Source organism: Taudactylus pleione, unplaced genomic scaffold, assembly GCF_031769625.1.
Source record: "Taudactylus pleione unplaced genomic scaffold, aTauple2 ptg000285l, whole genome shotgun sequence".
NCBI classification, from domain to species: domain Eukaryota; kingdom Metazoa; phylum Chordata; class Amphibia; order Anura; family Myobatrachidae; genus Taudactylus; species Taudactylus pleione.
The window spans coordinates 1,043,445-1,104,392 of record NW_028284687.1 but is presented as its reverse complement, the minus strand read 5'-3'; the positions used below and the strand labels follow the sequence as shown (position 1 = coordinate 1,104,392).

Sequence of the window (60,948 nt, the reverse complement as noted above, 5' to 3'; positions counted from 1 at the left end):
GGAGAAAATTGCACCAAATATGTGTCTGGGAGAAATAATACCCCCGGCCTGGAGAGGAGCATTGGTGTAACATTATGCAGTACAGCGCTGTGTGATGGCCTCTGAGGAGTCTTATGGGACTGGGTCACAGGAACTTCTGACACCGACCAGGGCTCTATACCTGGGGGGAAGCGGAGACTAATGCTGGATAAACACTTAAGCAACCCAGCGACCAACATTCCCCATGATATGTCTGGCCAGAAATCACGAATTGGTGGGCATTTCAATTTGCCGGCCCACTTTTGATGTCTGTGTTGGTGGTTCCTGTGGCCAGCGTACGGGTACGTCGGTAGATGCAGCATTGCTGGCCACTCATTGTTACTTGTCTGACTATTTTATGTGTTCTCTGTGATGTTTATATGTATTATATTTACTCCTAGACAGTCCAGCTGTGAGGAGCCAGAGTCTTTATTACACGTCACACGTTCTGTATTCTCACTAATTCATTGAAGATGGACAAGGATGGGAGTCATAAGGCTGAGAAGATCCTACATCTCACCCTGGAGATCATCTACGTTCTGACTGGGGAGGTGAGGGGATCTGGGGGTGTCACATTGACATCACTTATATCTATAGTAATAATACAGGGACATGACTGGGGAGGTGAGGGTATCTGGGGGTGTCACAGTGACATCACTTATATCTATAGTAATAATACAGGGACATGACTGGGGAGGTGAGGGGGTCTGGGAGTGTCACAGTGATATCACTTATATCTATAGTAATAATACAGGGACATGACTGGGGAGGTGAGGGGATCTGGGAGTGTCACAGTGACATCACTTATATCTATAGTAATAATACAGGGACATGACTGGGGAGGTGAGGGGATCTGGGAGTGTCACAGTGACATCACCTATATCTATAGTAATAATACAGGGACATGACTGGGGAGGTGAGGGGATCTGGGTGTGTCACAGTGACATCACTTATACCTATAGTAATAATACAGGGACATGACTGGGGAGGTGAGGGGATCTGGGAGTGTCACAGTGACATCACTTATATCTATAGTAATAATACAGGGACATGACTGGGGAGGTGAGAGGGGATCTGGGAGTGTCACAGTGACATCACATATATCTATAGTAATAATACAGGGACATGACTGGGGAGGTGAGGGGATCTGGGAGTGTCACAGTGACATCACTTATATCTATAGTAATAATACAGGGACATGACTGGGGAGGTGAGAGGATCTGGGGGTGTCACAGTGACATCACTTATATCTATAGTAATAATACAGGGACATGACTGGGGAGGTGAGGGGATCTGGGAGTGTCACAGTGACATCACTTATATCTATAGTAATAATACAGGGACATCACTGGGGAGGTGAGGGGATCTGGGGGTGTCACAGTGACATCACTTATATCTATAGTAATAATACAGGGACATGACTGGGGAGGTGAGGGGATCTGGGGGTGTCACAGTGATATCACTTATATCTATAGTAATAATACAGGGACATGACTGGGGAGGTGAGGGGATCTGGGAGTGTCACAGTGACATCACTTATATCTATAGTAATAATACAGGGACATGACTGGGGAGGTGAGGGGATCTGTGAGTGTCACAGTGATATCACTTATATCTATGGTAATAATACAGGGACATGACTGGGGAGGTGAGGGGATCTGGGGGTGTCACAGTGACATCACTTATATCTATAGTAATAATACAGGGACATGAATGGGGAGGTGCTATATACTGTCCAATCTCCTATATATAGGGAGCGGGGACAGGTAGGGTAAGTACTTTGCCTGTAGTGTCACCCATCTTGTATATTATGCACAATTATCTTCTAAGAATGCACAGCTCCATATTATTTACCTTTTTATTGGTGTCTCCCCAAATACACAGGATTACACAGTAGTAAAGAAAGTGTCCAGTGGGCGTTTAACTCCTAGGGGCCGTTCACGTGGCTCAGGAAGACTGAGCAGGACGCAGAGCCCCATCACGGTGGCTCCACTGCACTCACTGATACATGAGAGAGACAATGACCAGAAGATCCTGGAACTCACCAACAAGATCATTCAACTGCTGACTGGAGAGGTGACTGCTGGGAATGGGACATTATACAGTAACACCAGGGGATGTGTCTGGGTGATGACTGGAGAGGTGACTGCTGGGAATGGGACATTATACAGTAACACCGGGGGATGTGTCTGGGTGATGACTGGAGAGGTGACAGCTGGGAATGGGACATTATACAGTAACACCAGGGGATGTGTCTGGGTGATGACTGGAGAGGTGACTGCTGGGAATGGGACATTATACAGTAACACTGGGGGATGTGTCTGGGTGATGACTGGAGAGGTGACTGCTGGGAATGGGACATTATACAGTAACACTGGGGGATGTGTCTGGGTGATGACTGGAGAGGTGACTGCTGGGAATGGGACATTCTACAGTAACACCAGGGGATGTGTCTGGGTGATGACTGGAGAGGTGACTACTGGGAATGGGACATTATACAGTAACACCGGGGGATGTGTCTGGGTGATGACTGGAGAGGTGACTGCTGGGAATGGGACATTATACAGTAACACCGGGGGATGTGTCTGGGTGATGACTGGAGAGGTGACTGCTGGGAATGGGACATTATACAGTAACACCGGGGGATGTGTCTGGGTGATGACTGGAGTGGTGACTGCTGGGAATGGGACATTATACAGTAACACCGGGGGATGTGTCTGGGTGATGACTGGAGAGGTGACTGCTGGGAATGGGACATTATACAGTAACACCGGGGGATGTGTCTGGGTGATGACTGGAGAGGTGACTGCTGGGAATGGGACATTATACAGTAACACTGGGGGATGTGTCTGGGTGATGACTGGAGAGGTGACTGCTGGGAATGGGACATTCTACAGTAACACCAGGGGATGTGTCTGGGTGATGACTGGAGAGGTGACTACTGGGAATGGGACATTATACAGTAACACCGGGGGATGTGTCTGGGTGATGACTGGAGAGGTGACTGCTGGGAATGGGACATTATACAGTAACACCAGGGGATGTGTCTGGGTGATGACTGGAGAGGTGACTGCTGGGAATGGGACATTATACAGTAACACCGGGGGATGTGTCTGGGTGATGACTGGAGTGGTGACTGCTGGGAATGGGACATTATACAGTAACACCAGGGGATGTGTCTGGGTGATGACTGGAGAGGTGACTGCTGGGAATGGGACATTATACAGTAACACTGGGGGATGTGTCTGGGTGATGACTGGAGAGGTGACTGCTGGGAATGGGACATTATACAGTAACACTGGGGGATGTGTCTGGGTGATGACTGGAGAGGTGACTGCTGGGAATGGGACATTATACAGTAACACTGGGGGATGTGTCTGGGTGATGACTGGAGAGGTGACTGCTGGGAATGGGATATTATAAAGTAACACCAGGGGATGTGTCTGGGCGATGACTGGAGAGGTGACTGCTGGGAATGGGATATTATACAGTAACACCAGGGGATGTGTCTGGGCGATGACTGGAGAGGTGACTGCTGGGAATGGGACATTATACAGTAACACTGGGGGATGTGTCTGGGTGATGACTGGAGAGGTGACTGCTGGGAATGGGACATTATACAGTAACACTGGGGGATGTGTCTGGGTGATGACTGGAGAGGTGACTGCTGGGAATGGGATATTATAAAGTAACACCAGGGGATGTGTCTGGGCGATGACTGGAGAGGTGACTGCTGGGAATGGGATATTATACAGTAACACCAGGGGATGTGTCTGGGCGATGACTGGAGAGGTGACTGCTGGGAATGGGACATTATACAGTAACACCAGGGGATGTGTCTGGGTGATGACTGGAGAGGTGAGTGCTGGGAATGGGACGTTATACAGTAACACCAGGGGATGTGTCTGGGTGATGACGGACATTATACAGTAACACCAGGGGATGTGTCTCGGTGATGACTAGAGAGGTGACTGCTGGGAATGGGACATTATACAGTAACTCTGGGGGATGTGTCTCGGTGATGACTGGAGAGGTGACTGCTGGGAATGGGACATTATACAGTAACACCAGGGGATGTGTCTGGGTGATGACTGGAGAGGTGACTGCTGGGAATGGGACATTATACAGTAACACCGGGGGATGTGTCTGGGTGATGACTGGAGTGGTGACTGCTGGGAATGGGACATTATACAGTAACACCGGGGGATGTGTCTGGGTGATGACTGGAGAGGTGACTGCTGGGAATGGGACATTATACAGTAACACTGGGGGATGTGTCTGGGTGATGACTGGAGAGGTGACTGCTGGGAATGGGACATTATACAGTAACACTGGGGGATGTGTCTGGGTGATGACTGGAGAGGTGACTGCTGGGAATGGGATATTATAAAGTAACACCAGGGGATGTGTCTGGGCGATGACTGGAGAGGTGACTGCTGGGAATGGGATATTATACAGTAACACCAGGGGATGTGTCTGGGCGATGACTGGAGAGGTGACTGCTGGGAATGGGACATTATACAGTAACACCAGGGGATGTGTCTGGGTGATGACTGGAGAGGTGAGTGCTGGGAATGGGACGTTATACAGTAACACCAGGGGATGTGTCTGGGTGATGACGGACATTATACAGTAACACCAGGGGATGTGTCTCGGTGATGACTAGAGAGGTGACTGCTGGGAATGGGACATTATACAGTAACTCTGGGGGATGTGTCTCGGTGATGACTGGAGAGGTGACTGCTGTGAATAGGACATTATACAGTAACACTGGGGGATGTGTCTGGGTGATGACTGGAGAGGTGACTGCTGGGAATGGGTCATTATACAGTAACACCGGGGGATGTGTCTGGGTGATGACCGGAGAGGTGACTGCTGGGAATGGGCCATTATACATTAACACCAGGGGATGTGTCTGGGTGATAACTGGAGAGGTGACTGCTGGGAATGGGCCATTATACAGTAACACCAGGGGAGGTGTCTGGGTGATGACCGGAGAGGTGACTGCTGGGAATGGGCCATTATACAGTAACACCAGGGGAGGTGTCTGGGTGATGACCGGAGAGGTGACTGCTGGGAATGGGCCATTATACAGTAACACCAGGGGAGGTGTCTGGGTGATGACTGGAGAGGTGACTGCTGGGAATGGGACATTATACAGTAACACAAGGGGATGTGTCTGGGTGATGACCGGAGAGGTGACTACTGGGAATGGGAAATTATACAGTAACACCAGGGGATGTGTCTGGGTGATGACTGGAGAGGTGACTGCTGGGAATGGGAAATTATACAGTAACACCAGGGGATGTGTCTGGGTGATGACTGGAGAGGTGACTGCTGGGAATGGGCCATTATACAGTAACACCAGGGGAGGTGTCTGGGTGATGACTGGAGAGGTGACTGCTGGGAATGGGACATTATACAGTAACACCAGGGGGTGTGTCTGGGTGATGACTGTATCATTGTGTATGTCAGGTTCCTATAAGGTGTCAGGATGTCACTGTCTATGTCTCCATGCAGGAGGGGGAGTATATAGAGGAACACAGGGGTCTGTACAAGGACGTGATGATGGAGAATCACCGGCCCCTCACATCACTAGGTAAGAGGAGACTGTCATTTATTGTACAGGGGAGAGCAGGTATGGGGGCCTCCTATATATACACAACACCTGATAATCACATATATACAATGTACTCAGTCACTGTGTGTCTCCTACAGATGGACCCAGTAACAGAAATACCCCAGAGAGATGTCCCCGTCCTCTTTATTCCCAGGATTGTACAGAGGAGAATCACAGGACCCCACAGGAGGATCAGGTAGGTGGGATTTACCAATATACCAAAGTGACTGTCACTATATGATCTGTAGAGAAGCTGTGTGTGTTTTATACACGTCAAGTTTGGCAGCGTCTGGTGGACGCTGCCAAACTTGGGGTGTAGAGTGTGCTACGAGGAGCTGGCATGTTAAACTAAATGAAGCTTGTTGGAAACTAAGCTTTCCCCCTTTACAACCAGTCTCTGCATCCAGTCGGCATGCAGTTATTGGTTGTGTTCCCTTGGAGCGTGCACTAACTTTGGTATGTTTATTTCTTGTACTGTTCTCTGGGATACCTCCACTGACGGGCAGACAGACGGGAGCATTTTGGCACTGGGCACCCTAGGGTGATTTCCCGTAGCCCGGGGTCCACACGCCTTTTTTGCAGCTGGAGCAGCGCACCTCTGTCTCCCACTGTGCTGGAGACGGGGATTGCGGAAGTCCCCCTCCCAGGTGCAGCGTTTAGTGATCTCTGCTCAGCACCAGCGAGGACCGGTCAGCAGAGGACCTTAAAGGAACTGGTCCCCCACACAGGCAGCACAGCGAGGCACAGAGCTAGTCTCCTCCCCTCTGCCAGCCATTTCTTCTGCAGAACTGAGGATAGAGGCTCAGCTCAATCTTAAACGCCATAGCCCGACCGTCCTATTGTGGTAAGTTGTCAAAGCTCTCCCTCTACCTTGTCAGGCCCTGCAGTAGCCCCTTCCTGCCCACTCCGCCCCTCTTCACCACTATCCGGCCATGCAGTCATGACCTTTCTCACAGTTGATGGACCTAGAACCGCTCAGGGTTACGTCCATGCACAAGGATTTGGTTTCTTCCCTGGACCCGACTGTGTGAGGGTACATGAGCTAGCGGACCCCGCAAGTACCAGAGCATTTTGCGGTTGGTATTCTGGGGAGAGTCCGATTCTGACCTCTCGCTGGAGGAGGACGTTGAAGTTCAAGGGGGACACAGATCCTGAAGATCCTACAGGTTGGAAGGACGTGTCGCCTTCTAGATCAGGCATTGAGTATTTGATTGTTCTTATCCATCAAGCCTTGGACTCTGAAGACCCGATGGAATCTCTGACTCCAGTGGTGTGATTTCTCAAATGGACAAAGTAACAGTCGGTCCAGTTGCCATCTATATTCCGCTTATCTGACTTCTTGAGCATGGCAGGAACCTGGTAGATGCTCTCAGGTGCCACTTTGTCTTACTTCGGTGTTCCCTTTAGAGCTAGAAAATGCGTGCAAATGAGAAATTTCCCCATGGGTAGACGCTACCCTTGCCAGACTGGTCAGAGGCTACCACCATCTTCATTCCTGACTCCACATCCTTAAAGGACACTTCAAATTGGAAATGTGAGGTTGTGGTTAAGTCCTTTGTTCGCGCAGGGGCCTCTCTTCAGCCACGGCTTGGACTAACAAGGAAGCTGAGATATGGGTGGAACAGTTGGGTTCAGGGTTGCAATACAATACATCTAGATTGGTTATGCTTCTACTTGTGGACCATACTATGGATGTTCTGGACTATATGGGAGATACCCTTATGGAAACAGATTTTTGCTTTGGCTGTTGTAGCCAGACTCTGTGGATTAAATGCTGGGATGTAGAAGCAGAATCTGTATAGACCATGGAGAGATATCTTAGGAAGAGGCTATATTCTATACCTCATTGAACTGCCACTCTGGCGTCAATTTACCACCTCTTCCAAGGGAGGAGGTCTGGCGCATGGCTTTGCATGGGGCCTTTCAGTTATTACTGCCGTCTGGACTCATCGTCCCAGTCTCTGAGGCACAATAAGGATTCAGAAATAGATTTATTCTTCTGTCCGATTTTGAATCTTTAATCCTTGAATCTGTACATGGAGTCCCTCTGTCCTGTGATCCATGCCATGAAGCAAGACAAATTTCTCCTTTCCATGGACATCAAGGACAAATACTTGCATGTCCCAATTTGGAAGAGACACCACTGCCTACTCAAATTTCCAGTGGGCAGTGCTCATTTCTAGTTGCGGGCACTTCCCTTTGGTCTAGCAATGGCTCTACGTATCTTCACAAAGATTATAGCAGTGATTGCTACACTTTTCTAGATGAAAACGATGATGGTTTTTATAAAAGCAAAGTCAGCACCTGGTCTCCAGTCTCTTCTCTAATTGACGATAGAGACTCTGAAGGGGTATGACTGGGTAGTACATTAAACCAAAGTCTCACTGGAATCAGCATATCATCCCGACAGTTGGCATGCCGGCTGTCAATAGGCATCCCGGCCATAGGTATATTAACCTCATCCCGTCTCGCTTGTACCGTTGCAACGTTTCAAGTTCTAGGGTCTCCTCCTCCCCTCATTGTTCCGGGTATTTTTGCAAGTGGGCAAGCTTTTGACCATCTTACGTAAGGTTTCAACTCTCTTGGCTTGTGCTGGAGAGTCAATTCTCTAGTGCGTGCAATTACTTGGACGTATGGTCTTTTGCTTTGAGGCATCCATTTGTGCGATTTCATTCGCCAAACAAGCTCCTTGCATATTGGTCATGGGCCGACCCTTAACTAGCAAGTCAGCTCTTCCGGATGTCTCCGGCTCTCGACAATCTCCTGTTGAACAGACTGCACCACAGCAAGGGTCACAAGAGGACTTGGACCATCATCGCAGCTGCCCTCCAAGGTTGGAGAGCAGGGACGTCTGGTCTTCTACAGGGAGTTTGGGCCAGAGACACGGTGCTGTGCTGAAGATTCCGTTCCTTCAGACTGACCCCTTCCAGTCTGATAATGCCACGGCTGTAAAGAAGTACGATCTGGCAATATCCTGAACTACAGGGTTAATCTATACGGTGAAAGAACCAGGGTTTATCAGGCAGTCCTAGTGGACGCAATGACAGTTTCTTGACGTTACCGTCTGTTATCTTATTCTGCCGGTTCCCATGATTCTACATGTCCTCAAGAAGATCAAGGCAGATAAGGTCCCAGTGATTCTGCTGGCATAGAACTAGCCAAGACGGTCGTGGTCTGCCGACATTCTGCTGGCATTCTAGCCTCCGTGGAGACTACCGCATCGGGTAGATCTGCTAAGTCAAAGTCTCTTCTTCCATTCAGACTTGCATAGCTGGCTTTAATGGTTTGGCTGTATGAAGCCATGATCCACCGGACAAAGGGGTTTTCTAACCGGATCATCCAAAAAATGATTAGGGCTAGTAAACCTGTATCTTCTAGAAACTGCCACATTGTTTGGAAGATAAACATTTCTTGTTTACGACTCTTGCCTAGCAGGATGCTGAGAAAGCTTGATTTGCTAAAGGTGCAGGTTCCGGGCTCTGTCCATCTTTTTTCAAAGAAATTTTTGTTTCCATTCTGGTAGTTTAAACGTTCTTGTGTTGCATATGTGACCGCTTCATGTTTCACCGGTGGTGCCTCAGGGCCTTAATCTGGTTCTCTCGATTTACAGAAACCACCCTTTGAGCCACTTAATTCTGTGGATATGTATCTTTTATGTTGGCCATCTCTTCTGCAAGATGAGTGGCAGAATTGGTGGCCCTCTCATGTTGGTGGCCATATTTGGTTTTCCATCAGGACCGTGCTATCCTGCGAACGGGTCCTCGTTCTCGTTTGAAGATGGCGTCCAGGTTGTCCTTAAATTATGACATTCTAATTCTGGCATTGCGCCACGATTCGGCTACAGGTAGTGAAGATCACTTCTGGATGTGGTTCGGCCTTGAGTATCTATATAGATAGATCAGCCTCATTGCGTAAGACTGACGGTGTACTGATCTTGTATGATGTCCAAAGATGTGGCTGGCCAGCAGGGAAACATTCAGTGGCCAGGTGGATCGCGGTTACTATTCGTCAGGCCTATGTCTCAGAACAGGTTCCCCTTCCTGAGTGTATTTTGTCTCATTTAACTAGGTCGTTGAGCACATATTGGGCGTCGCTGTGCCTCAGTGGAGCGGTTGGGCAAGACAGCCAACCTAGTGTTCTGTTGTAAAATTTGGTAAAATTATCAAGTTCATCGTGCTTGCAGATAGTGACGCCAGTTTTGGGCAGAAAGTTTTGCGCTGGAATGTCCCCATGGCTGGAAGTGTCCCTCAGTTAGAAGGACAGAGATATAAGGGGATTTTTGATACTCGCCGTTAAAAACATTTCTCAATCTGGTTGACGCAGTGCTGCCACCATCTTGTTGTACACTGTTATGCATTGGTTTAGTGTTGCCGTGGTAGGCTCTCCTTTTGGGTTTCAACTGTATTCCGATTTGCTCTCACCCCATATGGAGTAAGAGAAACAGATCTAACTGTGTGCGCCAATAATCCTCTCTTTACTGTTTAATCTCAATAAAATCAGACATTATTAAAGTTTTTTTTTTTGGGGGGGGGGATGATTTAGGGTGAAGAGATGATTCGTATTAAGATAGAAGATACAGAAGAAGAAAAGACGTATGTGATGGGTGATCAGCAGTGTAAGGAGGAGGAAATCCCTACAGATATCAGCACAGGTGAGTAATAAATACTTATTACAGAAGAGTCACATATTCTCCTTACTCAGTAACTACAGCAATCTCTTATCCTACACCCTCCTCTGTCAGTACAAACTAATGAGGGAAATGTATCTGCCCAGTGGGGGTGTCAGGAGCCATCAGCCCCTATTGTACTCCTGCTCTCCTCCTCACATCATGTCACTGTGTGTTACCAGCCCAGAGATCTGACCAGTCTCCTCCCCACACTCTCTGGTGTATCTCATACAACAGGAACCATCAGCCCCTATTATACTCCTGCTCTCCCCCTCACATGATGTCACTGTGTGTTACCAGCCCAGAGATCTGACCAGTCTCCTTCCCACACTCTCTGGTGTATCTCATACAACAGGAGCCATCAGCCCCTATTATACTCCTGCTCTCCCCCTCACATCATGTCACTGTGTGTTACCAGCCCAGAGATCTGACCAGTCTCCTCCCCACACTCTCTGGTGTATCTCATACATCAGGAGCCATCAGCCCCTATTATACTCCTGCTCTCCCCTCACATCATGTCACTGTGTGTTACCAGCCCAGAGATCTGACCAGTCTCCTTCCCACACTCTCTGGTGTATCTCATACAACAGGAGCCATCAGCCCCTATTATACTCCTGCTCTCCCCCTCACATCATGTCACTGTGTGTTATCAGCCCAGAGATCTGACCAGTCTCCTCCCCACACTCTCTGGTGTATCTCATACATCAGGAGCCATCAGCCCCTATTATACTCCTGCTTTCCTCCTCACATCATGTCACTGTGTATTACCAGCCCAGAGATCTGACCAGTCTCCTCCCCACACTCTCTGGTGTATCTCATACAAGGGTCGATTTTTTTTACTGATTGAGACCACTTGTGATATAACCTATGATCTTCCCTGTGCACTAATAGTAATTATATTTGTATGTACGATACGCCGTAGTTGTAGCACTCTTGTAATTGTACTTCATGCAATTTGTACACTCTACATTATTTATTATAAACTTTTATTATTTATTAACCTTTTATTTATTTGGCACCATAAGACGTCCACTATATCTTATATAGTCTCCTATCAGAAAACCGTGCAACTATAACATGATATAAAATAGTGTAAGAGTCGTATGGTACATAATCTTGTAAAACACAGGATGGAAGCCATAGGGACATTGCAGCTTATACAGTGCTGTACCCAAAAAGCAGCACTCTTAAAGCCCAAAGGTTTGTTGCCGCTGTTGGGAATAGGACGGAGGTGAGGGTATACGTGAGGGGAAGGTAAAGCACAAAAGGAAGAGGGCCCTGCTCGTGAGAGCTCGAAATGTAAAGGTGAGGGGCAGACAGACAGGGGTGACTCGGACGGGAGAGACTCTGAATGAAAAGGATAGTACAACAGGTTAAGATGAGAGCTGAAAAGCTTTGATAAGGAAGTGGGTTTTGATAGCCGGTGTTGTATAGAAGGAGAGAGTTCCAGTGGTAAGGAGCAGCACGGGCAAAGCCTCGGAGAGGGGAGTGGAAGGAGGTAATCGGTTGGGAGGAGAGGCAGCAGTCATCGGCAGAGTAAAGCGGGCAGGAGTGTGAAGGGAGATGAGGTGGGAGATTGGGTGAGGGCTTTGTAGGAGAATGTGAGGGGTTTGAACTTGGTTCGGAAGGGGAGCATGTGTAAGGGCTTGCAGGAGAGGTGGGTAGAAGCAGTAGTAGTGAGATTGGGTGGTATCTAGAGAGCGCGTCTAGTTCAAGAGTGGGTTTATTAATAATGAGACAAGGGTGTGCTTGAGTTCAGTTGGAACTGTGCCTGATGAGAGCGAGAGAGAGGTTGAAGATATGAGCGAGATAGGAACATGCAGTGGGAGAGGGGGGGAGCGGAGGAGGCGGGAGGGAGGGGATGAGGTCCAGTGAGGAGGTGGATGACGGGATTAGAGCCATGATTTCATCTCCAGATACTGGTGACAGGGAAGCCAGATGTGGCAAGATGGAGGGGGAAGGTAGTGCGAGGTTGGAGTAGAAGAGGCTTGATGGGAAGGGAGAGGTTGGGGCGATGAGGGCCTGGTGATGTCCAGATGTATGCTTTCAATATTTCATTCGATGTGGTTGGTGTAGTGAAGGGCTAATAGGGAGGTTGGAGAAGGAAGAGGGGGACGGAGAAGGGAGTTGCCAGTAGAGAAGAGACTACTCGGGTTGGAAGAGGAGCTAGGGAATTTAACATAAGACTAAGTGGAGAATATTAATTTTAAATGAAGGAAGTCCGCATGTGAGCGTAATTTGATGAGTTTTGGGGAATGGGGTCCCCAGTGAGCAGGTAAATCAGCAGATAACAGGACAGTGATCAGGTAAATCAGCAGATAACAGGACAGTGAGCAGGTAAATCAGCAGATAACAGGACAGTGATCAGGTAAATCAGCAGATAACAGGACAGTGAGCAGGTAAATCGGCAGATAACAGGACAGTGAGCAGGTAAATCAGCAGATAACAGGACAGTGAGCAGGTAAATCAGCAGATAACAGGACAGTGAGCAGGTAAATCAGCAGATAACACAGGACAGTGAGCAGGTAAATCAGCAGATAACAGGACAGTGAGCAGGTAAATCAGCAGAGGACAGTGAGCAGGTAAATCAGCAGATAACAGGACAGTGAGCAGGTAAATCAGCAGATAACAGGACAGTGAGCAGGTAAATCAACAGATAACAGGACAGCGAGCAGGTAAATCAGCAGATAACAGGAGAGTGAGCAGGTAAATCAGCAGATAACAGGAGAGTGAGCAGGTAAATCAGCAGATAACAGGACAGTGAGCAGGTAAATCAGCAGATAACAGGAGAGTGAGCAGGTATATCAGCAGAGGACAGTGAGCAGGTAAATCAGCAGATAACAGGACAGCGAGCAGGTAAATCAGCAGATAACAGGACAGCGAGCAGGTAAATCAGCAGATAACAGGACAGCGAGCAGGTAAATCAGCAGATAACACGACAGCGAGCAGGTAAATCAGCAGATAACAGGACAGCGAGCAGGTAAATCAGCAGATAACAGGACAGCGAGCAGGTAAATCAGCAGATAGCAGAGGACAGGGAGCAGGTAAATCAGCAGATAACAGGACAGTGAGCAGGTAAATCAGCAGATAACAGGACAGTGAGCAGGTAAATCAGCAGATAACAGGACAGTGAGCAGGTAAATCAGCAGATAACAGGACAGTGAGCAGGTAAATCAGCAGATAACAGGAGAGTGAGCAGGTAAATCAGCAGATAACAGGAGAGTGAGCAGGTAAATCAGCAGATAACAGAGGACAGTGAGCAGGTAAATCAGCAGATAACAGGACAGTGAGCAGGTAAATCAGCAGATAACAGGACAGTGAGCAGGTAAATCAGCAGATAACAGGACAGTGAGCAGGTAAATCAGCAGATAACAGGACAGTGAGCAGGTAAATCAGCAGATAACAGAGGACAGTGAGCAGGTAAATCAGCAGATAACAGGACAGTGAGCAGGTAAATCAGCAGATAACAGGACAGTGAGCAGGTAAATCAGCAGATAACAGAGGACAGTGAGCAGGTAAATCAGCAGATAACAGGAGAGCGAGCAGGTAAATCAGCAGATAACAGGACAGTGAGCAGGTAAATCAGCAGATAACAGGACAGTGAGCAGGTAAATCAGCAGATAACAGGACAGTGAGCAGGTAAATCAGCAGATAACAGAGGACAGTGAGCAGGTAAATCAGCAGATAACAGGACAGTGAGCAGGTAAATCAGCAGATAACAGGACAGCGAGCAGGTAAATCAGCAGATAACAGGAGAGTGAGCCGGTAAATCAGCAGATAACAGGACAGTGAGCAGGTAAATCAGCAGATAACAGGAGAGTGAGCAGGTATATCAGCAGAGGACAGTGAGCAGGTAAATCAGCAGATAACAGGACAGTGAGCAGGTAAATCAGCAGATAACAGGACAGCGAGCAGGTAATTCAGCAGAGGACAGGTCAGCGAGCAGGTAAATCAGCAGAGGACAGCGAGCAGGTAAATCAGCAGAAGACAGGACAGCGAGCAGGTAAATCAGCAGAGGACAGGACAGCGAGCAGGTAAATCAGCAGAGGACAGGACAGCGAGCAGGTAAATCAGCAGAGGACAGGACAGCGAGCAGGTAAATCAGCAGATAACAGGACAGTGAGCAGGTAAATCAGCAGATAACAGGACAGTGAGCAGGTAAATCAGCAGATAACAGGAGAGTGAGCAGGTAAATCAGCAGATAACAGGAGAGTGAGCAGGTAAATCAGCAGATAACAGGACAGTGATCAGGTAAATCGGCAGATAACAGGACAGTGAGCAGGTAAATCAGCAGATAACAGGACAGTGAGCAGGTAAATCAGCAGATAACAGGACAGTGAGCAGGTAAATCAGCAGATAACAGGACAGTGATCAGGTAAATCAGCAGATAACAGGACAGTGAGCAGGTAAATCAGCAGATAACAGGACAGTGAGCAGGTAAATCAGCAGATAACAGGACAGTGAGCAGGTAAATCAGCAGATAACAGGACAGTGAGCAGGTAAATCAGCAGAGGACAGTGAGCAGGTAAATCAGCAGATAACAGAGGACAGTGAGCAGGTAAATCAGCAGATAACAGGACAGCGAGCAGGTAAATCAGCAGATAACAGGACAGTGAGCAGGTAAATCAGCAGATAACAGGACAGTGAGCAGGTAAATCAGCAGATAACAGGACAGTGAGCAGGTAAATCAGCAGATAACAGGACAGTGAGCAGGTAAATCAGCAGATAACAGGACAGTGAGCAGGTAAATCAGCAGATAACAGGACAGTGAGCAGGTAAATCAGCAGATAACAGGACAGTGAGCAGGTAAATCAGCAGATAACAGGACAGTGAGCAGGTAAATCAGCAGATAACAGAGGACAGTGAGCAGGTAAATCAGCAGATAACAGGACAGTGAGCAGGTAAATCAGCAGATAACAGGACAGTGAGCAGGTAAATCAGCAGAGGACAGTGAGCAGGTAAATCAGCAGATAACAGAGGACAGTGAGCAGGTAAATCAGCAGATAACAGGACAGTGAGCAGGTAAATCAGCAGATAACAGGACAGTGAGCAGGTAAATCAGCAGATAACAGGACAGTGAGCAGGTAAATCAGCAGATAACAGGACAGTGAGCAGGTAAATCAGCAGATAACAGGACAGTGAGCAGGTAAATCAGCAGATAACAGGACAGTGAGCAGGTAAATCAGCAGAGGACAGTGAGCAGGTAAATCAGCAGATAACAGGACAGCGAGCAGGTAAATCAGCAGATAACAGGACAGCGAGCAGGTAAATCAGCAGATAACAGGACAGCGAGCAGGTAAATCAGCAGATAACAGGACAGTGAGCAGGTAAATCAGCAGATAACAGGACAGTGAGCAGGTAAATCAGCAGATAACAGGACAGTGAGCAGGTAAATCAGCAGATAACAGAGGACAGTGAGCAGGTAAATCAGCAGATAACAGGACAGTGAGCAGGTAAATCAGCAGATAACAGGACAGTGAGCAGGTAAATCAGCAGAGGACAGTGAGCAGGTAAATCAGCAGATAACAGAGGACAGTGAGCAGGTAAATCAGCAGATAACAGGACAGCGAGCAGGTAAATCAGCAGATAACAGGACAGCGAGCAGGTAAATCAGCAGATAACAGGAGAGTGAGCAGGTAAATCAGCAGATAACAGGACAGTGAGCAGGTAAATCAGCAGATAACAGGACAGTGAGCAGGTAAATCAGCAGATAACAGGACAGTGAGCAGGTAAATCAGCAGAGGACAGTGAGCAGGTAAATCAGCAGATAACAGAGGACAGTGAGCAGGTAAATCAGCAGATAACAGGACAGCGAGCAGGTAAATCAGCAGATAACAGGACAGCGAGCAGGTAAATCAGCAGATAACAGGACAGTGAGCAGGTAAATCAGCAGATAACAGGACAGTGAGCAGGTAAATCAGCAGATAACAGGACAGTGAGCAGGTAAATCAGCAGATAACAGAGGACAGTGAGCAGGTAAATCAGCAGATAACAGGACAGTGAGCAGGTAAATCAGCAGATAACAGGACAGTGAGCAGGTAAATCAGCAGATAACAGGACAGTGAGCAGGTAAATCAGCAGATAACAGGACAGTGAGCAGGTAAATCAGCAGATAACAGAGGACAGTGAGCAGGTAAATCAGCAGATAACAGGAGAGCGAGCAGGTAAATCAGCAGATAACAGGACAGCGAGCAGGTAAATCAGCAGATAACAGGAGAGCGAGCAGGTAAATCAGCAGATAACAGGAGAGCGAGCAGGTAAATCAGCAGATAACAGGACAGCGAGCAGGTAAATCAGCAGATAACAGGACAGCGAGCAGGTAAATCAGCAGATAACAGGACAGCGAGCAGGTAAATCAGCAGATAACAGGACAGTGAGCAGGTAAATCAGCAGAGGACAGTGAGCAGGTAAATCAGCAGATAACAGGAGAGTGAGCAGGTATATCAGCAGATAACAGGACAGTGAGCAGGTAAATCAGCAGATAACAGGACAGTGAGCAGGTAAATCAGCAGATAACAGGACAGTGAGCAGGTAAATCAGCAGATAACAGAGGACAGGGTTCGCCACACAAAGAGCCCACCAGGTAACCCTACCCTAAAGGGTCTGTGCGGCCAAGATGGCAGCCGGTGCACTGAAAGGTTTACTTCCTCCGTGCTGCTACGCCATTTTCAAAGCACTACTCGCGCTAGTTGCCATCGGATTGGGTATTTTTAAAAATATTGATCACTGCGGATGAGAAATCTTAAATTAATGTCCAAGCTAGGTGCTCATGCATGTAGGTTGATTAGCTAAAGAAACCAGGGTTGGCTCACCACCTACGGTATTGTGTGTTGGAACTGAATAAAAAGGAGCCTGCAAGCTCTGAAAGCCTATGTCTTCTGATTATCTTGAGCTGGGAGAACTTCTGTGTCATCTTGTATGGTGTGGAGTATTTAGTTTTAAAATGGAACAAAAGGACCCATCCGGTTTCTGCATCAGAAAAATATTGGAATAAAACCTCAGCCCTTCTTGATGTGTATAAGCCAGGTCAACCACTCCTGGTTTTTGTCACCCCTCTTCCACGGCACCAATTCAGTACTACGTAAGACATCACATTTGACTTGGTCCCATGGAAGAAGTGCGACTAAAAACCGGCGTGGACATAGACCAACCAAATCCAGAGCCAGGAGAACCCTGACCCATAGATTCCCGAAACAGGAGAAGGCGGGCAATCGGGATCCGCCTGCCATAATCTCAGCCACAGTAACTTCCTGGCCGGAACAGATGTACCTGAAAGTATGAAAATCACTTCCAAAGAAGCATGGCCTACATAAATGGAGGTCTGATTCGAGTTGTTCATTATTTACTCGAAAGCCTTCCCTCTAAACCCACAGTCTGTAGTGTCCCCCTGATAGGACGTAAGAGAGGTCGTCTTCTATTCTTGGTAAGTGTAGTAATTCTACCTTAGGGCTGCTTAGGTTACTGTACACACATCGCCTGATAATCACATATATACAATGTACTCAGTCACGGTGTGTCTCCTACAGGTGGACCCAGTAACAGAAATACCCCAAAGGGATGCCCCCGTCGTCTTTATTCACAGGAGAATCACAGGATCCTACAGGTGTATCAGGTAGGTGGGATTTAGGGTCTCAGTAATATACCAATGTGACTGTCACTATTTGATGTGTAGAGCAGCTGTGTGTGTCTTATACACTAATATTATACTATTATTTGTGTTCTATTTTTTGTGTTATTTAGAGTGACGATCTGTCTGATATTAAGGTAAAAGTTTTAGAGGTAGAAGAAGAGGCGGATGTGAGGGGTGATCAGCAGTGTAAGGAGGAGAAAATCCCTACAGATATCAATACAGGTGAGTAATACACATTTATTACAGAAGAGTCACATATTCTCCTTACAACAACAATCTCTTATCCTACACCTTCCTCTGTCACTAATGTGGGAAATGTATCTGCCCAGTGGGGGAGTCAGGAGCCATCAGTCCCTATTATACTCCTGCTCTCCTCCTCACATCATGTCACTGTGTGTTACCAGCCCAGAGATCTGACCAGTCTCCTCCCCACACTCTGTGGTGTATCTCATACATCAGGAGCCATCAGCCCCTATTATACTCCTGCTCTCCCCCTCACATCATGTCACTGTGTGTTACCAGCCCAGAGATCTGACCAGTCTCCTCCCCACACTCTCTGGTGTATCTCATACATCAGGAGCCGGCAGCCCCTATTATACTCCTGCTCTCCTCCTCACATCATGTCACTGTGTTACCAGCCCAGAGATCTGACCAGTCTCCTCCCCACACTCTCTGGTGTATCTCATACATCAGGAGCCATCAGCCCCTATTATACTCCTGCTCTCCTCCTCACATCATGTCACTGTGTGTTACCAGCCCAGAGATCTGACCAGTCTCCTCCCCACACTCTCTGGTATATCTCATACATCAGGAGCCATCAGCCGTTATTACTTAGTAGTGATACATCCTCTCAGTTGTATATGAAACAAGCTGTATATTAGCCGTACACTTATGTATTATAGTACATGTAGAGTGATGCACGTTATGGGTGTGTGTGTGTGATGTGACGTGAAGGTCTCAGGGTGTGAGATTACACCTCTGTCCTGATATTTCTTCTTCAGGGTCCATAGGGATCCACAGGGATACCATGGGGACATTATGGTTGGAGAGATCCAGACACTACACAGTTAAATCTTCAGCTCCCAGGATGCCTCGGGTCCTCCTCCATATATACCCTCCCCTAGCCATAGGATTTCAATTGTTTGGTGCGGCAGGATCAAGACGCACCTTTGTAACTGGACTGCTCAGACAGTCCTCAGCTTTTATTTTATGTTTTATTTTGTACATTTCTGGGTTGGCAGCACTAAGCGTCCGAATTAAGACGCATGTACTGCGACTCCATCTACCTCCGCCGGGCCGCAGCACCAGTAACTGGGCTGGTGATTCCGGCGGGTTGCGGCTGAGCTTGCTAGCAGCAGTGCTGCGACCCGGATTGCAACCGGACGCGGTTATGGATGAGGCATGGGGGTAACCCGGATAAACGATTTTATGTGAATATAAGAATAACATCGTTGGAACCTTTCCATGCTTCTGTATGTACTAAGCGGGAGGTACCTCCTACTGTGGATGCTCATGTAACGCATTTAATCAGAAATGTTACATTGCCTATTCCGCCGGCATCTTCTCTGAGGGATTCCACAGATAGGAAAATTGAAGCATGTCTTTAAGGCAATATTTTCATCATCTGGAGCTGTTAACTTATTGAGCTATGGCTGGAGCCTGGGTAGCCAAAGCTGTTGAAGAATGGATGGGGCATTGGAAGATTCTCTACCGAATGCTACCAGAGAACGGATGTATATCTCCCACATACGGGAAGCGGCTTCTTATCTGGGAGGAGCGGCAGTAAATGCTGGAATTTTAGCTTCTACGGCATCAGCAGCTTCGTTAGTGGTACGCAGGGCCCTTTGCTTAAGATCCTGGAAAGCTGATACAGGATCAAAGGAGGAGCTGGACGTCTTACCTTTCTATAGAAAGGTACTTTTTGGAGCAGAGTTAGATAAGATAATGCTACTCTGGCAGCTTCAAAATTAGCAGGTCCGCCATCTACGGCGACCTATAAAGTCTAGGCAGGTTTCTTTTTGGTTCTTCCGTCCTCAGGGACGAGCAAGGGAACACTCTTCCTCTAGGTCGACTAGTTTTCGCAAGACAACAAGGAGACAAACTAAGAGGTCTGGCCCGGCAAGACGTCCAGCTTCTAAACCGGACAACAAACCTTCGGCCTGATGGGACAGGCCTCCTCCTGGGGGATCCCAGGGCTGGAGGCCGACTTCTTCGGTTTGCGGAATATTGGCATCAAACAACAGATGCCTGGGTCCGAGAAGTGGTTTCTCAGGGGTATGCCCTCACTTTCAGGAGGCATCCTCCCCAGAAGTTCTTCTGCATAAATCTTCCATCAGATGCAGTAATGGCCTTGGCTTTTCAGGAAGCCATTCACTCCCTGCTGCTGGTGGGGGTAGTAGTCCCGGGTCCTGTGTCGCAATAGGGAAGGGGTTATTATTCCAATCTATTTCTGGTTCAGAAACTGAATGGGGCTTATAGACCTATACTAAATCTAAAAACCCTCAACAAGTTTATCTATGTACCCAAGTTTCTTATGGAAACTCTCCTGTCAATTATTTTGGCAATGGAGCCAGGGGCTTACCTGGTTTCCCTGGATATTCAGGATGCATATTATACATTTTTACGGTTTGCTGTCCTTCAGCAGCATTACCAATATCAGACTCTACCCTTTGGCCTATCTGCGGCTCCCCGGGTATTTACCAAAATAATGGCAGTCATGATGGCCCATCTCAGGCGTAAGGGATTCAGAATTCTGCCATGTCTGGACGACCTTCTGATATTGGCACAGACTCTGGTTGTTTTACAAAGCCATCTTCAACTGACCATAGTTTGCCTATAAAAGCACAGCTGGATAATCAATTATGTATTTATTTATTACCAGTTATTTAATTATTACCAGTTAGAAAGAATCATCACTTTCTCCAACACAGCAGATGGTACATCTGGGAGCGTTGCTGGATTCTCGGACACAAACGGTGTTTCTACTAGAGAACAAGATTTTGGCGCTGTCATTATTAATATGCAAGCGAAGGGTATCCATTCTGTTAGCAATGCAGGTCCTGGGATCAATGGTTTCCACCTTCGACATGGTGGGGTATGCTCAGTTCCATTCCAGGCCTCTGCAAAAGTTGATTCTCTCCAAGTGGAACGGACAGTGTCACCTAATAAGGTCTCGGAGGATCATTCTTACTCCAGAGGTTCGTCCTCTCCTGTGGTGGCTGAGAAAGGATTATCTGAACAAAGGGCGCACATACTGATTTCCAAATTGGGTGCTTCTCACCACAGACGCCAGTCTTCGCGGATGGGTGGCAGTGACAGGGAAGATGGACAAATCAGGAAAGTCATCTGCCAAATAAACATTCTGGAACAGTGAGCAGTGTACAAGGCACTTATCATGGCACAGGACCTGCTCCAGGGCAGGCTGGGCCAGATTTAGTCCGACAATGCGACTACAGTGGCCTACCTTAATCATCAGGGAGGCACAAGAAGTTACGCAGCTATGAAAGAAGTGACAAAGGTTCTAATTTGGGCAAAACGTCATCTTCCGACCATCTCTGCAATATTCATACCGGGAGTACTCAACTGGGAAGCAGACTTCTTAATTCGCCTAGACATACACGCCAGAGAGTGGTCTCCATCCGGGAGTGTTTCACCTCCTGGTAAACAAATGGGGTCTACCAGAGATAGATCTCATGGCATCACGTCACAACCACAAGGTCCCCAGGTACGGGTCCTTAGACTCATCAGCAGCCTTCATGGGTGCACTGGCAGTAAGATGGGACTTCAAGTTGGCGTATCTCTTTCCTCCGATTTCTCTCCTTCCAAGAGTTCTCAAAATATTCAAGCAGGAAAGCGCAACAGTAATACTTGTGTCTCCGGCTTGGCCCAGACGTCATTGGTTCACCGACTTACAGAATCTGTCCGTAGCCAAGTCCGTATTCTCTTTCTCTATGGCAGGATCTGCTAACGCAGGGTACCTGCCGGCATCCGGACTTACCTCGTCTGGCTTTGACGGCGTTGCTCTTGAGTCTTCCAACTTAAGAGCAAAAGGTTTTTCTAGGTCTGTAATTGAAATGATGCTTAGGGCACGGAAGCTTACCTTTGCCTGCATCTATTACAGAGTTTGGCATTCTTTTGGTCAATGATGTTCCCATAGGATGTATGATCCTAAGGTGTTCAGGATTTCCAGGGTACTGGCTTATTTTCAGCCTGGGTAAGACAGCGGTCTGGTTACTTTGAGAGTGCTGGTTTCTGCACGGTCAGTTTGGTTCCAGAGGAAGATTGCCTCATTACCAGATGTTAGAATTTTTTTCCAAGGAATTCTGCGAATTCAGCCTCTTTTTGTTTCACCGGTAGCACCGTGGGATTTGTCTCTGGTTCTTAACGGGCTTCAAGCTTCCCCATTTGAACCTCTAGACTCTGTAGATTTTAAGTGGTTGACCGCAAAGACACTTTTTCTTCTCGCTAGCTCTTCTGCTCAGAGTCTCTGATTTCACAGCGCTTTCTTGTCGCTCTCCATTTTTTATTTTTCACCAAAGGTGGTGTCCTGTTTTCATGTAAATGAAGAAATTCCAGTTCCAGCTTTTCAGACTCCAGATCTTTTTGTAGGTGAAGCCTCTCTGGATGTAGTTCGTGCTCTCCGTATCTATGTGGAGTGTACAAACTCTGTTAGAAAATCAGATGCTCTTTTTGTATTATATGGTATTCACAAACAAGGATGGCCAGCTAATAAGCAGACTCTAGCGAGATGGCTACGCATGACTATCTCTCAGGTATAGACATAGGCTGATCTGCCTGTCCCAAGCACAGTGACAGCACATTCTACTCGGTCTGCAGGGCAATCGTGGGCATTCAGTCGTGGTGCCTCCACTGAACAGTTGTGTAAGGCAGCCGCATCGTCTTCTGTCCACACTTTTCTTAGGTTCTATGCCTTTGATACTTTTGCCTCTCATGATGCTTCCTTTGGGCGACGAGTTCTCCTTTCTGCTCAGGAGCGTCCCCCACCCTAGGGGAACTGTTTTAGGACATCCCCACGTGGATCCCTATGGGCCCTGAAGAAGAAAATTAGAGTTATGATAGACTTGCCTAGATAACTCCTTTTCTTCGAGGTCCATAGGGTCCACAGGGCACACACCCTGATGCACCTGGCTGCATGGGTAAAAATGTTTTTCTTTCGGTTACAGATTCCCTCATCTTGTTTAATAGTGTTTCTGTTGTATGATTACTCTCCCTTCTCCTCTTTTTGAGGCTTGTTAACTAAACTGAAGGCCTGCGGCTAGGGGCAGGGCATATATGTAGGAGGACTCGAGGCATCCTGGGAGCTGAAGCTTTAACTGTTTGGTGCCTGGATCTCTCCAACCATAATATCCCAATGGTATCCCTGTGGACCCTATGGACCTTGAAGAAAAGGAGTTATCTAGGTAAGTCTACCATACCTGGTGATCTTGGAGGCTCTTGAGCCCTCCGTGGGCTGCTTCTTCCACAATCGCCCTCCCTGTGATCTGGACTGTCTTCCCCTGCTGCCTCTTGAGACTGAGTGACATTAGGAGGTGCTGGGAGAGCTGGTCAGCTAATAATTTTACTGGAACCCTAAAAGGCATCTTCTCAGTTGCAGGGAGACTACCTCCTGGGGATTTGGTCACTCTGCCCCTGGAGCCCAAATTTGGGGGATAGGTCCTCCAGCAGAATCCAGAAAGTAAGTCTTGGATGGAAGTTTTTCACTATTTCCAGACTTGCAGACAGCAGAAGCCATCTCCCCAGGTGCTCTCACATACAGAGGAGTGACTATTCCCCACTGTCTATAAGGGGCAATGGTTAATGTCCAGGCTAGGTGCTCATTCATGTAGCTTGATTAGCGAAAGAAACCAGAGTTGGCTTACCACCTACGGTATTGTGTGTTGGAACTGAATAAAAAGGAGCCTGCGAGCTCTGAAAGCCTATATCTTCTGATTATCTTAAGCTGGGAGAACTTCTGTGTCATCTTGTATGGTGTGGAGTATTTGGATTTAAAATGGAACAAAAGGACCCATCCGGTTTCTGCAGCAGAAAAATATTGGAATAAAACCTCAACCCTTCTTGATGTGTATGAGCCAGGACAACCACTCCTGGATTCTGTCACCCCTCTTGCACAAATTCAGTACTACGTAAGACATCACATTTGACTTGGTCCCATGGAAGAAGTGTGACTAAAAACCGGCGTGGACATAGACCAACCAAATCCAGAGCCAGGAGAACCCTGACCCATATACAACCTTGCCAGACCGGAACCCGATATCCCGGAACAGGAGAAGGCGGGCAATCGGGATCCGCCTGCCATAATCTCAGCCACAGTAACTTCCTGACCGGAACAGACATACCTGAAAGTATGAAAATCACTTCCAGAGAAGCATGGCCTACATAAATGGAGCTCAGATTCCAGTTGTTCATTATTTACTCGAAAGCCTCCCCTCTAAACCCACAGTCTGTAGTGTCCCCCTGATAGGACGTAAGAGGGATCTTATATACTTGGTAAATATAGTAATTCTACCTTAGGGCTGCTTAGGTTACTGTACACATCAGCTGATAATCACATATATACAATGTATTCAGTCACTGTGTGTCTCCTACAGGTGGACAAAGTAACAGAAATACCCCAAAGAGATGTCCCCGTCCTCTTTATTCACAGGAGTATACAAAGGAGAATCACAGGGTCCTACAGGTGTATCAGGTAGGTGGGATTTAGGGTCTCGGCAATATACCAATGTGACTGTCACTATATGATGTGTAGAGCAGCTGTGTGTGTCTTATACACTAATATTATACTATTATTTGTGTTCTATTTTTTGTGTTATTTAGAGTGACGATCTGTCTGATATTAAGGTAAAAGTTTTAGAGGTAGAAGAAGAGACGGATGTGAGGGGTGATCAGCAGTGTAAGGAGGAGAAAATCCCTACAGATATCAGTACAGGTGAGTAATAATCACTTATTACAGGAAAGAGACATATTCTCCTTACTCAGTCACTACAACAATCTTCTCTGGTGATCTAGGAGGCTCTGGAGCCCTCCGTGGGCTGCTTGTTCCACAATCGCCCTCCCAGGGAACTGGTTTGTCTTCCACTGCAGCCTCCTGAGACTGAGTAACATTAGGAGGTGCTGGGAGAGCCGGTCCGCTAATAGTTTTACTGGAACCCTAAAAGGCACCATAGAGCCTGCCTCCTGGGGATCTGGTCACCCTGCCACTGGAGCTCAAATTTGGGGATAGGTCCTCCAGCAGAATCCAGGAAGTAAGTCTTGGAGGATGATCCTTCACTATTTCCAGACTTGCAGGCAGCAGAAGCGTAGCCATCTCCCCACTGAACATAAGGAGCAATGGTTAATGTCCAAACTAGGTGCTCATGCACATAGCTTGATTGGCTAAAGAAACCAGTGCTGGCTTACCACCTGCTGTATTGTGTGTTGGAACTGAATAAAAAGGAGCCTGCGAGCTCTGAAAGCCTATAGCCGAAAAATATTGGAATAAAACCTCAACCCTTCTGGATGTGTATGAGACAGGACAACCACTCCTGGTTTTTGTCACCCCTCTTCCACAGAACCAAATAAATCCTATGTAAGACAGGGCGTATCATTTAGTCCCATGGAAGAGGTGTGACTAAAAACCGGCGTGGAGAAAGACCAACCAGCTCCATGACATACAGTATACCCGTGCCAGGAATACTGTGACCCATAGATTCTCGACCGACCGGAACCCGATGTCCCGGAACAGGAGAAGGCGGGCAATCGGGATCCGCCTGCCATGATCGCAGCCACAGAAACTTCCTGGTCGAAACAGACGTACCTGAAAGTATGAAAATCAATTCCAAAGAAGCATGGCCTACATAAATGGAGGTCTGATTCGAGTTGTTCATTATTTACTCCAAAGCCTCCCCTCTAAACCCACAGTCTGTAGTGTCCCCCTGATAGGACGTAAGAGAGGTCTTCTTATATACTTGGTAAATGTAGTAATTCTAACTTAGGGCTGCTTAGGTTACTTGTACACACATCAGCTGATAATCACATATATACAATGTACTCAGTCACTGTGTGTCTCCTACAGGTGGACCCAGTAACAGAAGTACCCCAAGGAGATGTCCCCGTCCTCTTTATTCCCAGGAGTATACAAAGGAGAATCACAGGATCCTACAGGTGTATCAGGTAGGTGGGATTTAGGGTCTCGGCAATATACCAATGTGACTGTCACTATATGATGTGTAGAGCAGCTGTGTGTGTCTTATACACTAATATTATACTATTTGTTGTGTGTTATTTAGAGTGACGATCTGTCTGATATTAAGGTAAAAGTTTTAGAGGTAGAAGAAGATACGGATGTGAGGGGTGATCAGCAGTGTAAGGAGGAGAAAATCCCTACAGATATCAGCACAGGTGAGTAATAAACACTTACAAAAGAGTCACATATTCTCCTTACTCAGTAACTACAACAATCTCTTATCCTACACCTTCCTCTGTCACTAATGAGGGAAATGTATCTGCCCAGTGGGGGAGTCAGGAGCCATCAGCCCTTATTATACTCCTGCTCTCCTCCTCACATCATGTCACTGTGTGTTACCAGCCCAGAGATCTGACCAGTCTCCTCCCCACACTCTCTGGTGCATCTCATACATCAGGATCCATCAGCCCCTATTATACTCCTGCTCTCCTCCTCACATCATGTCACTGTGTGTTACCAGCCCAGAGATCTGACCAGTCTCCTCCCCACACTCTCTGGTGTATCTCATACATCAGGAGCCATCAGCCCCTATTATACTCCTGCTCTCCCCCTCACATCATATCACTATGTGTTACCAGCCCAGAGATCTGACCAGTCTCCTACCCACACTCTCTGGTGTATCTCATACATCAGGAGCCATCAACCCCTATTATACTCCTGCTCTCCCCCTCACATCATGTCACTGTGTGTTACCAGCCCAGAGATCTGACCAGTCTCCTCCCCACACTCTCTGGTGCATCTCATACATCAGGATCCATCAGCCACTATTATACTCCTGCTCTCCTCCTCACATCATGTCACTGTGTGTTACCAGCCCAGAGATCTGACCAGTCTCCTCCCCACACTCTCTGGTGTATCTCATACATCAGGAGCCATCAGCCCCTGTTAGACTCCTGCTCTTTCGTTTATCATCCGTCTGGGGGATGCCTTACATCTGGGTTATGTATAGTGCTAGTTGGAGTCGGACACCACCTAATTGAAACTGGCTCTAACCCCCTATATAATTACTCCCTTACCATCGTAAGCTCAGTTTTGTACTTAATGCCTTTAGAGTAAGGCACTAGCTACATACGTCCTAGCTTTTAGTTAAGTTTTATTTCTTTACTTTGATGTCTTGAATTTGGGTGTTTAATTCCTGGAGACAGACGACAAACTCTAACAGAGAGGGAGTTATATAGATTAGAGGTTTTGTGTGAACCTGGATCCCACTCTAAAGACGGCCCCTGAGAGTCAACAAACTACCATATCCCTGGGTCTATCTCCAGGCCAGACAGACATTTGAAGGGGCCGTAGGCAAAAATGTAAGATTTATTACTAAGTGTATAATTCTTGTTGCCATTATACTGCTGTCTGGCACACTGCTTTTGAGCAGATTGGCCAGGGCTTGGAATTACTCACAGGTACCGTAGAGCCGGCTTTGTCTCACATCTGCAGGAGCTGCTTCAATCCTCACAGTAGGTATCGGAGGCTGTATGGAAGTTCTGCTTCTATCATGCTCCAGAGAGGGTTACACAAGCAGCAACATGCTACTGCTTTACGAGAGAAGAGGGGCTTCGCTGAATTCGGGACGCCGCTGAGGCGCGCACAGCGGTGACGTCATCGGGTGTGGCCACAATTGGTTTCAGTGCGCGGTGGGTAATGTCACCGGGAGAAGTAATGAGTAAAACACAGCTGCACAGGTAGTCGCGCAGCAGTGACGTTATCAGGCCGGGCCGCAGACGCCGGAGGCTATGCACAAGGTGTCCTGAATTAGGACACTGCGGCCGGCCTTGTCTCCATTCCCCCTGGTAGGTTTTAATTAATTTGCAGGCTGCTGAAAGCCACAGCGGCTGAGGATCCGTTGGAAACAACAGGCACTGAGGGATTGAAGCCTGACGAGCAAATAGTGGTATAACCGGTATTTTCACTGTTATTATTATTTTCATTTATTTATATGGCGCCACAAGTGTTCCGCAGCGCCGTACATAAACAAATAGGTGACCAGTGACTTACAGTACAATACAATGCAGGACAAGGACATGGATAATATACATTGCTACATTAGTGACCATAACACCTAGATAAGCAACAGAGCAAAGCAACCAAGTGTTAGGTGCCCTAGTGGGGAGTAAGAAGAAGATTAAAGTAAGGAGAAGCACAAGAGGGGAGAGGGCCCTGCTCATAAGGGCTTACATACTAAAGGGGAGGGGCAGACAAACAGGTGTGACACAAATAGGATAGACAGCGAGGAAGGCGCATGTAGCAGCTGGTTAGGATGAGAGCTAGAAGTCTTTGATGAGGCAGTGGGACTTTAGAGCCCGTTTGAAGGATTGTAGAGAGGTGGAGAGTCTGATGGGGATAGGGAGAGAGTTCCAAAGGTGGGGAGCAGCGCTGGCAAATCTTGGAGGCGGGAGTGGGAGGAAATAATCAGTTGGCAGGAGAGGCGGCATGCATTGTTGAACGAAGAGGGCGGACAAGAAAGTGAAGGGAGATGAGATCTGAGATGTTAATGGGAGAGGAATGGGTGAGGGCTTTGTAAGTGAGTGTGAGAACCTTGAATTGGGCTCTGAAGGGGAGCCAGTGGAGAGCTTGTAGGAGAGGGAGACAGATGCAGAGCGTTTTGAGAGGAAGATGAGTCGAGCAGCAGCATTGAGGACAGACTGTAGAGGAGAGAGATGGGAGTTGAGACCAGATAGGAGGAGGTTACAGTAGTCCAATCTGGAGATGACCAGTGAGTGTATGATTGTTTTAGTAGCATCCTGGGTGAGATAGGGTCTAATCTTGGAAATATTTTTAAGATGGAAACGACAGGACTGCGAGAGGTTCTGGATGCGGTTTGAAGGAGAGGGAGGAGTCCAGGACAGCTCCAAGACAGCGCACTTTGGGGCTAGAGGAGATAGTTGTGCCATCAATTGATAAAGAAATAGTCGGAAGTGAGGTTATGTGGGAGGGTGGGAAGATGATCAGCTCAGTCTTAGACATAATACGTTTAAGAAATCGCTGGGACATCCAGGAAGAGATAGCATAGAGACAGTTGGAGATCCGAGGGAGGAGAGAGGGGGAGAGATCAGGGGAGGAAAGGTAAATTTGAGTATCATCAGCATAGAGATGACAATGGAGGTCAAAAGAGCTGATGAGTTCACCTAGAGAGGAAGTATAGAGGGAGAATAGGAGAGGTCCAACAACAGAACCTTGGGGAACACCTACTGTAAGAGGCTGTGGGGGGGGGGAGGAGTCATGGTAAGAGACAGAGAAGGACCGGTCTGAGAGGTAGGAGGACAGCCAGGAGACGGTAGTGTCACATAGACAAAGAGAGTGAAGGATTTGCAGCAGGAGAGGGTGGTCCACAAATGTCGAAAGCAGCAGAGAGGTCAAGGAGAATGAGCAGAGAGTAGTGGCCCTTGGATTTGGCAGCAAGGAGGTCGTTACTGACTTTTGTGAGGGCAGTTTCAGTGGAGTGGAGAGAACGGAAGCCAGACTGAAATGGGTCAAGGAGGGAGTGAGAGGAAAGAAAGGTGGTAAGGTGGTTGTAAACAATATGCTCAAGGAGCTTGGAGGCAAAAGGGAGGAGAGAGATTGGTCGGTAGTTGGAGAGAGTGTTAGGATCAAGGATAGGTTTTTTAAGAATGGGGGAGACAAGGGCATGTTTGAATGCAGAAGGTACAGTGCCAGATGAGAGGGAGAGATTAAGGAGGTGGGCAAGATGGGAGCAGGCAGAAGGAGAGGTGTAGCGGAGGAAACGTGAAGGTGGGGGGGGCGTGTGAGGGCCATGACTTAATATTGAAGTCACCTATGATAATGGAAGGAAGGTCAGAGGAGAGAAAATGAGTGAGCCAGGAAGAAAAGTTGTCAAGGAATTTGGAGGGAGGGCCAGGGGTTGACGGTAAATGACAGCGACTCGCAGGTGTACTGGTTGGAAGAGGCGTATAGCATGAACCTCAAATGTAGAGAAAGTAAGGATGGTTCAGAGGGTAGGAGTAACCAGGGGATAGAAGGACCCCCACACCACCACCATGGCGACTCCCGAGCCAAGGGATGTGAGAGAAGGTGAGGCCCTCAGAGGACAGAGCTGCAATGAAAATGGTGTCAGAGGGTGAAATCCAGGGTTCAGTAATGGCTGGGAGATGCAAGTTTTTGGAAATGAAAAGGTCATGGGAGAGAACCAGTTTATTACAGACTGATCTTTCATTCCAGAGGGCACAGGATACAGGGACAGTGTTTGTCGGAGATATGTGAATGAGATTATCAGGGTTGCTGTAATAAAAAGGTGAGATTAATTTGGGTGACCAAGATTAATGTAGTGGAGAGATTGTGCGGGCACCAGTGCTGGGAAGGGAACCTGTAGGTGGTTGGCAGGGAGGGAGTTTAATGAGATGTGGATGGAGGTGGGATGACATGGAGAGGAGGTTTGGAGGAGGGATTAGCAGTGGGGGTAGTAGGACCCAGGAGGGGGTAGAAGAGAATGAAAGTGGAGTAATGGGAGAGGAGAGGGAAGAAGGCAGACAGAGGAGGGGAGATAAAGGAGGAGACAAGGGGGAAATGATAAAAGTAAATGAAGGGGACAGAGCAGAAGATTAGGTAGGCACTGAGTGGAGGGAAAAGTACACGTTTATGGCGTGACTGAGGTGAATAGGGGGAGGTAAACTAGATGTAGGAATAAAGTATGAAGCAGAAGAAAAGTGGAGATTTAATGGTGAAGAAATTGAATATTAAAGTAAATTGTATTAGTAGATAGATGATAGGCTAGGCAATGAACTTAAGGTAGGAAGACATTAATTCTAAGAGTGAAACTGAAATTGGCACAGAATACAGTATGCTATGAGGTGTTTGTGAAACCAGTGAGCCAGCACAAATATTAGCAATTAAAGTGTTCAGTTCTAATAGTGAGCAAACCGAGTCCAGTGAAGAATGTCCAGGTTATGCAGACAGCAGTTGCTTGTAGTGAAGAGATTGTGAACTTACATTATTGTTATATGCTTATAGCAATAAGCCCAGAACACCAGGTTAACTACACATAGTATAACATTTATATGTGCGTCATTTAAAAGTGCACTTACATTATACTTTGTCTAAATGTTCTTGTTTTAGAATGGGTCGAAGTTGGTGTTCTCCTGTTTATCGCCGGTATAACGTCGAAATTTGGTTAGAAATGTAAAGTGCACTTTTAAATTATGCAATTATATAGTGTTCACTCTAGGTCCGGCGGCAGGCCTGGCGCCGGACCTAGAGCAAGGGCACTTATGCGCGCGCCCGAAAAGGGGGTGTGGACAATGAAAAGGGGGCGTGTCTATATGACACGTCCCCTTTTCGTCACTCTTGGGGGTGTGCCCGGCTCTTACGACATGCCGGGCCCCCAAGCGATACGGTCACTGTGAATGGATGCCGACGCATGCACCCGGCATTCATTCTCCGGCGGTGACCGCTGCTCTGCCGATTTCCCCACCCGCGGGACACTGCGGCCCGCGGGTGGAGAACAGAACCCGCAGGCTGTTTCAGCGGGGCGCCCCACTGAAACAGCCTAGTGGGAACGCTACTTATAAATGTTATACTATGTGTAGTTAACCTGGTGTTCTGGGCTTATTGTTATAATCCTAGTTACTGCACTGTTATCATTGATAGTCAGGCAGTAACTTACAGGGGTATATGTGTGTAACATTTTAGTTACCTTTTGGTTTATTGGCAAAGATTTGGTCTTGGAGCCAGGTTTTTTTTAGTTTTGCATTTAAACAGATGGGTGAATAGGAGTCTTCGTTAACCTCTGTCTTTTCTATTCATTCAGGGCTACACTTTTGCTATAAGAATTTAGGTAGCTATCTGTTTGGAGTAGACTTGTCTTTCTTCCTCAGTATGGATAAGCCAGACAAGGGTTCTAAGAAACAAGTCCCTGTTTATATTTGTAAAAAAAATTGCCAAAAGGTACGGACCAAGGGTCGCTCTGTGCGGGTTGTTCACGGGAGGTTTCAGTATTCGGATGTCCGGCTGAACAGTCCGTGATGCCCGATTGGGATAGAACTATGACAGATGTCATAGGTGAACTACGTTACTTTCAGGATAAGTATGTGAGATCCTGTGATCAATCTTTTGGCTGATCCCTCAGTGGAGCCCAGATGGGCTCAGAATATGGGGCGATGTCTCGCTCAGATGGCGAAGTCTTTAAATTAAATGGCACCGTCTGCAGGGACCACAGCTGTTAAAAAGTGATCACATTCCTCTATCATTTTTCCGGGAGAAGAGGCTTCTGCTGCTTCTTCACAGGAAGAAGAGGAATTGGATTATGACTGGGAGGACACCTCTTACTGGGACGGTACCTCCCAGTCACATTCAGGAGATTCTATGTTGATATATGCGGTCAGGGAAACTCAGCAGTTACAGAAGGCTGCTATGCCAGAGACTAGTGCGGTTACAGGAGCCAGCTATGCCAGAGACTAGCGCGGTTACAGGAGGCGGCTATGCTAGAGACTAGCGCGGTTACAGGAGCCAGCTATGCCAGAGACTAGCGCGGTTACAGGAGGCGGCTATGCCAGAGACTAGCGCGGTTACAGGAGCCAGCTATGCCAGAGACTAGAGCTTTTATAGGAGCCGGCTATGCCAGAGACTAGCGCGGTTACACTAGGCGGCTATGCCAGAGACTAGCGCGGTTACAGGAGGCGGCTATGCCAGAGACTAGCGCGGTTACAGGAGGCGGCTATGCCAGAGACTAGCGCGGTTACAGGAGGCGGCTATGCCAGAGACTAGCACGGTTACAGGAGGCGGCTATGCCAGAGACTAGCGCGGTTACACTAGGCGGCTATGCCAGAGACTAGCGCGGTTACACTAGGCGGCTATGCCAGAGACTAGCGCGGTTACAGGAGGCGGCTATGCCAGAGACTAGCGCGGTTACAGGAGGCGGCTATGCCAGAGACTAGCGCGGTTACAGGAGGCGGCTATGCCAGAGACTAGCGCGGTTACAGGAGGCGGCTATGCCAGAGACTAGCGCGGTTACAGGAGGCGGCTATGCCAGAGACTAGCGCGGTTACAGGTGGCGGCTATGCCAGAGACTAGCGCGGTTACAGGTGGCGGCTATGCCAGAGACTAGCGCGGTTACAGGAGCCGGCTATGCCAGAGACTAGCGCGGTTACAGGAGCCGGCTATGCCAGAGACTAGCGCGGTTACAGGAGCCGGCTATGCCAGAGACTAGCGCGGTTACAGGAGCCGGCTCTGCCAGAGACTAGCGCGGTTACAGGAGCCGGCTCTGCCAGAGACTAGCGCGGTTACAGGAGGCGGCTCTGCCAGAGACTAGCGCGGTTACAGGAGGCGGCTCTGCCAGAGACTAGCGCGGTTACAGGAGGAGGCTCTGCCAGAGACTAGCGCGGTTACAGGAGGCGGCTATGCCAGAGACTAGCGCGGTTACAGGAGCCAGCTATGCCAGAGACTGGCGCGGTTACAGGAGCCGGCTATGCCAGAGACTGGCGCGGTTACAGGAGCCGGCTATGCCAGAGACTGGCGCGGTTACAGGAGGGGGCTATGCCAGTGACTGGCGCGGTTACACTAGGCGGCTATGCCAGAGACTGGCGCGGTTACAGGAGGCGGCTATGCCAGAGACTAGCGCGGTTACACTAGGCGGCTATGCCAGAGACTAGCGCGGTTACAGGAGGGGGCTATGCCAGAGACTAGCGCGGTTACACTAGGCGGCTATGCCAGAGACTAGCGCGGTTACAGGAGGCGGCTATGCCAGAGACTAGCGCGGTTACAGGAGGCGGCTATGCCAGAGACTAGCGCAGTTTCTTTCTTTAAACTTAAGAAGAAAAGTTTCGTTTTTTTTCCGAATTTTCTCAATTTGAAGAACTAGTAAAAGAAGCCTGGTTAAAATTCAAGATTCTGTATTCCGAAAAAATATAAATGTTTTTATTGTTTGTCAGAAGAGGACACCAAACATGGGGAGTTCCACCTAAGGTGGATGCTCCTACTGCTAGTTTGGTCAGGAATACTGTTATCCCCACTTTCTCAGTCTGTAACTCTTAAAGATCGTATGGATAGGAAGAATGAGGCTGTTCTTAAGTCTTTATTCACCTTGTCCGGAGTATCGCTGCGGCCAATTCTGGCCAGCGCCTGGGTGGTAAAGCCTATTGGTCATTGGATAAAACAGAGGATTACTGGTTTTCCATTAGGGGAGGAATCTGAAGCGAACTTAGCTGATCAGATGTCGGAAGCTCTAACCTACATAGGTGACGCTTTATTAGATACTATTCAGGTACAGTCTCATATCTTTGCTTTAGAAGGTGGTTCTTTGGGCCAGAATTAACCAAAATTATTTCTCAGATTACAGGAGGAAAAAGTCCTTTCCTTCCTGTAAACACACCTAAAACAAAGACTCCTAGGTTTTGTTCATTTCGGAATGAAGGGAGTGTGCGTATAAGGGTTCCCGGAAGGGGACCTTTAGAGGACGGGGTGGCCCCAGCACCAGTCGACCCACTGCTAAGCCAGCAGGTAGATCCAAAAGACTATCACAGGACTGGGTCCCGTCCTCTGGTGGGAGGTGGCTTACTCAGGTTCCTGGAAAATTGGATCCTTTCCAATCCGGATTCTTGGGTGAGTCGAATAATCACCAGGGGTTACATTTTGGATATGGAAGGTCCTGTTCCAAGAAGACTCTTTTCCACTCCTCCCTGTGGATGGTTGCAGAAAGGTGGCTCTTTTGCAGGCAATTTCTGCGCTTTCGGGCTCTGGAGTAATAATTCTGGCTCCAGTACTAGAGGAGGGGCTGGGGTTTTACTACAATTTTTTCCTAGTAGATAAACCGGATGGGTCATTCCGACCCATTCTCAACCTCAGGGGGTTAAATCCTTCAAGTTGGAGTCACTAAGGTCAGTCATTTGTTCTATGCAGGAGGAAGTTTTTCTGGCCTCCATATATATCAAGGATGCCTACCTCCATATTCCTATATGGAAAGATAATCAACATCTTCTGCGGTTTGCAGTGAGGCATGAGCATTTTCAGGTTCTACCTTTCGGTTTGGCCACCACCCCGAGTTTACAAAGGTCATGGCACACATTATATCCCTACTTAGGAGAGGGGGTTATAAATGTGTTGGCTAATCTGGATGATTTGTTGCTAAGAGCTCCCTCAATAGCTCTATTAAAACAACACCTTCAGGTTACTATAGACATGCTCCAGAGATTCGGCTGGAATCATCAATTTTCCCAAATCAAATTTAGTTCAGTCTCAGTAGATGGTATTTTTGGGTCTACTCTTTGACACACTGGGTCACAGAGTGTATCTTCCTGAGGCAAAGATTCAGGGTCTGCAATCCAGAATAAGGACCATTTTACAGATGTCTTATATCTCGGTTTTAAGGACCATGCAGATATTGGGTAAAATGGTAGCTTCATTCGAAGCAGTTCCTTTTGCCAGATTTCACGCCTAACCTCCACGGAAACAATTGCTTCATCGATGGGTAACACCAGACCCTTGATTAAACAGGCAGATGCTGAGATTATCACCTCAGACCCGGAGGTCTCTTCAGTGGTGGCTGCAGGATGCAAATCTGAACAAGGGTTGCCAATTGTCAGTAAAAGACTGGACCATTGTCACCACAGATGCCAACCTAACAGGCTGGGGGCGGTGGTTCTGGACAGACACAAGGGCTTTGGTCTGTCCAGGAGACCACTCTGCCTATCAATATACTGGAATTAAGGGCAATTCGATATGCACTGATACAGGCTCATGGCTATCTAAAGAATTTACCAGTAAGAATCCAATCAGACAATGCCACAGCAGTTGCTTAGATAAACAAGCAGGGCGGCATTCACAGCTGGCTAACAATGAGGGAGGTTTCTCATCCTTCATTTGGCAGAAAATTGGGTTTCAGCTATTTCTGCAATATGCATTCCAGGAGTGGACAACTGGGAAGCTTACTTCTTAAGTCACCAGAGTGTGCACCCAGGAGAATGGGAATTACACCAGGAGGTGTTTGTGGAAATAGTTGCCAGATGGGGATCTCCAGATATTGATTTGATGGCTTCTCATCTCAACAAGAAGCTTCCAAGGTTCGGATCTCGGTCCTGGGGTCCTCAAGCAGTTCTGGTGGATGCCATGACAGCGCCTTGGGGGTTCCAGCTGGGATACATCTTCTTTGATGGGTAATTCAGCAGATTCGACAGGTTGCGCGGCTAGTCATTCTGGTAGCTCCAGACTGGCCAAGCTGTCATTGGTACACAGCTCTTCAGAACATGTTGCAGAAGTTCCATATCGCCTACCTCTGCATCCAGATCTGGTTCTTGAATCCAAGATTCTGAAGGCCATGGGGTTTTCAGAGTCTGGTGAAAACCATGATTCAGGCTCGTAAGCCGGTTACTTCCCAGATCTATCGTCTGATATGGAATATATACATTTCTAGGTGTGAACACCACAAGTTCAAACCAGAAAAGTTCCAAGTGTCTCGCCTCTTGTCTTTTTTGCAAGACAGGTTGGTTAAGGGTCTGAAATTGTCTTTTCTGCCTTATCGATCCTGTTCCAAAGTTGGTTACCATTCCTTGCAGGGGTTTCTTCGCATTCAGCCTACTTATGTCTCTCCGGTTCCTCCTTGGGACTTGAATTTAGCTTTGGAGGCATCATTCGAGCCCTTTGGAGTCTGTAGAATTGCCTTTCCTTACTATGCAGGTTGTCATCCTTTTGGTCATTGCCATGGCCAGAATGGTATCTGAATTATCAGCTCTTTCCTGTAAAGCTACGCTTATTATTTTTAATGAGGATAGAGTAGTGTTACACACTAAACCTTAATATCTGCTTTCCACATTAACCAGGATATCGTCCTTCCGGCTTTTTGCCAGAATTCAGCGTGCAGTGAAGCTTCTTCCTTAGCACTGTTGGATGTGGTACATGCATTATGCATTTACTTGGAGCGTACTGCGTCTTTGAGGTGTAAGGATTCCCTGTTGGTGTTGATTGATGCACCATAAAGAGGCTGGCCTGCCTCAAAAGGGTTCATCGCTAGATGGGTCACTTTTGCCATTCGGCAGGCATATTTGTCGTCAAATGTGACCATTCCGGGCTCTATTTGGGCTCACTCGACTGATGCTCTCGGAGCCTCTTGGGTTTTACGGCATGGTGCCTCTGTTGAGCAGCTCTGCAAAGCAGCTACTTGGTCATTCGTACACACTTTCACAAAATGTTACCGATTCCTTACATTCGGCACAAGGGATGCCAGCGTTGGTCGGAAAATTCTTACAGCCGTTGGTATCGACACCTACCCCCCCCCCCCCCCCCTTAATTGGCTTGCTTTGGTATATCTCAGATGTAAGGCATCCCCCAGATGGATGAAAAAGGAAATTAGATTTTACGGTAAAATCTCTTCCTTGGAGTCCATCTTGGGGATGCAAGGATCCCACCCTTGTTTGGTTTTCCAACTGGACACCTGTTAGTCTCTGGTTTTCTCATTTTTTTTTCATGGCTCTCCTCCGGCTTTTTTAAACATTAGATTGAGCTTACGCTGGTAATGGAGAGGTTATATAGGGGGTGGGAGCCAGTTTCAATTAGTTAGTGTCCGACTCCACCCATCACTATACATAACTCAGATGTAAGGCATCCCCCAGATGGACTCCAAGGGAGAAATTTTACGGTACGTAGAAATCGTATTTTTTACTGTCTATCTTTCAATCCACACCCATGCAATATTGTGAAAACACCACAAAAACCACCAATAAGTGCAAATAATTATAAGTGGCCCCGTACCAAATTCAAAATAATACTGGCTTATCTGTTTGCTTTGAAAGGATTACACACACGGTAATGAATTAATTACCATGTGTGGGGGGAATGGACGCCACTCAGAGACTTCTCAGTAGCAGATAAAAACAGCGCCGACACCTCTCAATAGGTCAAGGTTTCAGAGTGTGACCTCTTTTATCAAGACGCAGGCAAATGAAGTACATCCCTTTTTTTTTTAATATAAGTGTTTCAGAGCACTCGGCCGCAGCTCGAGCCGTAGACCCTATGACATCACTGGATGCGCCAACATCACGGACCTCTTCAGGGGGTGTGGCTTTGTTGTGCATACCGTCAACATGTAAACATAAACCGAATCATGAATAGAAACCTACAAAAAAAATACATCTAAAATTACCTGTGCCATAATAGCAACTATACACTTAGCAATCTTATAACCATAATGCCCAAACAGCGCTGGTTGCTAAGAGGGAAACCATGTATAAATACAATTTTTATAAATGTAGACAAAGTCAAAAATGGTGCCGACATATATAATAATCTGGTAAGTGGGCAAACTTTATATATTTAATGCCACTGACTTCTAGAAGCTATGGAGGTAGTGTAGTCATAGCAACAAAATCACTGAACTTGCCAAACCTAAAGTATAGGGATACTAACTATAAGACTACTAACAATCCTAACGAGTAGAAAAAAACATCTTTAAAGAGCATTATATGACATTTCATCCCGTCCATGTGGCTGGACCGTGTGTAAAGGATGGCCTTTTGCGATCACATTACAATTTTAATGTGATTTTAATTGCCTTGCTTATAATTCTGAGCGATGGAGTAGGACTGACCAGATGGGGAAGACTTTTGGCGTAGTCGGTCAGCGTAACAAATGTTGCAACAATTAAAGCTAACCCTGTTTGTTAAAATATAGAGAATACAGCTTGGAGTGTCTGTAATATACATGGTGAGTTTGAGAGCTTCTGTGATTTTTATTTGAACAATCTGGTGTCATACCACATTCTGCACCAAACCGACCGTTAATGATTTATAAATTGTTGCATGAAATTATATTCAATTTACCAGTTTTATGGCTATTTGGAGACCTTTCACTATAGTTCAGAAGATTCCAAACTCTTATTAGTCCAGGTTTTAAAAATATCCATGCTTGACCACAGTTGACTTAATTAGTACCTCAGTCAATTTGATTCAACCACCTGTGCTCAACCATCGATGTCTCTACAACCTGAGCTGTTGGAGCGCCTTGATGGGCCGTGTTTGGGACCCTCTGCCATTGTCTTATCGAAAATTCAACTTGTTCATATTTATTTTATTTCCAGCAGATGGATATAGCAGCCGGAATGTCTCTCAGGATCATTTCATTGTAACATCAGATTGTGAAATGCAAGATGACATCTCCCGGGACTCTCCAGAAGAAAACCCCATTACCACCATTATCTATCCAGCACTTCACAGTGCGGATATGTCGTATGATCCCTCTAATCATGGGGAATGTTTTCCTGATTACTCAGCAATTGGTGCATCTGTGACCTCTTTTACAGTAGATTCAGTGTTTTCCTCTTCCGTAGATGCCAAATGTTTTACACAGAACACAAAGCGTATTACCCATCAGCCAGCCAAGGAAAATGAGAAACCATTTTCCTGTTCTGAGTGCGGGAAATGTTTCACACACAAATCAAATCTTGTGGAACATTACAAATATCACACAGGCGAGGGGCTATTTTCATGTACCGTGTGCGGGAAATGTTTTACAAAGAAGTCGCATTTTGTTGAGCATCAGAGAATTCACACAGGCGAGAAGCCGTTTTCATGTACTGAGTGCGGAAAGTGTTTTACAACTAAATCACATCTTGTTATACATCGGAGAAGACACACAGGAGAGAGACCATTTCCATGTTCTGAGTGTGGGAGAAGTTTTACAAAGAAATCACATATTGATGAACATCAGAAATGTCACACAGGTGAGAAACCATTTCCATGTCCTGAGTGTGAAAAATGTTTTGAAACTGAATCATATCTCATTATACATGAGAGAAGTCACACAGCTGCAAAGCCAAATTCTAGTTCTGAGTATGGGAAATGTTTTGCGCAGAATACACAACTTGTTACCCATGAGACGAGTCACTTAGGCGATACAGCATTTTTATGCACGGAGTGCGGGATATGTTTTGCCACTAAAGCAGAACTTGTTACACATCAGAAAAATCACGGTGGTGATACCGCATTTCTATGTACTGAGTGTGGAAAATGTTTTGCAAATAAATCAAATCTTGCTTCACATCATAGAACTCACACAGGTGAGAAACCATTTACATGTTCTGAGTGTGGGAAATGTTTTACACACAAATCAAATCTTGTGGAACATTACAAATATCACACAGGCGAGGGGCTATTTTCATGTACTGTGTGCGGGAAATGTTTTCCAAAGAAATCTCATTTTCTTGAACATCAGAGAATTCACACTGGTGAGAAGCCATTTTCATGTACTGAGTGTGGGAGACGGTTTACGACTAAATCTCATCTCGTCATACATCGGAGAAGTCACACTGGGGAGAAGCTAATTACAAATTCTCAGTGAGAGAAATGACGGATATCTAGTCCAGGTAGACCATACATATTTACTCAGGTTGTATTTTGTGTGTTTAGAAGTGGAAATATTTTATCTGAAGAATAAATCTCAGTAGCCATAGTATTTCTCCCGGCGTGGGCTCTTCATTGATCTCTGCTCACATTTCTGGCATTTCTTTTCCTGTTCAAAAATATATTCTTGTGTGTTTGTTGTGTCTCTTATTATCGTCGTTCTTGCAAGAGCATATCCAGTGAGTGGAGGAGAAGGAACGTCATCTGGTATAGCAGTATCTGGACTTGGATAGCTCGAGTGTAGAATAACATGAGGAACAGGGCTCAAGGAGACATCTGCAGCTAAATTACTATGTAATACGTTCATATATGGAGTGGTCTATATGATGTATTATTAAAACACTAGACCCAAAAAATTGCAAATGATGCAAGAAAAAAAAAAAAAAAATACAGTCCTAAGTTGAAAAAAAAAAATTAAGAAATTTAATGAATGTAGAGTACCAATTGTAGATAGCTAGCAACGCGTTTCTCAGATCATACGTCTGCTTCTTCAGGCCAGCCTTTCTTCCTTTTCTTGATTTATTAACTTGGGACTGTTTCTTTTATTTTGCATCATTTGCAATTGTGTGCTATGTGTCTTATTTGGGGGTCTGATGTTTTAATGATACATCATGTAGACCTCTCCAAACTATATATGAATTATAACATTAAAAAAAATTCTTCAGGGTCCATGGGGCTCCACAAACAATGGGGTGTAGGTGGTACTTGGAGGACCAGACACAAACAGCAAAGCTTTTCAATCCCCGGATGCTCCGGTCCTTCCCCCCTATACTCCACCCACAGCCTGAGGGCAACTCAGTTTTATTGGTGTCCGGCAGGAGCTGGATCACCATTTTTAACACTGGACTGCATTAAACAGCCCAAGCTTTTATTTTTTATTTCTAGTTGTAGCGGAACAGCTCATTTCACAGCAGCATTGGCATAACCGCACATGATATTGGGTTGGTAGAAACATGTAATTTTACCTTGTAAATTTGTATGTAGCGTCATTTGTGTGTGGAAAGATGACAAGCCTTTGAAGTTGGGCAGGAGAGGTTATAGGAAGTTCTGTCTTCCTGGGTCAGCCATAAAACCTGTCGCAATGTATAGGACAGCTGGCCAGACCCTTGATAAACCAGTCATTAAGAGCCCTGTGTCTTGTTTGGGGGCAGTGCTCAAAAGATAGTTGTTTACACAGAAAGGCACTGGTCTTAACAGGTCTGAATTTCGGCACCTAGGCGCAGGCTTCCAACTTAAGAAAGAGCTGAATGTATAATTAAAGAACCCCTGCTCAGGTGGCTGGGAAACCCTGAAGCTTCAGCCAGCTGGACAATCCACTCTGAGCTGACAAGGGTTAAAATCACCCCAGGGAGGAGGGTGAGGGGGGTGTCTGGAAAAGCAGGCATAAAGATGTGACTCAACCCTGGTCCAGTGTTCATCTGCATGAGGCTATCGAAGGATACAGATGATCCAGAGTTCGTCATGGGAAGGCCTCATCTCAAAACAATTTAAACCAAAGAGGTTTGAGTGGTTTGTTTCTCCAATTTATTATTTTATTTTAGTTTTGGAAATTGTAAGTAACTGTGATTCTCTAACATTATATTCTTTTTTAACTTTTTGTACATAAGCTTTGAAGATCTTCTTGAATTAAACATCTGTTTTTATGACCCAAGGCCTCATATTACCTATTTTTCTACGTATTGATAATTGTGTATGCTGGTGGGAGCAGAAGCTCACCTTATGCTTTAGCATTATATTCTTCTGCTGGTGGCAGTTACCAGGTTTAGTTAACCACATGTGCTGAGGTCACCTGTAAAGGTCATGGGCGGCGATTCTCAGATTGGCGTATCTGGAGGGTCGACCCGCAGGACCGTGACACTAGTTTTAACTGAGCAGCAAAACACTTCCTTGGACATCTGGGCTGCTGCTCCATCACCCCTCCACGGCGCTGTGATACCAAGCCCCGGCTAGGTACGCCCGGTGGGGCTCTTGTGGGGACTAGCTAACAAACTCCCCAGACCCCAAACTGCAGCCCGGAATCCAGTGGACAGGTAAGGCGAACCTCCACTTGTGGGGACCTGCATCTTTATGCCGTCTAGCCTCCGGTCTCAGGAGACAGACCAGAGGCGCTCATGTGGACACTGGTGCGCCCACGACTCCACTAGGCCACCAGGGCATAACGATACTGGCGCAGAGGCATATTTAGAGGCCAGGGGACCCGGTGGTTAACGTCAACATGGGGAGAAGGTGCGTTCCCCCAGCTAAGGGCGCCATTCCACTGCGGTCTAGCCTTTTCCTGAGCTGCTCCTCCCTCACCCTCCGCCCCCTCAGAGATGCGCGGCAGCCATTTTCTGCTTCACAGGTCTCCGGGAACGCTGGGTCCAGTCTCCCTATATACCTCTCCCACGGGCCAGGTTATACAGTGCTATATCCTACTAGCCACTGCGGACTGTGTAGTTGATTGTAGTGCCAATTGCAGATAGTGTGTTTTTCTGCATTTGTATGCGACTTTTGTGTTAGCGCTGATCTCTACTTTCCATACTGTCAGCTTATACCTTTCCCTTTATTCTTTATCCCCCTGACATACTAAGGTATAGGGGGAACATTTTAACTCACATCACATATATTTGTGCGGGCTGTCACATACTATATAGTGTGGTTGCACACTACACTCTGCCATATTCAACATACTGCAGGGTGTTCACTGCACTGTATCATACTGTGTTTTATTGAGGCTATGTCTGGGAGAGGACAGAATAACAAGCAGGCTGATGCTGCTGCTCCTACTCTGGTGTCTTGTAAGTCCTGCTCAGCGGGCTTAGCCCCAGAGGACCTCTTTCAGGATGGTCTTTGTACAAATTGTTGCACAGACTCAGGCCCCTCAGCAACGGTGTCTCCTCAGGACCAACCCTGGGCGGCCTTTTCTCTGTTACTGACAAAGATTGCGGACCACTTAGCAGCCCCCGTGGTAGCCCCCAGAAGGTACTCCCTGCAAATCCTTTGCCTTCCCCATGGGTAGATGTACTTTCGACCTCAGTACAGAGTGTTGCTAATACCTCCTACAATTTTTTAGCAAATGCTGAAAAAGAAAAGCCTTTAACTACTAAGCCTACTAAGCATGTGTTATCTTCCAAGTCCACCCAGTTATCTGATTCTGATATATCATCGGGGGAGGCAGAAGACACAGACCTCTCTCACTCTGACTCCGTCTCAGGAGATGAGGAGCCACCCTCTAAACTAAATATTCCTGCTCTTGTGAGAGCTGTAAAATCTATTTTACAAATAGAAGAGGAAGAACCCGCTCCTAAGAAAAAACAACCACTTTTTAAACTACAAAAGGTAGTTATACCAGAGTTCCCTCACTCTGACCAGCTATCTGATCACATGAGTAAAGCACGGAATATGCCTGGTAAAAGGTTTCAAACTCCAAAATGTTTAAGTTCCTTTTACCCTCTGCTGATTGCACTAAATGGGAAGTTCCCCCAGCAGTGGATTCTCATGTAAAACGTCTGGTGAAAAATGCCACCTTACCCATCCATACTGCAACATCCTTGACGGAGACTACAGATAGAAGCTTGTCACAAATCCATATACTCTCTTACAGGAGCTATTACACGTCCTGCTAGGGCTATAGCCTGGGTGGCAAAAGTCATTGAGAGTTGGGCTGTGGCCCTAGCAGCGACATTCCCCCCTGATGCTTCAAGGGAACAACTATCCTACAAATGTCACATTAGAGATGCAGCCTCATACTTGGGAGAAGCAGCTATGGATATGGCTCTCCTGCCCTCCAGGATATCTGCCACTTCGGTAGTGGCTCGCTGTATTGTTTGGCTCCGTTCCTGGAAAGCAAACTCTGGTTCAAAAAGGGCTCTGGAGTCCATTCCTTATTTTGGAGCAGAGGTTCCCAAACGTTTTCCTCAAGGCTCCCCAACAGTTCAGGTTTTAGTGATATCCATGGTGGAGCACAGGTAACTTAATTAGTACCTCAGTCAATTTGATTTAACCACCTGTGCTCAACCATGGATAGCTCTAAAACCTGAACTGTTGGGGAGTCTTGAGGACCGCGTTTGGGAATCTTGGACGTCATCCTTTCGCTCTCCAGGAAAAGCTATGGGTCAGTCCTTTAGATGGAAGCAGGCATCAGCCAAGGCCTCCAAACCTAGAGTCAAACAATCCTGGGCTACTAGACATCCACCTGCCAAGTCTGAGGACAAGCCTACAGCCTGACGGGGCACGCCTCTACCTGGAGGGCTCCCAGGTGGGAGGCCGACTTCAATTTGCCCAGTTTTGGCATCAGACACCTGGGTAACAGAAGTGGTCTCCCACAGATATGCTCTATCTTCCCTAAGGCACCTCCCCAGCAGTTCTTTTACACAGGGGCCTCCATCGGACCCAAGCAAGGCCCTGCTACTCCAAAAAGCCAATTGTCCTTTCTAAATTCAGCAGTAATAATTCCGGTCCCCTCCTCACAATGAGGCAAAGGCTATTTACCCTTTTCCTGGTTCAGAAGCCCAACGAGTCTCATTGGCATATCCCCAAATCTCTGAACAAGTTTATCAGGGTGCCCAGGTTTCGTATGCAAAACCCTCTGCTCTATTATCCTGGCTCTGGAGCCTGGGGATTTTATGATGTCTCTGGACATTCAGGATGCTTACGGCGTCAATGGCCCCTCGGGTCTTTACCAAAATCATGGCAGTTATGGGGGCCTCCCTTCGTCGTCAAGGGTTCAGACTACTCCCGTACTTAGACGACCTCTTGCTGTTGGCCAGCTCCCCACAGATTCTTTACCACCATCTGCAGGTAACAATTGCCTTCCTGCAAATGCACGGGTTCCTGATCAACTGGAAAAAGTCTTCCCTGACACCTTCTCAAAGAATTGTACATTTAGGAGGCCTCTTGGACTCTGTTTCAGAGAATGTTTCTAACAACAAACAAGATCTCCTTAATACAACACCAACTGCACAAACTGCTCCGCAGTAGCTGAGTGCAATTCACGCTGCAATGCAGTCATTGGGATCAATGGTGTCCACCTTCGACATTGTGGAGTTTCACTCCAGGCCTCTACAACACCTGATCCTCTCCAGGTGGAACAGCCTACCCCATCTACTTCAATCCCAGACGATGGGCCTCCTTGGATCACAGATTGGGCTCTCCTCACCACGGACGCAAGCTTCCGGAAGTTTGGCGCAGTGACCGGCCAGCACTCCTTCCAGGGCTGCTGGACCTCAGTCGAGGCAAAGTTACCAATCAATATCTTGGAACTTTGAGCCATCTACAGAGCTCACTCTGGCTCGGGATATTCATCAGTGGCAGTGGCCAACCTCAATCACCAGGGATGCACTCGGAGGCTGGCAGCAATGGCAGAAGTGTCCCGCATTCTAACATGGACCGAACACCATCACCCAGCCATCTGCACGGTATTCATCCCGGGAGTTCTTAATTGGGAAGCAGATTTCCACAGCCATCACGTGCATGCAGGAGAGTGGTCTTTACATACAGAAGTCTTTCAGCTCCTGGTGGACAAATGGGGTCATCCAGATGTGGATCTCATGGCCTCAAGACACAACAAACTTCCAGTACGTGGAATCAGGACAAGGGACCCCGACACAGCCTTCATGGACGCATTGTCAGTGAAATGGACCTTCCATTTGGCATACCTCTTTCCCCCAATATCCCTGCTTCCTCGAGTTCTTCGGAAGTTCAAGCAGGAAGGGGGCACCATCCTGTTGACAGCTCTAGCTTGGCCCAGATGCCATTGGTACTACAATCTTCAGAGTCTCTCCATAAACGTTCCTCTTTACTTCCCTTTATGGGTAGACCTGTTGTCTCAGGGTCCATGTCTACATCCGGACCTGGCCCATCTGTCTTTAATGGCTTTGCTCTTGATACATCTGTTCTAACGGCTAAGGGATTTTCCTGCTCTGTGGTCCAGACCATGCTCAGGGCCGGTGAACTGGCCTCAGCCAGGATTTATCACAGAATATGGCATACAAATTCCAATGGCGTGCTCCAAGATACTATGACCCCCAAGTTTTTAAGGTGTGTAGAATTCTTGACTTTCTTCAGGCTGGATTGGATCTAGGCATCCGCCTAGCATCTCTGAAACTGCGGTTCTCTGCTTTTGTCCATCTGGTTCCGGGCAGACTGGCTCCTCTACCAGATGTTCACACCTTCCTGCAATGATTCTCAGTATAGAGCCTCCCTATGTCCCTGCTGTGGCTCCATGGGATTTGGCAGTGGTGCTCCAAGCACTTCAAGAACCTCCATTTTGAACCCCTAGAATCAGTGGATGTCAAATGGCTCACTATGAAGACTGTTTCTTCTGGCTATAGCATCTGCTCATAGGGTATGAGCTTTAGGGGCGCTTTCATGTTGCTCCCCCTTTTTAATCTTTCATCGGGACATGGTGGTTCTTAGAACACGCCTGGGCTTCCTTCCCAAGGTGGTCTCTCGTTTCCACCTAAATGAAGAAATTGTGGTTTCCGGCCTTTCAATCACCAGACCTCCCGGCAGGTGAGGCCTCTTTTGGATGTTGTCTTTGCTCTAAAGATCTACGTGGACCGTACTACTTCCATCAGTAAATCGGACTCCCTCTTCGTCCTATATGGATTTCACAAGAAAGGATGGCCAGCTAACAAACAGATTCTAGCCAGATGGATTCGCATGACTCACAGGCTTACACACAATCTGGCCTTCCTGTCAGCCAGCCAACAGGCTCCATTGGCCGGGCACCCGCTGAGATTTTGTTACCAGCGGGTGCCCGGCTCCCTACCTGCACCATAGCGCCAGCCGGAGCTCACTCCTTAGCTCCAGCTTCCGGCTCCCGCAGTGTGCGCAGTGCACTATGGGAAAGATGTCATGACATCTCTCCCATAGTTCAGATAGAAGAGCAGCTGGGCAGACTGGAGGCAGCAGACGCGGGAGCAAGGTTTAAGGTAAGTAGTATTTTTTTTTTGTAATTGGCTTCACTACTGGTGGCACTACTACCAGGGGGCATCACTACTAGGGGTCATTTCTATTGAGGGCACTACTAGAGGGCATTTTTACTAGGGGCACTAGTACTAGGGCCATTACTATTGGGGGCACTAATACCAGGGGGCATTACTATTAGGGGCACTACTACTAGGGGGCATTTCTATTAGGGGCACTAATGCTGGGGCACTGCATAAGGTGCACTACCACTACTGGGGACACTACATGAGGGGCATTACCACTGTGGGCTCTACATGAGGGGCAGCACTACTGGGGCACTGAATAAGGGGCACTACCACTATTGGTGGCACTACATAAGAGGATTTACCACTGTGGGCATTGCACAATGGGCAACACTACTGGGGGCACTACATAAGAGGCATTACCACTTGGCACTGCACTACCACTACTGGGGGCATGGCAATAGGGGGTACTACCACTACTGCGGGCACTACATAAGGGACACTACCACTCCTGGGGGCACTACCACTACTGGGGGCATTGCAATAGGGGCACTACTGCTGTGGGCATTGTATAAGGGGCACTACTACTGCGGGCAGTGTATAAGGGGCATAAATGTGGGCATTGTATAAAAGGGGCACTGCTGTGTGTCATACATGAAAAAGGGACACGACTATGGTGTAATGTGAATCGAAATTGTGCTACTGTGTGGCGTATAGCTTAGTGGCTCTCGGGCTTCGTTGAATTTTTTAATGTGGCCCACTCTGTAAAAGGTTGAAGACCCCAGCTTTACAGCATTTATTAGGGGCTAAACCGCTGTGCTCTCTCCTCGCATCCCTTACCAAGAAGGGTGGTAAACCTGAGGGCTGGATAGAAAGTACTGAAGTCGCTTTTCAACAATGAAAGAAAACATTAATGTTTGACCCCATCCTAAATCTAATATCTAGCTACCATTCTACCTTGAAGTAGACAAATAATCTGCTGGAGTGGGATCAGTTCTCTTTCAAAGATCTTTGGGTAGCAAGTTTTATCTTCTCTAAGACATTCTTTCCCACTGAAAGAAATGATTTCATTGGTGCCAAAGAGTCATTCACCATACAATTGGCCTTGGAGAAGTGGAAGAGGTTAGATTTCCTATAACCATCTAGACCAGTGGTTCTCAAAGTCGGTCCTCAGGACCCCACACAGGTCACGTTTTGCAGGTCACCCGGCAGGACAAGTGTATTCATTACTCCGACACATTTTAAAAGACTTTGAATGGACCCAAAAAAGTATGAACCCCTGTCAAGCTTGTCGGTCACTTTTTCAACCTTTGCAACTATTTTCATCCAGGTCACAAGAACTGCAAGGCTGACGCCCTTTCTCATTCCATGGATGATGATGAGCAATTATTATTGGAGAAAATTCCCTTTATTAATCCTGAATGCATACCTGCTGTCACCTGATTCTTTAGCCCACCCCAGTGAAAGACCTTCATTCCTACTAAATTCGAGAGCTTTTTCAGTGAACTCATTGCTCACGATTTGCCGAACATGCTGGAGTTAGAAAACATTGGAGCTCATCATTTAGATTAATGGTGGGCAATGCTCCATCAAGATGTAAGAAACTTAATTTCCACTTCTGAGTGTGTCCAACACAAGGTAACCAGACAATCCCCTACAGGGCAACGTCTACCATTGCCCATTCCAGATACCCCATGGACTGACCTACCATGTTCCAATATGTTCACCATCTAGGCAGTGGTAGATCATGCTTCTAAGATGGCCCATTTCAGACCACTCCAAGGTCTTCCTTCTGTACCAGTTCTGGCTCAACTATCAAAGAAATGTCCCGTCAGCATGTGCCCAGTCAAAACTGTTTCAGACAGCGGTGTGCATGTTGTGGCCATGTTTTGGAGAGCTTTGTATAAGTCTTTAGATATTTGACTCAACAGCCAGATGGAGCGAGCTAACCAAGACCTTAAAACATTCCTCCTGCAGGTTTCTTCATCCTAGGATACTTGGTCTGAACTACTTCTTTGGGCAAAATTTGCCCACAGCAATTACTACCATGAATTCTCATTTACCTATTTTCATGTGGTATATGGTTTACTCTTAAATTCCTTATCTAATTTCACTACCTTTCCCTTCCATTTCTACAGCTGACTTTTTTTACTTCGGGACTTCTCCAAAAATTAGTAACAGGTCATATCTTTACTGGTTGAAGCTTACAAGTTTTATGCCAGTAAGAAAAGAAAGGCAATCCCTAACTTGCACCCTGAGTCCCATCTATGAAGTTTTTGCCAGAAAATTTTGGACCTTTCAGCATTTTAGAGGTCCTCAATCCCGTTTCTTACAAACCAAACCTGCCTCCATGTCTGTATCCCTAATTTATTTACTACATCTCTTTTTTTCAAACCACTCTTTGTCAACTGATTCTCCACTTTAAGTCAAGCTTCACTCAAAATTCAAAGTCATCATGGAAAAAAATACAAAGTTGAAATCATCCTTAACTCCCGTTATATATGTGGTCATGTTTAATATCTAGTTGACTGGTAGGGATATGGCTTAGAAGACTGAGCTTGGGTCAACTCCTCCAATGTGCAGAAGATCTCCAACCAAATCTGAACTCGTGTCGGTGGCCACTCCTAGAAGGGGAAGTATTGTCAAACTCTGAATTCCGGGCACCCAATACAGGGTGCCGTGGCAAACCCTCCACATTTACCTGCCAGGTTGGCTTCCTTCCATAGATTCCGTGCCTCCAGTTCATGGGCATTGCCAAGTGGAGGCTACGTAGTCCCAGTCACATTTCCAAGTTATTTCAGCTCACTGTGATATCCAATTCTCCATTGTTACATCGGCTCACTCTGGTTTCCTAGTCTCCATTGTTATTCCAGCTCCCTGAGATTTGCAATTCAGTGTTGTTCCAGCTCACAAAAATTTCCAAAAAGAGTCCAAAATTTACCCTAATGCAATCAAAACTGCATTCTCTCATGAAATGCAGTTGCTAAAATATGCTAATACCTTCCAAAGCACAGCCCGGCATCGGGACGCCCACTGCTGCCTTCCCATATCCGTCCGATGAAGTTCAACACCACAAAACATCAGTAACATCGGGCAGTCGCACGGCTTGTGAATCTAGTCTGACTGCAGCTCTCCTGCCACACCGTGAGCTCTTATGCTGAGAAGATGATTGCAATGGATAATTATACATGCTGGCGTTTAGCCGGTACGACACGCCTGCGTTATTTTAACCACCTCCCCATTACAACCCCCCCAAACGCTGACTGCCTGTCACTCACTGCGTAGAAGCGTATTCAAAGTGAGAGTTTTTAGAAGTGGAGATGTTGCCCCTAGCAACCAATCAGATTCTAGCTATTATCTTCTAGAAGGTGCTAGTTACATTTTAAATAGAATCTGATTGGTTGCTATGGGCAACTTCTCCACTTCTAACAACCCGCACTTTAGTAAATATACCCCATAGTCTCCAGAGTTGCCTCCTCTCTGTGGCAGCTGTCAGTACTGATACACCCCTATGCATCTTTCATATAACATCATCTTTACAGTTATTCATTGCTTCTGTTACCCGCTTGTGCCTTCAGGACCTCATCCGCTCTTTATCCCAGCTGTAATCAGCCTGTGGTTAAGTCTCTAAATACTCAGTCTTCAACTTCGCCTACGTGCCAGTCTTCTGTAGCAGCTGTGAAATACAGTAAGCTGATATTACCCAATTATAGGAAATCAATAACCAATGCTGTATTATGCATCATTCTCTCACCCTTGTATTCCTCTTATACTAGAGGACCTTGGGCCTAATTCAGTTGTACGCTATTTTGATGTTTACGGAACCACGCATGCATCAAGAACCATTACCATAGTCGCTCGCAGCCACTATTTGCAATGTGATTGACAGTCATTTTTGGGGAGGTGACCAGAGAGTGGTGGCAGAGAACGCAGGTGTGGCGCAACCATTTCGGGGTGGCCTCACCCTGCGACTGTGATCCCGTACTCAAGGAATGTGGCTCCAACTCTCAATTTCCACACCCATTCAGCAGGGCAATAGGTCGCTGACTCCTCACTGCCACCTGCTGGTGGCTGGCAGTAGTAGTGGGACATGTCAGATCATGCACTTGTCATTTTTGGATCCAATCTCTGGGAAGATAAATGTCACATGCTGGTCAGTGCACGGGCTGAAAGCATTAATGAAGGCTGACGATCCCTTTACAGATGTTACATGGAGCACTAGTAACCTCACCAAGCGACACCTCCCCAGTCCCGGAAAGGAGATGGAGGGAATGGGGTGGGATTCACTGAGAGTGCACACAAATACACGTACTGATGTCACCCACGTGGCTGCACTATTAGACATCAATTAGACCAATAATACATTGGAAACATCCCCCCATCTCCTGTACGCAAACCGAACCCAAACCATTAAATGGGGTTGGCTACGCGATCTCGGCGCTGAAAATGCCGGTGGTCAGAATCCCAATGGTGGAAACTCTGATGCATGCAGTGAAGTAATGTTTCCCTAACCCACCCTTTCCGCAGCCTAACCTTAACTTTCCCCTTTGGCAGCCTAAAGCTGGGTACACACCTGGCAGATATATCTGCAGATGATGGTTGCTCATACACACTGAAAAACCATCATCTGTCTTCTGGCCACGGGTCCCGATGGCCGGGGGGCGTGTTCCGCCCCCCTATTCGCAACCTCTGCTGCAAGTGAACGAGCGGTCGGGAGCACGATGGACAAATATATCTGCCATCGGCTGTGCAATGTCTGTGAACGACGTCATTCACAGACATATCGCTGGTAGATACTGGCCAACGGGCACCCAATATATATTGGCCGATCAATTGATATATCTGCCAGTGTGCACCCAGCATTAAACCTAACTGCCCCCCCCAGTAGCCTAACCTTAACCCACTCCCACAGCCTAACTCTCCCACTAGTGCCTAACCCTCTCCATAAACCTCCCCCCTTGAGACTCTGGAACCAGGATTCTGACTGCTGTTGGGATTCCGGTAGCAGGATTTTGACCTCTGCCATTGTGTGTGCCGGGATGAAGACCATTAAATGCGCTCATAAAAGCATAATCTATGCCCAATCTATAAAGCACGCACCAATCTGTATTAGCGGAGCGGTCACAATCAGCCAATCACAAGTGATTATCATGCACATCTGGTAATTGCACCTACCATGACCATCTGCAAATATTCCGGCTATCCCAGGCATAGAAATCAAAAAAATGTCAATGAATTTATGCCAATTGCACCTCTATTAAAAACAAATAGCACATATAAAATGTATGCTATACAAAAAAAAGAAATTAGATGTAAAACACTATAAACCAGCAATCATCGGCAACTACAGCAACATATAAAATTTCTAATCAGCAGCCATACTAAGAGAACATATTATTCCATGAATGGAAGCAGTTTTGTTTAGTTAAAAACGATCAGTTGTTTGTTTGCTACTGGGTACAATGTATCATTTGAATCATTTAGGGGAGGGGTCTTCAACCTTTAAGACAGTGTGGGCCACATTAAAAAATTCAACGAAGCCCGAGGGCACTAAGCTGCACTATGGTACACAATTATGTCCCATAACTGCCCCCTCGTTCACTTCCTCCTACAATTATAATTATGCCCCATAACTGTCCCTCCTCCTCCATTAATTATATCAGATAGTTGCCCCCATCCTCAAACAATTATGTTTCATAACTACCGTACCCCTTATACAGTGCCCCTCAGTAGTGGTCCCCCCAGTAGTAGTCCACCTATGGAGTTCCCCTTATATAGTGCCCCCATTAGTAGTTCCCATATGCAGTGCCTCTCAGTAGTAGTCCCCCTATGCAGTGCCCCCAGTGGTCCTCTTATGCAGTACCCCTAGTAGTGCCCCTTATATAGTGCCACTAGAAGTATTCCTCCGTATGCAGTGCCCTCCAGTAGTGGTCCCCCCTATGCAGTGCCCCCAGTTGTTCCCCTTATACAGTGCCCCCAGTAGTAGTCTCCCCTATGCAGTACCCCTAGTAGTCCCCCCTATGCAGTGCCCCTTACATATATAGGACAAAAAAACCCCACTTACCTGAATCCCTGATCCTGTGCCCGCCACTGTCTGCTCCTTCATCCTCCCAGCCTGCTCTTCACCATTGGAGAGACGTCATGACGTCTCCCCTCAACCACTGCGGGAGCCGGAAAGTGGAGCTCACGAGTGAGCTCCAGCCGTGGGTCCAGCAGCCAATGAGAGTCTGTCTGACTCATTGGCTGCTGAAATAAACACACCGCCACCGGTGTGTTCCAGGAACATCTCGTTCCTGGTCTGCTTCAGAGGAGGTGAGCATGCGCAGTAGAGGTGGCAGTCAAAGGAAGAGCAAAGTGGGCAAAAATTAGATTAGAGATGTAGGAGGGAACGATTGAGAGCTTCGTAAATGAGGATTGGGAGTTTGAACTAGATTCTGGGCGTTAGGGAGCCAGTAAAGCGGGGAGCAGAGGGAGGCAGCCAACACACAGCATTTAGAATAGAAAATGAGACGTTCAATAGCGTTCATGATAGTTCCAATAGTCAAGCCAGGAGATAAGGACATGGACAAGAGGATTTGTGGCATCAGGGGTGGAGAAGGTCCTAGAGATCACATTGAGGTGGTAGCAGCAAGATAGACAGATACATTTTAAATATGTGGGGGTGAAGGACAGGCAGCGAATTTGGGGGACGACCAGGATTGAGAGATTATCGACAGAGAGGAGAGAATGGGGCAAAATGATTATTTAAATTTTGGACATGTTTAATTTGGGAAAACTGTCCCCGGTTTGTAAGACTGCTTACATCTTGTCCATCCAGGGGTGTACATGCATTACTGACAAAATCACCCAATTCTGTATGGGCACATTTGCATGTGAGGACCATAGGAGCGGCAGGCTAGATGGGTGACTCATGTGAGCATCAGGTGGGAGGTAGGTGCTCCCTGTAACGGAGCTGGGGAGGCTTGGTGAGTGATTTCCATATGGGGAAGTTAGTAGTGGAGGACATTGGGTCCCATGATAGTAAGCTAGGTGGTTGGCCCCTTTGGGATCGAGGTGACTTGTGCCATTGTGGCCCCATATGAATGAATTAGTAGAATTAGGTTTCCTAGTGGTGGGGATAACCCAGGGAGCCACACACCTCCCCCTTATATGAGGGTCTTCTACAGCCACCCCAATATACGCTTATCACCCACCTACACACTTCCTGCACAACGTACCTCCATTTTGTTTAAGGATATTTTATTTTGATATTAATCCTACATTTGATGATCTCAGCAGTACATTAAGTGTCACAAGGTCATTGGTTTGTCCATTCTGTCTGTATAATCAGAGCTGATTAGGGTATGTTAGGATAACTAATAACCAGGTTCTCTCTGGAGCTGCAGGTGATCTGGTCACATACACCCCATTGTGTGCAGGAATTCATACATCTCGTCTCCCGACCATTCTGACGATCGATAAGTGCATACACACTTACCCAACGTCTGCCCAATGGGCCAGGCTTGACGTCACAACTGGGTGGGCACTTAAATTGCCTCCCAGTTGACCTGTCACTCATCGGCAATTCCCTGCAGCATGTGTACGGGTGATCGGCAGTTTGCCCGTACACGCCAGCAGATGATCGATATATCTTTCAGATATATCGGCCTTCTGCTGTGTTGCAGGGCTGATCCTATAGGTCTGTGAATGACATCATTCACAGACCTATATCTATAGCACATCAGCAGTGTAAATCGGATATCGGCCATTCAATGGAAAGGCCGATATATCTATGAGTGTGTACCCAGCTTAACATGCTTGTTTTGTGAACAGACAGGGCTGGGTATAAAAAGAGCAGCGAGCATTACTGCTGAGGTGGACTTCTGGAGTGCAGACCCTGGCCAGACATTGCGGTGCTGTCATTGAGGAGAATTTGTGCCATAGGGCAATGTGTAAGATGGTATCCCAGTCCAGGAGACACAGGACTACAGCCGGCATATAACAGCAGGCATCTGTAATCCATACACTTCTGTGGGGACCTCATAAGTTCAATACCTTCCTGGCTTGTAATTGTACGGTCGTGGGGAACCTCTGAAGTATTTGAGCCTCACTGGACAGACAGCCGGTATTCACTAATCATGTAGCAGATTGTAAAAATATATATATAGAAACCAGCGCTTGAGTAAAATAAATTTAGAAATAATAAATACTAAACAGAGAAACAGATGTGGCAATAGATAAAAATTATGACACATTTATTAATAAATACATTATATAAAAATTAGCTATTATATTATCAGCATTTGACTTGTAAATGGTTAGTGACCCTTTCTATGGGACAAAATGTGTAATTAGGACTTGCTCCAGAAGACAAAGTTCATAAGCAGGCAGTATTTACCAAGTGGGTTGAATCGAGGAGAAATGATCACAGTCCGCATGTGCTGGGGCAGTAATTGAATTTCACTTGTAGCTGTAATTCAAGGTCCATATAGAGCTTTCAAAAGTCCACTTTAGTCCACACAGCCAGGGGTCACAATACAAAGTCCATCCAGGTAGGTATATTAAGGTGGTCGCTTAACGCGTTTCACTGGAACAACATCAACCAGCTTCATCAGAATCATAAACTAAATGGTCCCTAAAGGCTCCTTTTATACCTCATGACTTATGGGGATCTGAATCACCTGTGTACATTCGTTTCTCTTAAAATTAATGAATAAATATAATAGAGGCAATAACACCTAGGGCCTGATTCAGACCCACTCGCGAGCGGCTGTCCGCTCGCAAGTGGGTCGATGGTGTGCACTGCGCATGCGCACGACGGAGGGAGCTCCGTCGTGCGCATGCGCCAGACGCGACGAGCGAAGGACTTTCCTTCGCTCGTTGTGTCTGATCAAAGGGGGCGTGCTGTCGATGTTGATTGACAGCACGCCCCCTTTGGTGGGCGTGCCGGGGGCGTGCCTCCCAGAGGGGGGCATTCCCAAGGGAACGCCTACCGTCAGAAGCCGGCCCCACTGACATCACTAGTGAGGTCAGTGGGAGTGATTTTGGCTCTGATAGATCCAAAATCACTTCGGGCCTTGCGGTTGAGAAACTCAATCGCAGGCTTCGGCTCGCAGTGGCGATGGTCAAGACCATCGCGACCATCAACCTGCACGCTCGTATAGGCTGTGGCTGGTGACCCAGAGCTATACGAGCGTCCAGGAGGACGCTCCATAATTATGGAGGTGGGCCCTGATTCAGAGCAAGCGCTCTGGTCAGAGCGTCCGGCTCTGAATCAGGGCCCTAATCCCTACATATATTACCAACAAATTTACTTAAAATTTCCTTAAATAAGATATTAATACCTTAAAGGAGAAATAATTCCCCAACACAAGAGTAAAATCCCGATCACGTGACCTCTCATCCGTACACGTAACCTTCCTTGACCAATCCTAACCATTGTTGAGATGCTGCTTGGGAACCTAGGGCCTGATTCAGAGCCGTTCGCTATTTGCGGTCGTTCGTTCAAAAACAAGGGGTGGCTATTCAAATGATCCGTTCGCAAATTGCAGTCTGTTCACACCTCTAAGTCTGAACGAGCGAGCAAAACATACGCTCGTTTATTTGTTAAAAACGCCCCCTGGCCGCTCACACCATACGTCATGTCCGCTATTTATTAGATTAATCGAGTACATCGACCAGCGTATGAACTGCTCGCTATTCTTGTGGTTGGTTTTTGCTACCACAATTTTGCGAACAGTTCTGGCTTAAAAAAAACCCAGTGACGTGGTCAATGACGCTGCTGTTTTAAATATGCACACCCATAAAACGCCCGTTTTGACCTTTAAGCACGCCTGCGTTCTGATTTCCACTCCCCGTTTTCAAGCACCTTCCCCTGTTACCACCCACATACGCCTCATCCTGTCACTCAAATTATCAGGCATTCGCTATTTTGCGAGCACATGAATTTCGGCCGCACTGACTGGTTCGCGCATGCGTATAACGATCCGTACGCATGCGCAGATGTGCGAACATCGCTCGGAACGAGCGTACTGCCGCTAGCGAGTGGCTCTGAATGAGGGCCCTAATCGGTAATAGAATTTGACGGCAGGAAAGAACCACTTGGCTCATCTAGTCTGCCCTATTTTTAAACATATTGTGACCTCAACCATTATTGATCCTTACTTCTTCTGGATATCCTTATGTCTATCCCATAATGTTTCCATATGTGTCATCATGTAGTCACATGGTTGCGGGCGACCAATTAGGGATATTTCCATATATGTCACTATACAATCACGTGACCGCTGATAGCCAATTAAAAACCATTCCTCCGTACCTATGTATTCTATTGTACGGACGATCGTTCCTGATAAGTGATTCCCTGAACTTATGTTTGAATGTTACTTAGCATACTAGGTAGAGATAATACCATAATTACATAGCCACATAACTAAAGCAATCTAACTATAATTTATTCTTCCGTAGGTTGTATTGTTATTTAGACAATTCAACAGGGTATATTAATTTAGCACACAACATCAGCTAGATCCACTCATGGATGGACTTTAATTCAGTTCTATAAGTGCTTGTCCTAATCATATAGCTACACCTCATATTATGGTATTCATCGTTTTCCAATTGATGTGAAAAATGAGGAAAATAATCCTCCAGTAAATACAGTATATATAATATACTGTATATATATATATATATATATATATATATATATATATAAAACATATCAATTGCTCGCATAAATCTGAACAATAATATATATAAAAAAATGTTTAGCAGATTACATTGTCTGGTAGATGCCATAGAAATATAGCCAATATCATTGAATTGGTGTCTTAATAAATATTAGTGTCCCCCAGCCTTACCCATCCCCCTGTGCCTTTCCAGCATTATCCCCCCAGATCCTCTTCAACACTAGCCACTAGCCCCCTCCCCTGTGCTATATGCTCTATATCTAGCTACAGTCTGCCTGTGTCTCTCCAGATCCAGTGTCTCTCTCCAGGCCTCCCGTATCTCCATCACCAGGCCATCTCTATCTCCATCCACAGGCCCCCCTGTGTCTCTCCAGCTTTAGTGCCTCCTAAGTCTCTCCAGCCCCCATGTCTCTATACCGCACTCCTCTTGGTCTTCTATTCTTAGCTGGCTGCTCCTTTTCTTTGCAGGCCACAGTCAGAATTGGCAGGCTGCCGGACGCGGCTCCTCTTCTTGGCTGCTTATTCTTGCAGTCAGACTGAGCTAGTCCTGGAGGCAGGTTATGGATGGGCTGGAGACACTCCGTGGTGACTTATGGACTTCAGTGGTGACTTGCGGGCTCCACAAAAGGCTTATAGGAGCTGCTGCAGCTGGGCATGCGGGGCAGCTCCCCCTCGGTCATTTTTCTTTAGCTTCGGTGAGTTTCTGCACATGCACAGAAGCTGTAATGTTGCCCATTCGGAGCTGAGTTCCGATCATGGCAGCTGGCCTGGTGGCTGGCGGTGGGATGAGATAAGGGCGGTCACTGAGGGGACAATGGGACTGGCCCAGAGGCCTAATCCACCCCTGCCCCTCAGCATCTGCATTCAGTGAACTGTCGAGAGGGCTCACCCTTGCAGCTCTTGGACTAGGTGTGATCAGGAGATGGGAGCTGGGGGTCACAGTCAACTAGTTTCTACAAAGGATTTCCAAAGAGCTCCAACTTGGTAGCAAAGGGAACTGTTTCCCCAGGGACTGGCTGCTTGACTCTCATTGAGCTCATTTTCAGCAGCAAGCTTCCTGGGGAGAAAGATTCCTCCAAGTAATGGAGGGAGGTAAAGAGATAAAACACCCCTCTTTCCAGACTTGCAAGCTCCAAAGGCATGGTCAACTGCACATGTGCTCACTTTCACAGAGGAGTGACCACATGCCTACCTGCGCCAGGTACATTACCATAGTGGCTCGCAGCGACTATTTACTCACAGTGAGACTGACAGGGAGCGTTTGGGGGTCATAACAGGACGTGGCAGCAAAAGAATGGAGGCAGTAATTTTCCACTACTGCCCCCAGTCGATGCTGCCGAGTTTGTTTTAATAGCACAGCAGGGACAATATTAGCTAGGTCATTTCTCAGCAGTTTCTACAAGTAGTTTAAAATCGTTATAGAGACGGAATTATAGAGAATCCGTGTTGGTATACCGGCCTCTCACGGTTTAGATTCGATTAGCACCTTTTGCTGTAGGAGGAGAGTTTTGGAGGTGGGGGATTAATCAGGGTCCACACATGTCAGTAGCCTTATTTAATCAGTATAGCTCAGACTGCTAAGCCGTTATGGTTGCTATGGTGGTTAGGTTTTTAAGTGCTTAGTTATAAAGTGTTATGAGATTTTTATAAAACCAGAGTTAAACAGGAGGAAAACGAAAGGAGAACATTCCACCCACCAACTGTGCTCCTACAGGATGGCTCTTATCACACTACTGTGAGTCATCTAAAACACTTAAGGTGGGTACACACTATACAGATATATCTGCAGATGATGGTCGTTCATACACACTGAGCGGCCATCATCTGTGTCTGGCTGCGTGTCCTGGCGGCCAGGGGGCGTATCCCGCCCCCTCCCCGCGGCTGTGTGTGTACGGTCGGTCTGCAGACATATCTGTCCATCTGCGGTGCAGCACAATCAATGCGATATGTCGGTGAACGACGACGGTCACCAACATATCGCGGGTACACACTGCCCGACGGGCAGCAGATATATTGGCCGATCAATTGATCGGCCAATATATCTGTCAGTGTGTACCCAGCTTTACATCTATCAATGAAAAATGTCCTTTAGTAAATATTCCCCTTGCCATCTGCATAACCTGCTCACTCCACACTGACCTCCCTGCCTGGACACTCCACACTGACCTCCCTGCCTGGACACGCCAAAGTGACCTCCCTGCCTGGGCACTCCACACTGACCTCCCTGCCTGGGCATTCCACACTGACCTCCCTGCCTGGACATGCCACAGTGACCTCCCTGCCGGGGCACTCCACACCGACCTCCCTGCCTGGACAAGCCACACTGACCTCCCTGCCTGGGCACTCCACACCGACCTCCCTGCCTGGACACTCCACACCGACCTCCCTGCCTGGACACTCCACACCGACCTCCCTGCCTGGAAATGCCACAGTGACCTCCCTGCCTGGGCACTCCACACTGACCTCCCTGCCTGGGCACGCCACACCACAACGACCTCCCTGCCTGGGCACGCCACACCGACCTCCCTGCCTGGGCACGCCACACCGGCCTCCCTGCCTGGGCACGCCACACCGGCCTCCCTGCCTGGGCGCTCCACACCGACCTACCTCCACACCGGCCTACCTGCCTGACGCTCCACACAACCTCCCTGCCTGGACGCTCCACACCGACCTCCCTGCCTGGACGCTCCACACCGACCTCCCTGCCTGGACGCTCCACACCGACCTCCCTGCCTGGACGCTCCACACCGACCTCCCTGCCTGGGCGCTCCACACTGACCTCCCTGCCTGGGCGCTCCACACCGACCTCCCTGCCTGGGCGCTCCACACCGACCTCCCTGCCTGGGTGCTCCACA

The 60,948-nt window shown here is 47.2% G+C and overlaps 1 long non-coding RNA gene and 1 pseudogene across 2 annotated transcripts in view; one reads left to right on the top strand and one right to left on the bottom strand.

Moving 5' to 3' along the window:
• Positions 1-376: 376 nt before the first annotated feature.
• On the top strand, positions 377-42,155 carry LOC148512035 (uncharacterized; annotated as a pseudogene). The gene is made up of 12 exons (XR_015880200.1): positions 377-569; positions 1,903-2,094; positions 5,539-5,617; positions 5,737-5,834; positions 10,181-10,289; positions 17,831-17,916; positions 18,045-18,156; positions 24,543-24,640; positions 24,769-24,880; positions 26,006-26,103; positions 26,220-26,331; positions 39,192-42,155. The product of XR_015880200.1 is annotated as an uncharacterized LOC148512035 (transcript).
• Positions 42,156-55,667: 13,512 nt separating this feature from the next.
• LOC148512034 (uncharacterized) overlaps positions 55,668-60,948 on the bottom strand; it is a 15,920-nt gene continuing 10,639 nt past the window's right edge. The window contains exon 3 of the long non-coding RNA XR_015880202.1: positions 55,668-55,989. This is a non-coding gene — a long non-coding RNA (uncharacterized LOC148512034). The remainder of the gene's footprint in view (positions 55,990-60,948) is intronic.